Below are 61,117 nucleotides of genomic sequence, written 5' to 3'. Positions count from 1 at the left end.
GGAGGGCCAAAAAAAAAAAAAAGGGCCACCTTAATCTTATTAAAAATGAAAATCAAATAAAAAAACGAAACAATTAAAGATGAAAGAACTATATTAAGAAGCAAACCCCGTGGGTGATCTGTAATAAAAAAGAATATGAAGGTTATCGGATTGGATTCATGCTAATCTGGTCAATATTTGATCTATTTGCAGGTCTAGTTAAGCTAAAGTTTGCCATTGGAGCCATTTGAAGAATCAATGCCCCCTTGGAGTTTGTGCTTATCGTCACAAGCTACTCGATGGCCACTTTGGACACTATAGATCCCATTCTCTTCAAAATGCCAGACAAGCTTATCACAATGGCTCTGCAAACTCAGTGGGGAATACTTAATATGGTTGTTGCCTCATTGGCCCAAACAGCCTCATGGATCAAAGTTTCATTCAACTGCTTAGAAGGAAGCAACGAAACACTAACCATAGTATCCATTGCCAACTGGGGAGGAGAATAAATTCGAAAGATGCCGAGAGAGTAAACCATTTGTCATATATTCGAATGTTGGATTCATGGATTTGGATTTGAATTTGAATTTCATAGATTTGAAATTCATGTGTTTGAAATCTTCATTCAGTTTAAAAATTTTGTTTTTGTCTGACAGTTTAACAATTTAAATATATGATTAAGGATATGAATGGAGTAACATATGACATTTGATTAAAAATACAAATTACTGAACAACTATGTTTTAATTCGTTAAACGAAATGATATTTCAAATAAATAGATAGAACAAATTAAAAAATATGAAATATGAATTTAATTTCATATATTTAGCAATATAGCATAAATATTCAAAAACAAACAATTAAACATAAACCCAAGCCTAGCTTAGTTGGTAGAGAGTTTATTTGTGTGTATGTGGTTGGTGTTTCAAACCCCATCAACTACACTTTTTCATTGAGGGGACGAAGGACGGGGTGGAGGAGGTCTTGGCGATGACCAGAGGTGTGTGTGTGTGTGAGAGAGAGAGAGAGAGGAGGCAGAGGATAATTAATTCAAAAAAGATGTCTACTTTGCAAGTAGAGACTATTAGAGGTGTACAATGGGCTAGGACGACTCAAATCTGGCACATGCCCAACCCATCTTTAGGTAGGTCGTAGGCCGGGCCATAAGTAGGGCTTGGTCAAGGTTTTCAAGCCCATTGACCTAAGCTTGAGTCCATCTTGGGTCGAGCCGACCGAGACCATGATGAATTCTAGCCGAGCTGACCCGTTTACCTAATTTTTTCAAATTTTAAAAATTAGTTTTACCCTCTATAAATGTGATATTCAATACCTTACAAGCATTTATATACCCTTCTGATTATTCTTTTCTTGGATGTTATTTCCTTTACCCCCATGCCCTCCATCGTGCTCTCTCATCCCTCCTTTATACCTATGGTTCTATTCCCTGGCCCAGCAAGAAAGGCCATAACCCTGCCAACCAATAAAGATTTGTTGAAAATCAAGTATTTCCCAAAGATAAGTATTACATTTTGTTTTATATTCCCAAGGTTATTAATTAGGCCAAATGACACTTTTGGTCCTTGTACTTTCATAGAATTTCTACTTTGGTCTTGTACTTCTATTTTTAGCGATTTTGGTCTTGTACTTTCTATATGATAGCATTTAAGTTCATATAATTAACATCATTTAAATTGTGGACGGAGAATTCGACGTGGAAGCACGTGCTTCGCACATGAGTGTCATTTCAAATATTTTAGTCTACCTAGATGCATATTTAAGCTCCTACTCGTCATTTAACATATTCAGTATGACGTTGAAACTTCTATATATTTTTCCTTGTTGATTGCGTATAAAGGCAAATATGAGCTTATATAGGCATCTAGGTGAAAAAAGATGTCTAAAATATCACTCACGTGCAATGCATATCAAAATTTTCATCATCAATTTAAACGAGGTTAATGATTTGAACTTAATTGCTATCGTATTGAAAGTACAGGACTAAAATTGCCAAAAATAAAAGAACATGACCAAAGTGAAAATTTCACGAAAGTACAGGGACCAAAAGTGTCATTTGGCTCATGAGGAATATGTTTTTGCGTTGTTAGGTCTTTAACTCTTGCAAGGAGCCAACATTGAGGGAGTTTATTGTCCACAATGGCTATGCCGACTGGCGACCAACCGTTAGAACAAGATGATTAGCAAAAGGGGAAAGTGAGTTAAATTCGTACGGGGATTAGGATAGACTAGTGGAGTCATCATAACATTCATGCATCAGTAATATTATTATATTATATATATTATGCTCCATGTTGTAAGTTTTCATTGAGCTTCAGTTTAATCAACTTTGTATGACAAGAGGTCAAATGTCCCTACTGAGCGGTTAGAGCTCACCTCCTCTTACACTTTGCAGGTTTTGAGACAAGAAGTTCTATGGAATCGAGCGGGAGAAGTTAAGGTGATTAGTCGCAAACCGAGTCGGAATTGGTTTTGACTTTGAGACTATGAGTGTGTAAAGTACAGAAGTGTGACTTATTTTGTAAATTAAGCTTGAATCATGTTTTGTTGTATAATGGAATTAAGAATATTTCAAGTTATTTTATTTTCCCTCTAATTGTTTTTAGTCACTTTAATTTTCGATGATTTATTTGAGGTTGTTAGAATTTCCTTATTTCATTATTGGTGGAAATAAGAAACTTATCCTTTAAGGTTCGTTTTAATTAAAGGATGGACCACGGTGGTGTGCAACTCATCCTAACAAATTTCGCAAGGTTAGGTTGGGTGGAATGGTGTTGAGAAAAGAAAATTTAGAGTTCTCTAAATTTTGGTGAATAAATAGGATTATTTTGAATTTCCAAAATTTAGTTGGGGAAGTGAGTTTTTGTAAAAATTATAGAAGTTAAAATATTGTTTCAAGGCTTTAGATAAAAAGTACTCACTGATAAGAGTATGTAGGATTTATCAGAGAATTATTTGATCTCCTGAGTTATTTTTGGCAAATTTTCAAAGTTTGAAAAATTTTAAAAATTAGAAATGTTGACTACACACTGACACACCCTAATGTGGCGTGCTATGATTGGATGAGAAGCGCTAATGAAGTGATGACAAGGCAAGAACCAGATGCCAAAATGATATTTTTTTGACGCAAAGGATCTGCACCCGCGCCTTGACGTGCGTGTGACCCGATTCACTTCCAACCGGTTACATCCATATTTCAAACCCATTTCCTCTCACAAGACAACCTACAGCGTTGATTTAGTGGTATATGCTCGACCCGATTTAGTTTTTGGCCCTTGATTAGCATTTTTTTAACCCTTTTTAGCCTTTGGTCACCCCTAAAACATCCTCACCTATACCCTTTATTTTTGTCATTAAATCCTAGTCATTGGAGGCTAGCTACCCTCTAATTCAATAAATAGATACTCACCCCCTAATTCATTTGCATCACCAAGCTGATTTTGAGAGCATTTCTCTCTAAACATCTTTTGGTTTTTTTTTTTTTTTTCTCTCTCTAGAAATATTTCTTCTTTAGGACATATATACCACAAAGTTAGGATTCCTTAGTTGAAATTTTACTTTCTTCTTTGGAGCAAGTTCCAATGTTTGGAGAAGTTTATAGCTTATTTTTGGTTGGGTCATCCAAGTAATGCCCGCTAAGGTTTTGCATTACCAACATGATGGCCAAATATATATTAGGCTAACTATAGGGAGGTTCTGTCTTATTTTTTACTCTGCTTCGTAAGTAGAGGTTTTCTGGTAAAGTTCCTAGAGAACATTGAACATGGTGACTTATTTAGATTAATTGTTTAACTAGTAACTAAGCTTTAATTATTTTATTAGCTTGTTGATTATTCGGTTGGGGATTAGGCTAAAAAAGTCTACAACCAGGTAATTAATGCTCCCAACCATCTTAACTTATTTTGGTTTATTAATGTAATTAAGCATGATTAATTTAATTTAATTTAATTTAATTTAATTTTTAATTAATCATGTTAATTAATTATCTGATTCAAATTGGATAATTGAATTGCTACAAATTGAGACATGATTTATTTTGTTAATCAATCAACTTAATTAAATACAATATTGAGGTTATACGGCCAAGGAAGTATACCCAAATGATGTGATGTCTAGGTCACTACTAGAGCATACTTGCGTAGGGCATTGAGCTAGAGCTCCTCCAGTTCCCATTGCACTGACCTGATCATATTGTAGGAACTTAATTGATCAACTTCTTCAACTCAAGTTAAAATTTAGACTTAAGTAGAAACCTCTAGAGGTACTCAGAAAGTACATAAACATGATTCGTCTACACTAAATTTTGGAATTTTCTGAGGACATATGATCAAAAGGAATGGTCATGTGTCGAAACTCTGCCAATATTAATTAACATTTTACTTAAGTCATTCCTTTGTTCGAATTTGGATCTCCAATTACCTAATGAGAAGATTTTGGACAGTGGAAGTGCAAAACAAGGTTAACCTTGAACACCAAGTATGAGAAATCTCACACGCTGACTATTGGGTCTGTTTTGTTTGTATGTGTGTGATTTTAAACTGTTGTTATTGCAGAATTGCTTTGTTATATGCATTGTTATATGATTTTTGCAATTTTTTTATTACTCGATGATATGAGAATAAAGGGTCAATTTAGAGCATGAACTTGATTTTTTATCCCCTAAACCTTCAAAGGGGTACTATGTGGTAGACCTAGTCGAGTTGTCTTGTTGGAAGGCTAACTTATGTGGTGTATACCATTTTTATGTATACTTTCACTACATGGTTGGTAACCGTAGTTTTTTGGCCTTTTGGGTGCAATCATCAGGTAAGTATATGAACTTGGTTACCTATTGTTAGTTTCTAGGATTTGTTATATTGGCTATTTTCCTTGTCAAAACTTTTGTATTTAATTTTATTAATCACTCACAAGCTCTAAGCTAGATTAAGGACAAGTTCAGCTGTATTGAAGAAGTCAAGAATGAACAAAGACTCAAGGTATACTGCACTTCATTCAATTCATGAAAATATCAGTTTTGTGTCCATTTGACTAGTCATAAAGAACAATTTTTTTCACGTACAGTGGTTGATACAGTGACAGACACTGCAGTGGGGCCATTTTGGGTTTTACTTTTAAAGCTCATTTCATTGAAAGCCCATTTTTGTTTTTTACTAAACATGCATGTGCATTGCACATGACTTGATTCCCCTACTGTATCAATCAGATCTGATTGCATCTCATTCATTCACGCCACACACTTACACACACCTCAGCACTATTCATCATCTTCTCCATTTCTGATTTTTGCAAAATAAAGCAATATTTATTTTTACAGCTCCTCATTCTTATCTTTAGTAATACTAGGATACCCCTCTAGGACAAAAGGAATATGCCCCTTATTCGTCTCTTGTAGATAGCCATTGATTGGCTTCCACGTGGCTCGGGCAAACATGGAAATGGCGTGTGTGTGTACGGGTCTATGAGATATTCGGTTTAGACTTTTTGGGGTGTGTCGATGAGCATATTTTCAGTGGGTATTTTTGGGGTGAGTGCTTATCTTTTATCAAGTTAGAAAATGTTCATTTTATTTTCAAAATCAAAATGATTTTCTGAACTTGTTTGTTTTATCTAAAATTCTGAATGAGCTTGAGTGTTTAAATCTTTTCATATATTTTTCAAACACATTCATTTAGATTTTAGTTGAAGGATTCTGTATCAACCTTTTCATGCCTCTTGCTTGAGAAGGTTGATTTTCTTTTTTAAAGAATCCAAAATTTGCATATCATGTTCATACATTGATGAATCTACTGAGCTTGGTGTGAATTGGTGCCATGGGTTGATGAGCTTAGAGTTGGAGCTGCCTTCTTCATGAATGACCGATTGCCTTGCTTATGGAAGTTGCACAAAGGGGTAAGAAAGCTGCCACTTAGTTTAGGACTTAGTGATTGAGCTTGTGTGCTGTATGCTCCCTTTGTATTGAACCTCTTATTTAGTGGATTGCTTGGTCAGCTGGAAAGACCCCCAGTTTTTAACCGTTAGTGGTTTTCTGGGTGAACAATCTTGTGGCTTGTTTGTGATTTGTTTCTTATGTGTTGCTAATTATTAATCCGAAAATAACTTCACAAGATCACACACTTCACTTTAGCATGTTAACTTAGACCATGAATCCTAAATGAAAGTTTGTTAAATCTGTCCACACACCACTTTAGTTGTTGATAGCACTGGGATGCCTACATTGATGGATCCTTTGAGTGCATAGGGTGTCACTCGATTCCTTGGTGTGTTCTGACTTGTGGTATTTACTAAAGTTGGTTTGATTTTACAAGTAAATCTGGAGTTTCAGATTTTAGTTACTGCATCGTCAGAGTTGTGTCTGTTTGACTAGTTCCTGAATGATCATATAAAATAAAAATTGAGGGTCCGATCACTGAAAGTGAATTTAATCAAGTTAATTAAGTGAATAGATCACCTAAATTAAACTTTCACCTATTGTCATGTTGTCGCATGAAAGATTGTTGGTCAAATATTTTGTGGATTTTTTTCAAATGTCAATGATTGATGGTTTATTTCTCCATGTGGTTCCATTTTGAGCTTTTACATTGGAAAATATTTTAACTATTTTCAAAACTAGATAGGGTCCCTTTAAGGGAAGCTATAAACATATGTGATGCTAACCCTCTAATCTTAATTGTGTTTTTACCACCCAAAATTTTAGTTGATTCTCACTTTATCACCCAGATATATATTTATTTGCCTCACTTTACCACCTCAACTATTCCCCGTGTCCCACTTTATCTTTTTTCATCCATTTTGTCAGCTAATCTGTCAATATTTGGTGATAAAAATGCCCCTTCCACATCAGTATTTGTGACAGCTTGGGTAACAGAAATGGACGGAAAAAGGTAAAGTGGGACATGAAAATAGTTGTATGTGGTAAAGTGAAAGAAATAAATATCTTGGTGGTAAAATGGGAATCAACTGAAATTATAAGTGGTAAAAACATAATTAAGCCTACCCTCTACTGTTTTCTTTTCTTTGGGTGCAGATATTCCTCCAGTTGATGATCTTGACTGATTCATGGGGTGTGGCACTTGGATATCTTGTTGTGCATCATGAGCTCTCCGGTTTCGGTTCCATGTCTTTTGTGATCCTGTTGATATTCCACCATTTTATTTCTCATAGCATTCGCATTTGTACTTATCTTGAACATTTTTATCATATTTTAGGTTAGTCCATTTTGTTGTAACTTGTAACCATCATCTTTGATATCAGTGATGTTTGCTAAGGTTGCTTTTGTAGAACTTAAATACCCTAGTTGGTTGGTTTGTTTACGAAATGTTTTATTAAAATAGAATGTATTTCAGATCATGTGTGCTTGTGTTACTCTGATCTAACTCATTTCTACTAAACAAAGGGATTAACTTGTTCTAAGGAACTTGGGAGTATAATGCTCGGGGTACGGGTATTATGTTTTAGGCTTATTTACACCATTACCCCTGTAAGATACATTTTTTCTCATTTTACCCCCTGAAACTTAAATCTTCTCACTTTGCCACCCAAATTTCACAACGTTATTGCAAAAACTTCTATTTTGTTAACTCCATGCAAAAATCTATTAAAAGAGCTGGTGTGGCGCTTATGTGTCACTCATTAAGACCCAAAACCCACCATGTAGACAAAAAATTATTAAAAAATTACTCTAACATTAAAAAAAAAAATTTCAACTAAAGAAAAAAAAACATATCCAGTACCCACCCTCCCCTTTCTACCCCAACCCACCACCCACACCTCCCTTCCTCATCACTGGCGGCACCTCCCACCGCCGGGGACTTTCCCTCATTTCTCATCTCTCTTTCCCTCTCTCCGATTCCTCCCTCCCTCCCTCCCACCTCCGGGTAGAGGCTTGGGCTGCTTGGCAGAGCTGGCGACGTTGAGCTCAGAGGCATACAAGGATATTGAGTAGACGGTTGATGTATCAGACTCGACTCTATCTTTCGTAGCATGCATTCCCATCCGTGTCGCAACTGGATTCGATAAGCTACGTGTCCGGTGCACGGAGAACTGCCTTCGGTCCCCCAAACTGACTTACTCGTGGCAACCTTCCGGCCGCCCAACGACCTATAACGCTAGTCACTACTCCCACTGGGGCTAGGAAGTAAGCCCCACAACCCAAAGCGGCGAAGAACAAATAGGGAGATCTGCGAGAACTCTTACCCATATCTTACCATTTCTTCGGAATTGTCCGCTCATAGCACGATGGAATTGTCCGATTGTAGCCCGACGCGTTGCTTCAATGGCTCGATATGAAAGACGACCAGCTCTACAACTTTTAGTGCCATATCTTCCAAAACCAAGTTGTGTACCGTCCGGTTGCATGCTGCTTGATTGGGGCGAACCGACGCCGTAAGGAAAAGCTTGAGCTGCATGGAAGAGAACCAGCGCCTTCCCAGCCACCTTCGACGTCAACCCGACCCACCCCACCTCCCTCCCCCACCCGAGCACCCCCCAACCCAGACCCTCCACCTTCCCGGCCACCTGCAACATCAACCCAACCCACCCTACCTCCCTCCCCCACCCGAGAGAGAGAGCAGGAGAGAGGGGAAGAAAGAGAGAGGGAGGGGAGGTTGGCCGGTAGCTGGGTGGGGTGGGGTCGCGCGCCGGAAAGAGGATTTTTTATTTTTTGTTTAGTTTAAAAATAATATTTTATTATTTTTTTGTCCACGTGGATCTTACACAACTAAAAAAGGGTCCCACACATGCCATATAGGCACCACATCAGCTCTTTTAACAGTAAAATAGAGAGAGTTGACGGAATAGGAGTTTTTGCAAAAACGCTGTGAAATTCAAGTGGCAAAGTGAGAAGATTTAAGTTTCCGGGGGCAAAGTGAAAAAAAAAGTGTATCTTACAAGGGGCAATGACATGAATAAGCCTATGTTTTATGAGGTTCTTGGGACGGGTGCCGATGTTACATGCCCGGTTTTAGGGTGTGACAGTGGCTGCTTCGCCATAAAGAGAGAGTGAGAGTGAGAGGGAGAGCAAGTTGAGAGAGGAAGAGAGCGATAGTCTAGAGAGAGAAAAAAGGCGACAAAAGAGAGAGAATATATGAAAGCGAGTTAAGAGAGAAAAAGAGCGAGAGTTTGGAAAGCGTGTGTAAGAGAGTGATAAAAGAGAGAGAAAGAGAGAGATATGTAATTAAAGGTAATTTAAAATTGTACTTGTCACTAAGTTTTAAATTGGTTGTTTTTGTAATTAAATTATTAAGGAAATTGGGAGTTAAAGGTAATGAAACCATTTTTTTTTTATGTTTTAATTTTAATTTGTATAGGGGTAATAGGAATTTATTAAAAAAATTATTTGGGGGAGGGGAGGTTACATGGCTACCATTTGATCACCCTCTGCACCAGCCATCGCCTTTGTTGTCGGTGGGCGGTGAGTTGCTGGCACTCCTCGCCCTCTCTCTCTCTTTCTTTATCTCTTCTCTCTTTCTCTTTCTCTCATTCTCTCTGTCATTCACATCTCTCTTTGTCCAATCCCCTACCGGCCTCCCTTCTCATTCGGCAGAGGGGGTTGCAAAGTGAAAAAGAGAGATGTGAAGGAAAGAAAGGGAAAGAAAGAGAGAAAGAAGAGATAAGAGAAAGAGAAAGAGATAAGGGAGAAGAGTTGCTCATCGTGGTGTTCGACTGTCGGTAGCGAGGGTGACGAAGGATGGTCGGTGGCAAAGGCTGTGGCTGGGATAAGGTGGTGAGTGCTGCCATTTTTTTTAAAAGTAAAATAGTTGTCTTTTTTTTTTTTTTTCATGTCTCTTTATTGTTTTTGAGAGCTGCTATATGCACACCTTTATTCCTCTCACTACACACCCCATTTACCTATTTTGTGAAACGACAAAAATCACCAAAGCTAAATTACCATAAAGGACAAAAAATACAAAAAAAAAGGACCACCGATTCATGGCCGGTCTCCTCCCACTCGTGATTCAGATCCCTCGCAGCCAACACATCTCCTCCTTTCACTTGCCCTCTCTTCCTCTCTTTCTCTCTATATATGTTTCCTTTTCTCTTCCCTCGATCTCTTTTGCAGCCCTTCGCCAGACTCGTCGACCTCCCTTTCCGTCTGGCAAAAGGGTTGCGAAAAAGAGAAAGAGAGAGTGAGAGAAGAGAGAAAGAGATGGACATGGAGGAGGAGGTGTGCCGGTGACGAATTTGGCCATGTCCGGCGGCTGTGTGTAAGGATGGGTCAGGTATAGATTTTTTTTTTTTTTTCTTTGTAGGTGAGGTTATATGGAAATTTTGGGAGTGTTTAGTGAGAAGTTAAAAAAAATGAAAAAGTAGTATAGGGTGTGTAGTGAGAGGAAAAATGGTGTGTATAAAGCAGCCTCTTTTTTAGTGATAGGATAAATTTGTAATTTTTTAATTCACTTAATTGGATAAAAACCCAGTTATGCTTGTTGATTTTGGATTTAACCTACTGTTTTTTTTTTTTTCCATCAATTTAGGCCCTCTTTCACCTTACCACGTTGGATTTCTACTTTTGTTGTATTTTTTTTTTTGAATGCCCATTTTGCCCTTTAGTTGACAAATGACTAGTTTTAATGTTGTGTCAATTAATTCCTTATATTAGCAATCTTTAATTATGATTTTCATACTAATTACCTTTCATTTTAAGTTGATTTCGTATATCATTTAATTGGTAATTAATTTATTATTTTGAATATTAATTACGTTTCATTCGAGTTGGGTTCTTATTGTATCACTTGTTCTTGTGGCTGTTCTTCATCGACCACAAAGCTCCTTGGTGAAAGGTAAATAAAATTTTGACTTTTTTAGTTTTTAATTTTCGGTGGTTTTTGTCACTACACCTACAAAGCCTGTTAGTATACCTAATACAAAGCCTCTTTTCGTGATGTTCTTTTATTGATCTTTTCTTAATTTTTTTAAAAGTTTTTTAACTGTTTTTGTGGATCATATTTAGATTTGTGCGATTCTTAATGTTTATTTTTTATGATTTTGTGATGTAATTAAAATGAGTATGGGTTTATCACCGTCAACCAAATATAGTTTACATGTATTGAAGATTATTTTATCTTCGTTTGAGGTAAAATATCTCATCTATGTGAGGTTAAACACTCATGTATTTGTAACCTATTAATTAGGTAGGTTGTATGTATACGAAATTTACCTATACGTGAGGTTGTATAAATACAAAATGTACCTGTACATGAGGTTTTATATATACGAAATTTACATATATGTGAGGTTGTATAAATACGAAATTTACCTATACGTGAGGTCTTCTCCTTATACTGTAGGTAGGTTATCTATACATCAGGTTTGGTTATCTATATATAGTAGGTAGAGAAGAAGAAGAAGATAGCATAAACACTCTTCTTCTTCCAATAATATTCTTGTATTATACATATATTATGATTATTTATAAACCAGGAGTAGGTTAGAGATATATTTTGCTTCTTCATTTTTCATGATAGTTGAGTATATATATGTTGATTTTTCATAATTTCTAATTTTTTTGAATTTGATTAAGGTGTCATAATTAAAATTTTCGGCGATAAAACATTCAAAATTCAAATTACGAATATAAATACCTCAAATTATGAATCTTCAATTTATTTCCATTATTCACCTTAATGCAAAGGCTTATTTGCACATTTGCCCCCTGACTTTTAGGTTCTTTCTCACTTTGTCACCTCACATTTATTTGTATCATATAACCCCCTGAACTTTTATGTCGTGTCCCATATTGCCCGATTCCATCAACTCAGTCTTAACTTCTATTACAAATGCTAACGTGGTAGGGTACTATCGTCTTTTCACCCACAGAAGACCAGCATTTGCCATGTTTGTGCCATGTTGTGGATTTGTGGGACCCAACACTCCATGTTGGCAATCCTTCCACATTTTAAATAATAAAAATAAAACTAAAAAATTATTAACAAAAAATAAATAAACAAAATAAACAAAAAATCATCAAAACACATCCACCCCTCTCTTGCTTTCCTTCCACCACCGATAGCAACCCACCACCACCATCTTCACCCTCCCTCCCTCTCCCATCTGCCACACCACCATCCTCGTCAGCCGCGCACCTCCTCCCAATTTTTTCCTTCTTTCTCTCCCTCTCTCTCTCTCTCTCTATCTCTCTCTCTCTCTCCTCATCCCTCCCTTTGTTCTCATCTCGATCTCTACTCTGCATCTTGATGATTCAAATCACCAAATGCTCACTGGTTAATGAGCATTTTTTGGTTCTTTTTCTGGGTTATCATGCTTAAATCACCAAAACCATCAATCCACCTAAACCCCAATCAAATCACCAAAACCCTAATAAAAATTACAGCTCCCAAACCACTGTAGAACCAAAATTTGACTACTAGATAGAATCCATCAATTTGATCACAATTGAAAAATAAAAATTTAAAACTTAAAATTTAAACAAAAAATCAAAAGTAAAATACAAAACAGAGAGATGCGAGGGCGCAAGGTGCGAAACCCAGTCGACGTGCGAAGCCAAAATACCATGGCTGACACCGTGCCACACCAAATCAAGGTCCAACCCGACCGGATTCCGTCGAGGCCATGGCTGCGAAGAGAAAGAAAGAGATAGGTAGGAGAGGGAAATATAGAAAAAAAGAAAGATAGGGAGAGAGAATGAGAGGGGCTGGGGTGGGGGGAGAGGTGGATCGGGGGCTGGGGCTGTGTTGGAAAGGAAGGGGATGGGCTGGGTGGGGAAGGGTGTGCTGGAAGGGTTTGGTTGGCATATGCAGTGGGTGGGGGGAGGGCATTGGTTTTTTTTAATTTATATTTAATTATCTTAAGATTTTATATTTAAAATATTATTCTAATTTTAAGTTTTATTATTATATTAATTTAAATATAATTTTAACTATATTTTATGGCTGAAAAGACGATATTACCTCGCCACGTCATCATTTGAAACGAAAGTTAAGACAGAGTTAACGACATTGGGCAATGTGGAACACGACATAAAAATTTAGAGGGTTATATGATACAAATAAATATGAGTGGGCAAAGTGAGAAAAAATCTAAAAGTTAGGGAGCAAAAGTGCTAATAAGCCTAAGGCAAAAATAGGTATGCAAAATAAAAAAATGTGCCTAAATCAAAAGAATAAAAAAAAAAAAAAAAGCATGGGTTTAAATCTAAAGTCAACTACACAGTCTACACTATTGGGTTGAAATCCAAGAACCTCTTTTTATATTAAAAGAGAGGGTTTTAGATTTAGGAGAGAAGAAAAAAATTATTACGTGGTCTATTTTCCGGAAAAAAGAAAAGCAAAATCATATTTTGAAGCTTTTACGAGCCAACAAAATTTTCAATCTTCACCCGAAAACGAAGATCTACTTAGCTCTGCTCGAATCAAGTAAGTGCACCGTTCCTATTAACCCATATGGAAGAATACCTATTCTTGCTCTCTCTTATTGAAATCCTCCATTTCTTTTGGTCCTCTAATGGTCAGTTTTTTTGCTATGCCAATCATGCAAGTTCATACCTAAGGACTGAATCTGGGGCAAATTGAATTTTGATAATTTTGTTCGTTTTGGCTTTCCTGTCGTATTTTTTTTTTCATAATTATGTGTTTTTCGTTCTGGGATTGAAGAAAATTAGTGGCTGCTGCTTGTTCACTGTCAAATGTGTAAATCTGTAGTTCTTTTATTGCTTTAGCTGCTAGTGTTTCTGTTTATGGATGTAAGTTAGTTTACAGTGACTAGATGAGTTAGCTTTAATGTGGGATGATGCAGGATATTTGACTTATGAGTATGTATTTCTATGTTGCTCACCACCTGTTTGATAAAGTAAGTAAGAAACGAAGCTTTTTGTTGTTAGTTGGGTAAGAGTTGGTTTTTTTTGTACCCATTTCATCAAATTGCCTTTTTTTTGTTTACCAACACAAAAGATAGTGTCTTTATTCTTCTATCGAACAACCTATTGATTATGATTTGCTGGGTTTAGAGGATAAATAACAGAAAATGTGTGGCAGTGGATTCAGATGTGGGGGCTAGAGCAGTAGAGAGTTCTGCTGCACAGGAACCAGTTGCGTATGAAGGAGATGCCATTTTAGAACCGTATGAGGGTATGGAATTTGAATCTGAAGATGCTGCCAAGATATTTTATGATGAGTATGCACGAAAAGTTGGCTTTGTCATGCGTGTGATGTCATGTCGTCGATCAGAAAGAGATGGCAGGATTCTTGCCCGTCGACTTGGGTGTAATAAGGAAGGCCATTGTGTTAGTATTCGAGGTAAATTTGGGCCTGTTCGAAAGCCACGAGCGAGTACAAGGGAAGGTTGTAAGGCAATGATTCATGTAAAGTATGATAAATCTGGTAAATGGGTGATTACAAAATTCATAAAAGATCATAATCATCCACTTGTGGTGTCCCCACGTGAAGCTCGTCAAACAATGGTGAGTACTTTTCTGATATTTAGAAATATTCACCAACTCCTACAAATAATTAAACTTTCAGTGTGTGGGGAATATTAATTTCCCAGATGATGTACATTTTAAGTGTAATATGTTATTTTGACTTATACTTTCATTTTTGAAACAATTCTTGCATTGTATCCAAAGTGTTCTTTCAGAAAAAGAAAAATATATGTGTACTCCTTATTGGGTTTATGATATTGTTTGCTATGTGGCTCTTAAAGTCGAATTCTGCATGCTTTTTAGGAAGACTAATTAGAATCCACAGCAAACTTTGAGAAGTACCAAGAGTTTGTGGGAAATAAAAAGCTAATTTCTCTTATGTAATTATAACTTTCTTAAAGCATATTCATAGCTAGGTACTGTTAACAGCCCCTTTTAAATTTTGAATAGAATAAAATATTGGTGAAATTATCCTTACTGATACTGGGAAAGCCAATTTAGGATTCTGTTTCGTCAAGAGGTTATTGAAAAGTGAAATTTTGTTCAGGCAACCCTACTGGCAGTTTATATAACACATTGTTGTTGGTAAAATACATTTCAGGACAGGGACCATATTGGTATTACCTTTGAAGACAAGTCGATGAATATGCTGTATAGATGGTAGAATGCTCCCAAATTAGATTTGCAAATTTTCCTTTTTATTGGTGTTATCATCTACATCCTTGGAATGCATCTCCACTTGGTAAAGTTGTCCAACACGGTAACAACTAATGTGGTGAAAATTATGAGCTTCACTATTGTGGTAGTCTAATGAGTCCTTTGCGTAATGTCTTCCTGTTCTTTTCCCCTATTCTACTTTCTATGCAAAGAACATGCTTTAGTCTGGCTTTCTTCCTTTTTATTTATTTATTGTTTATATTCGGAATTGCTCCTGCTTTATGTTTTTTTACCTTGTCTGGTATAAACATTCCTTTCAAATAAATTCAAAAGTAAAGAAACTTATTAGGAATAGATGATTTGATAAAAGGGTCAGTTACATAAAAGGACAAAATGAAGATCACATGTACAAAAAAGAACAACACATAGCAAAGTATTCATTCTGGTCCTATTTTAAGTTCCCATCAATTGTAACTGTTGCTCAGTTATCATTGTAACTCTTATTGTCGCTCAGTTACAAGTTGTTAATTACATCCAAAAATCATTTATACATGTCTTTTTATGGCATTATGGAAAAGGAATACACTAATACAAGAAATTAATACACACAAAGTCTAAGAAAAACCAATCACATGCGCCATATAAAAAAATTTACCAATTTTGTTAGTTGCAGTAAATTTAGTGAGTGACATAACTTCCGGTCAATGACACCAAAAAAAAAAAAAAAAAAAAAAAAAAGAAACAAGTGCTTCACTTAAAGCAGGAAGGATTGTGCAAAATTTGTTTCGTGCACACTGACAAAAAAATTTCAAATGGCTGAGATTGTTTTGCCAAAAAAGGTTCCGTGTGGGAGTTTTCAGTATTTTTCTATTAATAAAATGGCCCATGTGGAAAATTTTCGTGTCCTTATTGTGGAATCAGTATTCAGTACTGCAGATGGTAGACTGCTTCCAAAAATTTTGGGGAGAATTTTGATTGCCTCAGACCCTTATAGGAGTGTTGGAGCTCGAGAACTATGCTAATGTCAACGTATACTCATTCTAGGTTATTACACATGCTGCACAGACTCTACAAGGTAGGAAGACACCTTATTAGGCCTCAAAGAAACTCAAATTTTTTATATCCTTTGTTTCGGAAAATGGACAGAATTGAAAACATGAATTGGTTAAGCATTTGGGATCTTAGTTCTGATTTTGGAGATATCGTGGTTACATAAGATATACATTTGTATTCGTTTGTAAACAATTGATTTTAAGTATTTTTTCCCCCTATGATACGTTCTTGATTTCCTTCAAGCTCTGTGCATAGTCATCCTATTTGCTTCAAATGCACTTCTTAGATTGTGGAACTGAACATGAAATGTTTGATTCAAACACACATACAACACTAATGTGTGCATACACGTATGTCTATATTTGGAGATACATGTACTGGTTATGCATATAAACATATCCATGTTTGTAATTATGTACGTTTCTATTCGTTAAGTGATGATAACAAGTAGAGATTTCCCTTGTTGACATATTGATCCTATTGAATATTGAATGGATGCTTTGTTTATCAAGCATCAAGTGTGATCTAAGTCACGTCTTTTGTGTTTTGTATTTTCTTCCACAGGATGAGAAGGATAAGAAAATTCAAGAATTAACTGCAGAGCTTCGGAATAAGAAACGGTTGTGCTCAACTTATCAAGAACAGCTAACGGCATTTATGAAAATTGTTGAAGAGTATAATGACCAGCTATCCAAGAAAGTCCAAAATGTAGTTCTCAATCTTAAAGAATTTGAGTCCATAGATCAGGAGCTTTCGCAACAGAGATAGCCTCAGCATTTAGAGTGAGTACTTTGGCTCTTTTCTTTCAAAATTGATTGGTTGTTTATTTCGTATCTATTTAAGTTGGGTTCCCAATTTTATCAATTTGGTTGTTTGAATTGATGGATGCGAGTTCTAGCAAGGAAGTTAAGGCTTTAATTATCTCTTTTGGACAAGCTAATAACAAAAGTACAATAAAATTTGCAGCTTTGAGGTTTACATTGGTATCTGTATGCTTGTTCAATGTTTTTGTTTTCTATTAAACTAAGTGAAAATTAGAGTTGCAGAAGTCACTAGACAGCCCTTGGAAATGTGATTTGAATTGGATAATTCCATTTTCTTGTGAACTCTCAATGTAAATCCCTATAAAAACTGCTCTGAATAAAATTCCAACTCTTTAATAAAATTAGGGGTTAAAAATACAACTATTAAGAGAAATGCCATAACAAGCTCTTTTTTCCATACGCTTCCATGAGCTGTTCCACATTGCAGCCTTCTTGAATGTTAAGTCCACTCCTAACTGTTGCATGAGCTTTCCCTGCTTTTTCAGTGGTCAGAATCCATTGAAATTTCATTAACTATAACTACATGCAGTGTTCAGAACTAGGAGTTCTCTCTAAACTGATTGTATTTGATTGTTGAAAATCCATTCATTTTGATTGGTTAGTGCAATTAATCTTGAATGGGTTATGAGTTGAAAAGTTAATAGTCGAATTTGTCCTGGATATGATTGCTGATGTGACACGTGTGTCTTTTTAGTTCCCAAAACTCTCCAACGAGGACAATTAATGGCCGAGCCCATGAGGCTGCCCTTGTAGTTGCCTATGTCCCACGGATACGAATACAAGATATGCAATTTGATACGACAAGTCTTCAAAAACTAGGATACATATACGGTAAGGATATGACAATAAATAACAGCTACCTTCTTTTTTCTTATTTATCCTTTGTTTTGTTTTCATATTTGCTCTTAATCTTTTAAAATACCACTCAAGTCCCTTCAAAACAAACAATGCCAGACATTTTAAAATTATTTTCAGATCCCAGTTTTCTATAAACTTACAAAATAATATCTCTTGTATCCCTGGCGAATCCATATTCATGCTGCATCTAGAAGTCAAACTTAACAAAAAGTCAATTGGATACAGATTTGGAGTATCCTTTACTTGTCGAGGGAGTATCGGTATCGGGTACTCCATTCTTGGAAATTTTGGAGTATCCATGCTTCATAGGTTTCCTTGTTTAGTAGCTTAAGTTGCATTTAAATTGAAAATGTAATTAGTAATTACATTGATGCAATTTTAACTATATGCTATTCTTTTTTATTTCAGAATTCAATAGTCGTCTACACTTCTAGATTACAGCATTTTATTGTTGAATATTACTATCATTATATACTTATTCAAATGTTTGCGATCTTCAAATTGTATGCATGTGCATACGCTAATTCTTTGTAGAATAGAAAAGCTTCTGTGTCAGACGGTTAAAGCCACCACATTCATTTGGAATACTTAAAAAGTGTCAGTATAAAACAATTCTTGGCCCACATCCTAATAGCTAATATTTTAGGAATAGTGGTTAATAACCAACTTTCTCAGAACAGGTGATCCTGAGTTCGAATCATTGCAATTGCATCCGTCCAATATAAGTTGAGCTCCACAGGTTGGGCTCTAATGGTGGAGAGAGACCCACATGTGTGGGAGAGAGTTAGAATATAAAAGTAATTGTGTGCCCACATCCAAATAGCTTAAGCTTTTGGGAATAGTGGTAACCAACAAACTTTATCAAAGCGTCATCATGTAACGTTCACTTCTGAAATTTTTTTTTATTTTTTATTTTTGAAAGTGATCTAGCGCTGCCACTAGTGTTGAGGTGCCTCTGCCCTACGCCTCTCCTTGTTCTGGTGTTAAAGTGTCTGCCCTACACCTCTCCCTGTCCTGCGTTGAGAAGTTCAATCCCTACAATTTCGCCGCTCCTCCTCCTTTGTGCCGAGGAGTCCTTATCTGTTAGAGTTTCTTTTTTTAATTTTTTTTTCTTTTTTCTGGAGCTGCTGGCTGGTTTCTTGTTCCAGCCTCCATTCTCTTCAGGAAACATCGTGTTGCTGCTCTGTCACTGTTCTATTTTCATAAATTGTTGCAGGCCCGTTCCTCTTCTCTGATTCTCTATTTTCACGTGGCATTTGAGTTTGCCCTCTATACTTTCTGCACATTTATTTTTCTTTCTATTTATTTCCTTCCCTATCATTTACAAATTAAATAACAAAAATGCCTCACCAAAAAGCCAACTCTCATCCACCTCTATGAGTTCAGACACCACCATTGCTACAAGTTCCTTGGGCATTGGTTTGCCATTTTCATCCCCCCTCACACCACTAATTTGGTGACTGAAATTAACAGACATGAACTATTTTCTTTGGATTTCTCAAATGAAGCCATTTCTGTTGGTCAAGTCATCCCCTCCAGCAGTTAAGTTTTTTCCATCCATAGCAGTTCTTTTTTTCTGTCTGAGCCAATTTTGGGACTTGTTGGTCTGACCACATATCATTCTATGTGGGAGACTCTGCAGGCTCACTTCTCTCAACATTCTATTGCCAATGCCTCCCAGCTTCGTTCTAGCCATCTGTATTTTTGATTAATCAACAACTGTCGTCCATACGATTTGAACTCAGGACCTCCCACAAAGGGGAGACTGGGTGCCACTAGACCAAATGATCATTGGCCTAGCCATCTGTATCTCTCTAGGGATATTTGGATGATTGCTCAGTATTTATCATATGCCAAGTCTTTGGTTGATTCCTTTGCAGCCATTGGTCAGCAGGTTCCCAACTATGAGTTGGTGCAGTCTATTATTCTAGGCCCTCGTTATAAGATGATTGTCACTGCCACAGTGCCACCTTGCATTTCCCTCCTTTGTCTTACTTTGCCCTCCTTTCAAGATCTCGCCTTCTCTTGTTTGATGTGCAAAATTCTACTCCCACTAAGTCTCCACCGATTTCTCTCCTAGCTCAGCAGTATATTGGTCCTTCGAGATCTCGTCAGACTAACTATAGTAATAGCAATCGAGGCGGGAATAATGGGAAACATAATTGCAGCCAAGGTCGTAGAAAAAACATTATCATGGTATTAGAGCAAGAGATCCTGATTTCAAATCTCTACAATTGCATTCTCCCAATATAAGTTTAATCCTACATGTTGGGTTCTAATGATGGAGAGAGACCCACACGTGAGGGGGAGAGTTAAAATATATAACAATTGTTGATCCACATCCTAACATCTTAAGATTTTAGGAATAGTGGTAAATTAGCAACATTGTCAAAAAAAATTCATTCTACTACTTTAAAATAAATAGATAAAAGAATTGGTGCTAGTATATGGTGTTAGCAAACGATCCATACACCGAAAGCTCTAGGGTTGATGGCAGGAGTCAATCAAGGTTTCTAACTATTTGGGACTTTAATACGGCCATATAAGGAGGTGCTAAACATTTAATAATTGTTAATATCATAATTATTCTGATACTTATGATTCTTCCTTTTTCAAACAAACTACTCTAACAAATATATTTTATATTCAATAAATGTAGTAGTTCCAAAAATGCACATATATATTGGTATGCTCTTGAGTCAAGATTTATTTTTTGACACTGAGAGTCCATATAGCTTGTGGAGCTCTATGAAATTGTAGCTTCTCCATTCAACGCATGAGAGTCCTGTTTGTGTCCACAAACCTTAGGCATACATACATTTAAGTGTGGATTTTTTTATAAATACACAATACCAAGGGAAACAATATTAAAGAGTTAACCACCTAAACCTAACCCTAATATTTGCCAAATGAAGTAGACAATGACACGCCCTTTCTGTACAAGTTACACAAACAAAAACATATCTCTTCTAAGAAAATTTATGGGTTAATTAAAGTTATATTGTGGCTAAGAAAAGTGCACCATATATATGTGGATGTTGCTATAACCATTTCTCAGTTTAGGTTCTTTTAATGGAAAGCTCATACATATACATATATATATATATATTAATATCAATGGAGCTTGAAGTTGCAAATTTTTATCTGGTAATGCTTTAATGTTGCAATTTAAAATCTGAGCGTACTCGGGGCATATATTAGTGTGAAGTCTCTGTCCTGTTTTCTTTTCCAAGTATGTGATGGTCGCAATATATTCATTGTATAATATATGTATATATATATATGTTTTTATTAAATAATATATTTGACTGATATGTCTTACGTAGTCAGTTTGGTTGGCATGTGTACGTAATTTGACTTTTGGATTAGGTTCTTAATTTCCAAATTTTACAGCTTTCCTTTCTATCTTTAATTTTTTTTCTCTATTTATTGGCATCTCATCTTTGTACAGACCTCTCGATTAGTTTTTAACTTAAAATAATATTCATTGGTATTGTCTTCATGTCCTTTTTTGTTTTTACCTTTTTGTATCCTTTTCCCTTTGGCTATCATTACTTATGTAGTTAGACCTGTGAATTGTCTTATTCAGTAGATTTGAGGCCATCTTACCGATTTATTAAACAGGAACATGTTCTATGATTTGAAACCAAATAATGACCGTGAGAACCAGAGAACCACTAGTCCAGACTCATTTACTGTTAGTTCCATGCGAATCGTGAATTGATTTTTGCAAGTTGCATTTTGTCACAAATGCCATCATGAGATTCATTAAAAATATATTGAATCAGCAATTATCTGATCTTTTTTTCAGTTGCATTTAGCAAGATAAACTTCAGGAAATTTACAGTAAGGAAGAAAAGTAAGAGTGGTTAGAAAATTAGATGATGTCTTTATGCTTTTTTTTTTTCCTAATCTCAGTGCAGCTACAGGAACAAATAGTGACAGAAATCCAAGATGGCTTATAATACGTAGACATGCAATCACTGATGGAGCTGCTGTAATGGTGATCCATGCTCCTGAGCTACAATTGTGCTTAAATTTAGTTAGTGCGTGTGGCTATTGGGAGCATTGCCTGGGTCCATCGGCATATGCTGTATGGTGAAAGATGATAATATTCGAAAGTAGCAAGTGATGCCTAATTGTGGTTTCTAGACAGAGCAGATAGATTGTTGTAGTAGAAATTTGCTTGCATTTCGCAATTGTATAATCAAATTTGCATGTATGTATAATTCATGCCCGTTGGGACATTTCAGACCATTGCAATTAGGCCCTCTGTATACCAACTAGCTAGGTAAATGGAGCCCATGCACCGACATACGTTCCTACATATTTTTAGGGGATTTATTGATTTAATGAGTCTCATTTCTTCTTCTTTTTTTTTTTTTTTGTTAATTAGGAGTCTCATAGTTTCATTCATTAGCATGCTTATTATTCAGAATATTTATAGTTTATTTTTTTTAATGAGAAACAAGGGTGTTTTTTTTAAGTCCATTTTTTAAAATACATTGTTCATCCGGCCCGCATGGCTGTAGCGGCCTACTTTTTAACAGCGTAGTGCTACAGTAACTAATAGTGCGCCACAGTGAATTTTTTTTAACGTGAGTTTTTTTATTCCCATATCTGGAGAATTGCCACTATTCATTGTGCAAAAAAACCCAGAAACAACATTTTTTTTCTTTTCTACATTAAAAAAAAAAACCCCAACAATGGTAATTATTATTTATTACCACTGTCAAACAGTGGCTGTTTTTAATTTTTTACGCAAAAAAACCTTGAAATAAGACAACAACTTATACAAATCATAACTTCACTTACATATTAGAGCAAATTACAATTTAGTACCTCAATTTTGAAAACTTGCAAAAAAGTACCTCAACTTTCATTTTGTGTCAAAATAGTACCTCCGTTACTTTTTCTGTGAAATAAATCGTTATATGCTGATATAGCAGGAATATTTTTGTCTTTTTCTCCAAATTTAAAAAATAATAATATTTTAAAAAAATTTTGAATAAAAAAATTTCTTACAAAAATTATAAAACTTAAAAAAAATAAAAAAATAAAAAAAGTGGGGGGAGATAGGCAGGGATGGTCGAGGTTGGGTAATGGGGGGTGAGGGGGCTAGATTGGGGGGGTGAGGGTATAAATCTGGGTAGAGTGGTGAGGTGGGGTCGGGGCTAGAGGAGGGGGAGGGGTGGGAAGAGTTGGTCTGGGGAGTGGCAGGGCTGGGCAGGGCAGCACTGGGTGGGTGGGGCTTGGCTGGGCGGGGGGGAGGGGAGGGTGGGTCGGGGTTGTATGAAGGGGGTGGGTCAGGGAAGGGGTGGGGGCTGTATGAGGGGGTGGGTCGGGGAGGGGATGGCTGGGGGAGGGCTAAGTGGGGGCGGGAAGGGGAGGGGATGGCTGGGGCGGGGCGGGGCGGGGCGGGGCGGGGCGGGGAGGGAAGGGGAGGGGAGGGGCTGGGGGTGGGGGAGAGGGTCGGGCAGGGAGAAGGGGGAGGGTGGGGGGACGAAATGGGTGGGGGAGGGGCTGGGTGGGGCCTAGGGGCGGGAAGGGGAGGGGATTGGTGGCTGAGGTTGGGGGGCGAGGGGGTGGGGTGGGGGCAGGGAGGGTTGAGGTTCTGCGTGGGGCATGGCTGGGGAAGGGGGAAGGGGAAAAGTTTTTAATTTAAGAAATATTTTTATTTTAAGAAATTTTTGTATTTTAATTATTTTTTAAAAAAATTTTAAGAAATTTTTTTATTTAAAAGTTTTTAAAATATTATTATTTTTAAATTTGAGAAAAAAGACGAAAATACCCCTGCCACGTCAACAGATAACGGTTTATTTGACTGAAAAACTAACGGAGGTACTATTTTGACACAAAATGAAAGTTGAGGTACTTTTTTGCAAGTTTTCAAAGTTGGGGTACTAAGTTGAAATAACATGTAAAGTTGAGGTACTAAATTGTAATTTGCTCTACATATTATTACTGACAAACAGTAACAATCATAGTCCCCACTTACATATTGTTACTGATAAACAGTAACAATCATAGCCTCACTTGCATATTGTAACAATCACATTCTCCACTTATATATTGTTACTGATAAGAAGTAACAATTATAGTCCTTACTTACATATTGTTACTGATAATAACAATCATAGTCTCACTTACATATTCAAAGTATACAAACAAACAATTTTAGGCCCACTAAGATTTAAAATTGAAATTGAAATTAACTAATTAGGACAGTTCATTTTTAGTTTTTGGAGAGCATATAGTAATAAACTATGAAACACTTAAATCGTAAGTTAAGCAAAAGAAAACTGCAGTAACATTGCTCCAAATTTAAGCTTTATTTCGTATTGTCTGCATAAGTCAAACTAAAAGTAATGACTTCCTTAGATCATAAGAGAAAGCATAAAACTTATAGAATTCACACATGAAATGGGAAAAGTACTTAACCCCATAGTGATATGGACCCTTATTCAGGCCAAGACGTCTTAAGTACAACATTGGAACCAAACAACCTTTCTGCAACCACACTATCTTCCGACTACAAGAGCAACCACCAATTGATTCTGCAGATGGCCTTCACTGCAACAGGGAAATGAAACTATTGAATATAATTCAACTTGTCATAGATCAAAGGGAACTCAAACACTTTTTTCAAGGTTAGGAAAGTCCAAGGATATCAAATTCTAACAAGGCTATCCAAAACCAGATCGATCCCGAAAAATAATAATTGTGCTATTTTCATATTGAACAAAAATTATTTTTATTTCGATGAAACCCTTTACCCAAATGCAAGGTAGAAATGATCTTTTGGTCTCTTCTATGAAATGTATGGAGCATAAAATATGATAAGAGGCAAAACAACTAGAACATACAGTTCCTTAAAGTACTAAAAAAAGTGTGAAGCGATTTAGATTCAAGATAAACCATGAATTTGCTTAAAATGATGAAACATTAGTGCTTGATCTATGAATTCAATTTAGAAAAATTGGTGCCCTGTCTTGGAGAATAGTTATATCCCTAAAAATCTTAGGCCTAAATTTTTTTATAAGTAATAGAAACCGTGAATTCATTTAAAAGACTTGACCGCACCACCTTCCTCCCTCCTTTCCCTCTCTCTTTCTCTCCTTCCCTTTCTCCTCTCTCCCTTTTTGTCTCTGTCCAGCTCCGGCGAGCACCCCCCCTCTCCCTGCCCTTCCAGCGACCACCCCTCTCTCTCTCTCTCTCTCTCTCTCTCTCTCTCTCTCTCCCTTCCTTTCCCTCCCCCCTCCCTCTCCTTCCCTCTCTCCACTCTCCCTTTCTCTGTCTTTGTCCAGCTCCGGAAACTACCCCATGCGCGAAACCAGGCACCCCTCGCTCCGAAACTAGCCACCTCATGCATGTGTGCGTGAAACCAGCCACCCCATGTAGATCCGTTGTGCCATCTTCCTTCGCGGCGACCACCAGCGCGCAGCTCACATCGGTTCAGCACTGGTCTGCTGAAAATAGTAGTTTGGTTCAGTAGTCATCCACCGAAAATCGTATCTTAGTTCGGGAGTCAACCGCCGAATAGAACAGCATTGTTCGGCAGTGCCGAAACTGGTAGTTTCGTTCGGCAGTCATCTGCTGAATTTAACATGATTGTTCGGCGAGTACTTGCCGAACGTTTCTTGGATGTTCGGTGGTTGTCTGTCGAACAGGTCATCTGAATTTTTTTTTCCGAGCTTGTTTTGCGCCTGTGGGTGATTGGTCGGTAAGGTGGGGGTGGGTGAAAGGGGGTGAAGGGGGGAGTGAATGGGGGTGAAGGGGGGAGTGGGAGGTGGTGTCTGTCGGGGCTGGGAGGGATGGAACTGGGTGGGGCGGGGAGCTGGCTTGGCCATGACTGGTGGCCGGCAAGGTGGAGTCGCGAGGGAGAGGGTGGGTTCTAGAAACGAAATGATGGGGAGGGTGGTCTGTGGGAAGGTGGTGCTGCGGGGAGGAAGAAAAGATGAAGAGATGAAATGTTGGTATGGAAAGAAGATTCAGTTTTGTTTTTTTTTTAAATGAAATGTCCTCAATGGTCATTTTAACATATGACATAATGGTGTTGGGTAAAATAAGAAGAGTGCTGCTATTTGCACACCTTTTTTTTTTTTTTTTTTTTTTTCTTTTTGCACACCCCTATTAAAAAAAAAAAAAAACAAACAAACAAAAAAGACTATACAGCCCCTCCCCTCCCTGTTTCCCTCTTTTTTTTTTTTTTTCCTATCGTTCAGACCCCTTCCTCTGTTTTTTTTTTTTTTTCTTTCCAAGCCCGGAAGCCCCTCCTCGGCTCCTCCCTTTCTCTTTTCCACTCGCCCGATCACCACATTCCTCGCACCACCATCGCACACAGCACCACCTTCCTTCCCAGCACCACCACCGCGCGCCACCACTAACCACTATCTTCCTCTCTCTCCGCATGCACCATCACCACAGCACCCCCAAAACAGCCACCACAACCAGCCCGGCAGCCCCTCCTCGGCTCCTCTCTCTCTCTCTCTCTCTCTCTCTCTCTCTCTCTCTCTCTCCTTCCCTCTCTCCTCTCTTCCCTCCCTTTCTCTATCGCTGCGGTTGGTTCGGTAGACAGCCACCGAACGAAACTAACGGCTTCGGCAGATGACTGCCGATCGAACCCACCGGTTTCGACGGATGGCTGCCGAACGAACCCGCCGGTTTCGGCGGATGACTGCTGAACGGCCTGCGAAGCTCATCCTCTTGGCTGGCACTGCTGCGTGGTCGTGCGAGCTGGGCAGAGCTGTCGGCCCGAAGGAGAGAGAGAGAGAGAAAGGTGCAGAAGGAGCTAGGCAGAGTTGTCGAGCTGTCAGGCAGAGCAGCAGGGAGGAGAGAGAGAAAGGTGCAGAAGGTGGTGCTGCGAGCGGTGGTGGTGCGAGGAAGGTGGTGTTGCGCGCGAGGAAGGTCCAGTGGTGGTGCTGCGCCTGGTGGTGGTGCTGCGAGCAGGGTGGTGCAGAAGGTGGTGCTGCGCGGGTGTGTTGACAGAGAAAGAGAGAAAGGGAAAGAGAGAAAGTGAGAAAGAGAAAGATGGGGTGTGTGGGTGTGTAATGAAATAAGGGTATTTTGGTAATGGGTTAGGTGTGTGTTGAGAGGTTTTGAATTAGAGATGAGTGCGTGGGGTGTGTAGGAGAAAAAAAGAGAAAAATGGTGTGCATAAAAAAAAAAAATGGTGTGCAAATAGCAGCACTCAATAAGAAATGAGTGCTGCTATTTGCACACCCTAAAATTTCTTTTTGCACACCATTTTCCTACTTTTACTCATTTCACACCCTCACACCCTTCCCATAATTAAATTTTCTCATACACACACCTCTCCCAATTACCATAATATCCCCATTTTATCCAACACACCCCATCAACTCAGAAAAAAAAAAAAAAAAAAAAAAAAAACACACCCCTTTCCTCCTCACCGGACCACCCTTCCCCCTCCCTCTCTCTCTTCCCCAGCCCACCCCAACCCAGCCCCGACCACCCCAGCCCCGTCACAGCCCACCCCAGCCCCATCACAGCCCACCCCAGCCCCGACCCACACCACCCTCATCTCTCTCTCTCTCCTCCCCCGCAGCACCACCTCCTCTCTCTCTCCTCCCGCGCGCAGCTGCGCATCTGCTCGACACTGGTCCGCCGAAAATGTCACACTTGTTTGGCAGTCATCCGCCGAACGATGTGAGTGTTGTTCAGCAGGTACCCACCGAACATTAAGGACCCGTTCGGTAAGTACTCGCCAAACCAGCTACTCGGAGAGAGAGAGAGAGAGAGAGAGAGAGAGAGAGAGAGAGAGAGAGAGAGCACGCCGGGAGAGAGAGCTTCGACAGTGGCTGGAAGGCGCTGCGCGCAGTGGTTCTGCAAGCAGAAGGGGCGGGGCTAGGGTGGTCGGGGCTTGGTTGGGGTGGACTGGGGCGGGCCTGGGTTGGGGTGAGATGGGGCGGGGCTGGGGTGGTCGGGGCTGGGGTGGGGTGGGCTGGGGTGGGGTGGGCTGGGGCGGGGCTGGGGTGGCAGAGAGAGGGAAGGAGAGATAGAGGAGATGGGGTTTTGGGTAATTTTGTTTTAGATGTTTTTTGTCATTTCACAAATTAAAATTTTGGGGTGTGCAAATAGCAGCTCTCTAAGAAATTTGTTGGGTATGTATAGAATTTCCCAAAACAAAGCTTTGAAGTTTGAACAGTGCGTTATATTAAAGAGTGTGCGACTGTGCATAAAAGGCGGTAGCTAGGGAGTGAAGGGTTCCCTCACACAGTCATAGGTGAGAGTCGCACAGATGGTGGAAACGCCGTCGTTTGGAATGCTCTTGTCTCTTGTCGTTTGCAGAAGCTTTTCCCACCGTTTCTCAGCAACCCATTAGAGGTTTTATGGTTCACTAGCAGTGTAGCTCTTTGTCAGGTATTTCTCTTCATAACATTTTGACTTATCCTCGTCATCTGTTTGGTTACCAAGAAAATTGTGGAAAAATAATAAAGGAATTGATAAGTTTAAGCCTTCGTATTGTTTATCTCTGGAAAAGTATAATCTTTAGTTTGATAGGAACCCATGGGTACAACTTGCCCTTGCAAAATGGGCTTGTGAAGGGTGCCCAAGAGCTCATAGTTTTTGTTTCTATTTCTTGATCGATCGAATATTATGCTCCATTGAATATGTCTTCTTTGGCCTGTTTGTTTTTTTTTTTTTTTAATTTGTGAGTAACCAAACTAACAATTTTTATTTCAAATTGAAAATTGCAGCAGACAGAGAATTTTCAAGTATCAAGGTGCAAACAGGTTCGATGTCAAAGACTCAAGCAATGGTTAAAGATAGGATCAGTGCATTACCAGATACAGTTCTTTGTCACATACTTTCCTTCCTTCCAACATTATGTGCTGTGAGGACCACCATTTTGTCCAGGAGATGGAAGAACATTTGGACTTCTGTTTCCAATCTAGACTTTGACGATCAAAGAGATTTGTTGATTGACCCGTACGATTGCTATGACACTGATCGTTTTCCGACATTTATTGATCATGTATATTTCTTTCGTGACTCATCAGACATACAAAAACTCCGTCTTAAACTTGAAAATGGTACACCTGATTATTTTGCTCGTATTGATGGCTGGATTCGCACAGCTGTTAGGCGTAATGTTGTTGAAGTTGATCTTCGTCTTATTTTTAGGAGGGGAGCTAGATTTCAGTTTCCTAAAAGCCTTTTTGTGTGCAAAACACTGGCAGTTTTGAAAGTGTCAGTCCAATGCTATTACTTATAATCCTCCTACATCAGGGTGTTTCCCAAGTCTCAAGTTCCTCCATGTTACAGTTGATGATTTTGATGCTTACTCAATGGAAAAGCTTTTTTCTTACTGCCCTGTACTTGAACATTTGACCATAGATGGAAGAAATTTAACTGATGTTTATAATTTCAAGGTCACTGCACCTCAACTGAAGACCTTGATAATAAGTTTGGATGAATGTGAAGAAGAGCAAGATTTTTATATCAATGCCCCAAAGCTTGAAGACCTTGATTTGAAGCAGGTTGCTTTATCAAATTATAAGTTTCAAAATGCAAAGTCCCTAGTCAATGCTAGTATTGTTTTCAGAGCCCTTTCTCCAGGCGAGCAGGCTTCCTTTCCCACCTGTGCAATTGCGCTTTTGGCTGTAGTTTCCAATGTTAAATTTTTGTCTCTTTCGATTCATTGTTTGGAGGTAAGTATACCCTTTCTCTTGCTCTCTTACAGCATCTTTCGTAGAGAAGATTATAGCATATAAGAAATGAGTGGTGGAAGAGTTGAGGGGTGAAGCATGCATGTGGGCCCATCATTTTCAATCCCTTTATTGTTAGATTGTAGGAATGAAAGTAGTTTTGTGGTAATTAGGCTTTGGTTTGGCATTAGAAGATTCTCACCTTCCTTTACATTCCAATTATATTATATGAGGGCAAGACACATATCCTGCATCTCCCAATTTCAGCCCTCATAACATCCTGTTTATTGTTGTTATTGTGTTCTCTTTGTTCGTTTCATTCTTTGGCAATATATGATTTGAGTTTGTATATTATGCACAAGGAATTGTTTACTGTCTCTATAAGTTTTTGTTTGATCAACACTTGAATGTTTTACGAAGGCTCGGTATCTCCCTCCTGCTTTTGGTCATTTGAATCGATTGAAGCTGGTGCTTCATGATTGCAATTATTGGGATTTTCTAGGAGAGTTGCTTGACAGATCACCTAAACTTGAAGATCTTGTCTTAGAAACTGTAAGTAAGATGTGTATACACTTATGGTACTTTACTAACATGCAGCTTCTAAAGTTGATTCTCATTTCATTAATTCTGTAATCATCAGAGAACCAAAATGTGATGAAGAATATTCAGTGTCTCAATGGAATCAACCACAGTATGTGCCTGCTTGTTTGGTGGGAAACCTCAGGACTATCTCCATAAGGGGATTCAGGGGACGACAAGTGGAGATGGAAGTGGCAAAATACTTGTTAAAGAATGGCTATGTTTTGAATAAGATGACAATTTATGCAGATCCTCTGTATACAGAAGAGAAGGAGTTATTATACAAGGAATTTTTGATGTTTCAAAGACGTTCTATGACTTGTCAAGTTGAAATTATCGCACAATCAAGAAAAAAAAAAAAGTACGTTGAAGTTGGTTCGTTCTTACTTATGCTTTGACTTAAATGACAATTTATGAGGTCCTCTGTATGCAGAAGAAAACGAATTATTATACAAGGAATTTTCCATGTTTCAGACGGGTTTGATGACTTGTCAAGTTTAATTATTGCACAATCAAGAAAAAAGAAAGTTGGATACTTCATGATGTAATTTTTGGTTTTTTCTAGTACTTTATTTTGGAAGTTTGTTCTAGGTTTTGGTAGGATTCTGTTCTTCAAATTTGTAAACCAATAATGCTAATTGTCCCACATTTTTTTTTCCCACATTTGTATCCCACCTGATGTGTCATTACTTTACTGGAAGGCTATTTCCTTTTTCTTTTTTAGGTTTTATTTTTTAATTTTTAGTGTCCAATGTATGGATGCCATGTAAGATGGTATGAAATTGTGGTATAAAAATGTGGTAAGTATAGCATTACTGTTTGTAAACTCATGGCCTTTGTTGATAAATAGATGAATCTATGTGCAGTCCGTTTTACATTTAATGAGTGAATCTGTTTAGCTTCATTTACTCTTGGGAAATTCGATTTCTTATGATGACCTGCATAAAAATGAATGGAAAAAATATTTATGTGATTCACTCATGCCATGCCCTGTCTATTCACATCCGTTTAATTTGCAATGAAAAAGCTTTCAATTAATTCAACCTCATAGGACTTTTATGTCCTGGTCTAAGAAGATTACATGAACTAAAATTTATATTAAAAATGAAATCCTAATAAAGTGAAGAAAATGTAACTAAGAAGCTTTGACAGATCATGAGGAGTTATACAAGGAAATTTTTAATGTTTCGAAAGGGTTCAGTGACTTGTCAAGTTGAATTTATTAAGATGCAAGTGTAGGTTGTTCAAGGGTTCTGTTATTAAAGTTGTAAAAGCATCATTTTTGTTGAAAAAAAAAAAAAAAAAAAAATCTTATTTCTAGTCCGGTTTGGTGTTCAGATAATCAGGAAATCTCTTGCTTCTTTGACTTGGGGGTAATTCGATTATGCTGACATGCTTATATTCTTGATCGAAATTGCTTGTTTTGAGATACAATTGTTTCTAGTCTGACTAAGAGGAGCATCAAACGACTTGTATTCATTCCCCAACCCATTTTATCCAATTGTTTCTAGTCACTTAGAATAAGAGGAGCAATCTAAAAGCCATACTGACCCATTTAAGCAAAACAGACGCAAAAAAGAACAGTATATGAATTGAATTTTGGTACACAGAATGTGTTTTGTTTTTTTTATAACACTGTCATTTCCTTGCCATCAAATAGCCATCTCAAGATCAACCTTCATTTTTATAAAAAAAGACATTTACAGAGTTCGTAAATGTATTGTAGTTGTTGGGGCTAACCCTGAAATTGCCACGTGTCACTATCATGGCTTTTCCACGTGGATAGAGACTATAAGACAAGGAAAAGTCGGTCAAAAGGGAATTTTGATTTCTCGGCCGAGAATACACACTTCCGGCCCAAGCAAACCCACTGGCCGTAGTTGATACTTAAGAGTTTAGGCCGAAATGCATCATCAGACAAATTAAAAGAATAAAATGACGTCATGTGTAGGGGACAAATTCTGAAAAGTGACACTGCCATGATATTATTTTAGCCAGGAAAGGACAATAGGTGACATGCATAAAACTGACAATAGTACGAGATTAGGTGAGGTTCAAAAAGAAATTAGGAGGGCCCTACATGTGGAACCCATCCAAATAGGGTCATAGCAAACCCTACCCTCAAAAAGCGATATATATATATATTTATATCCTAATCTACAAGAAGACTAAAGGACATCATCAACCCCTCACCAAAAAAAAAAAAAAAAAAAACCCAGACCCCAAGAGTCTACACTCTCGCTCTGAATATTCAAAGCTCACCTTTGTCTTGTCTCTTCATTCGATTTTTTTGGTATTTAGGTAGTTGTTAGTCCACTTTTCCTAGTTTATTTTGGCTCTTTGCCTTTTGTTTTTGTTTTATTTCCTTTCATGTGTAAGTTTGAATATGGTTAGTGAGAAAGAAGTCACGGCTCTTTTCTCTTTCTGGAAGGAATGAATGTTATTTATTTATTGATTTGACTAGTCCTTTTTTTGACTTTCAGGCTTTCTTTAGTATTTTAGTATTTAAGTGCATTTCCTTGTATTTTGGTCATTACTCTTTGGGTAATTCCCATTTATTCTCCAGATTTAGTTACTTATAGTTTCCCTTTAGTTGATTTATATAGGGCAAATTACACGCAGGTACCTCAACTAACCACCATTATTCAGTTGAGTACCTCAATAAAAAAAAGTTGCTCAGAAGTACCTTAACTACTGATTTTACACACCCAAGTACCTCCGTCAATTATTTCGTCAGGCTTGCAGTTAATTGCCTACGTGGCACACTCACATACTTTTAAAAAAATGCCACGTGGACAAAAAATAATAAAAAATTTAAAAAATAAAATAATTATTTAAAAAAACTCAAAAAACAAAAAAAACAAAAAACAAAAAAAAACAAAAACAAAAAAACAAAAAAATAAAGAAAAAAAATGGAGTTGCAGGCTAGCTTGCAACCTCCCTCCGCCTCCCACCCCTCCCTCCGAGACCCACCCAACCCAGCCACCCACCCCTCCGACCCTAGCCACCTTGTCGCCGACTCCAGCCACCACGCCGCCGACCCACCCTCTCTCTCTTCATCTCTCCCTCCATTCCTCTTTTTCCCTCTCTTCCTCTATCAATTTCTCTCTCTTCCTCTCTGCTTTTTGCCCACCCCCTCCCCACCCTACTGCTGCACCCCCTCATCAACGCCCACCCCCTCTCTCTTCATCTCTCCCTCCATTCCTCTTTTTCTCTCTCTTCCTCTCTGCTTTCTGCCCACCCCCTCCCCACCCTACTGTTGCACCCCCTCATCAACGCCTTGTGCTTCCGCGAATTGCTTAACAGCGACCGGAGAGAGTTGGAACGAGCTAGTGAGAAATGCTAGTGAGAATTGAAGGTGTGTGAAAATCTCAAAGATTCGGATCAGGAGCAAAATGGGTTGTTGATTTGAAGCTTTTGGGTTGGAATGGAAATGGGTTCTGCGTAAGGGATGAATTTTCCATAGAAAAGAACGGTGTCAATGGGTGAATACCCATTTGGGTCTGTGGAGAATTCGAAAAAGTCTGATGGGTCAGAAGGAGAGGTTGGGTTTTGTTGTTGGTCAGTGTCATTGAGAAGTGGGAGATCACAAAGAGAAATAGCATCTTCTTGATCTTCTTCTGGTCTTCTGGGCAAGGCGAGGCTGGGGCTGGGGCTTGGTGAGGGGGCTTGGCTTGGCGGGGAGAGGAGAGGCGGGGCTAGATTCAGTTCTCAGACTTCAATCTGGTCCTTTCAATTTGCAACCATGGTTGGAGGTGTTTGCAGAATAAGAAGAAGAAGAAGGAGGAGGGCTCGATGTTGGTTGGGTGGCCGACGCGATCTACAGTGAAGGTGGTAGGGAAGGGAAGGGAAGGGGAGAGGAGGGGTGGAGTTGGTGGCCGTAGAAGGGGAGGGATGTGGGTGGGTTGGGTGGCCAACAGGGGGAGGCGAAGGGAGGAAGGATCGGGGATGCTAGGTTGCTGGCCGGGTTCTTCTCAGCTCTTTTTTTTTATTAATTTAATTATTGGGTTTTTATTTTTTATTTTTTAGTTTTCTTAATCATTATTTTAGTTTTTTAAAGTTTATTCAATTTTTATTATTTTTTATCCACGTGGCATTTTTTTAAAACCATGTCAGCGCTCCACGTAGGCAGTTAACGGTCTTCAGAGTTATCTATGTCAGTCCGCATTAATCCTTGTAGTCATTACACTTGAGTTCACACACAGAGTTAGGGTTAGCACAAACTAAGTGAAGTCTTAGCGCGAGACTAGGCAAGCAAAGAACCACGGCCGAGAATAGTCAACGTATCTCGGCCCACAATCGCCTGATCTTTCCTTCGGCCCGTCTTCAAAGATCCTGTCCGAAATCCCTGTTTGAATTCCATCTTTCTCAGACGGTGGCACGCCCCCAGTCCTTTGTTCCACGTGGCAGCCTTATAGCAACCCACGTGGCATATACAATTTTTAGATCCAAAACAGTAGTATCCAATTACAACTTTTAAAAAATCTAAATTTCATATATATGGTATTCAATTATGAATTTTAAAGACTTTTAAAAAGTCTATGAAAATCTTCAGGTATTCAATTAGTATTTTTATAAACTTTATAAAGGTTCTGTAGTATTCAAAAAATCATTGACTTTTGAAGACTTCATTAAATGGTGGATTTTCATGGATTTTGTTGTGTCAGAATGTGAGATATAAATACGTACTAAAGTTTATAATGACTAACATGATGTCTACCAAATGCTGCCATGCCAACTTTGGTAACCGAAACAAGTATGTTAGCTAGAATGAAAGCGAGAAACAAACAAGCACTATAATACACTTATCATGTGACAGAAAAACATAACAATCAAAATAAATTGAAATTAAGCATAATATATAGAAGAAAATTTTTTAGCACAATGACGTGACGTTAACACCATTTCACTTAAATTGAGGATGCGACATTCAAAGTGTTCAAATTGAGGACTCCGTTTTCATTTACGGTTCAATCAAGGATTTTTCGTTAAACTTTGTTATAACATTTGTCAAAAATTGGTCATATAATTGATCATGTGCCAAGCATATGACCAATTTTTAGAGGTAAATGTGTAAAAGTGTCTATTCTTCTAAAAAATTATTAAAAAAAATAAAACTAAATAATTACAAAAAATAAAACTAAACTAATTAAACAAATAAAACTAAAACAATTAAAAAAAATTAAAATAAAATAAACATAAAAATTAAACTAAGACTAAAAAACAAAACACACTCACCACCTAGCCCCTCCCCTCACCTCCTCCCCGCCACCTAGCCCCGACCCCTCCTCTTTCCCCCATCCAGCCACGCCCCTCTCCTTTCTCTGCCTCACTCTCTCTCTCACCCGACCCACCCAGCCCCGACACCCCACTTTCTCTCTCCTCTCCTTCTCTCTGCCCCGACACCCCATTAATTCTTCCTTGTTTTATGGACATCTTAAATTATGGTAACTACAATCAAGCTTTGCTGGTATATGTGCTAAGCATCGATCTAACTCAGAAAGTTTTAGTAGACATAAATTGATGGGGTCCAAAACGCACATGGCCTGAAAGAATTAATTAGAGAGGGATGAGAGAGAAATTGGCCATTCTATCTGCTTCATGTTAGAATCGACTACGGCAACAACCCACTACTGATTTTTGAAAAAAAAAAAAAGGAATAGAGAGAGAAGAAGAATAGAAGATGCCGATCAAAATTAGTATAGTTTATTTTACAAGTTTTTTTTTTTTTCATTTTTATGTTGAGAACATTTTTTGTTTGTTCTTGATTGAAGTATAAAGCGCGCAAGTTGTAGAAAGTAAGGCAGAGAGAAGGAGAGGAGAGAGAAAGTGGGGTGTCGGGGCTGGGTGGGTCGGGTGAGAGAGATAGAGAGGCAGAGAGAGAGGAGAGGGGCGAGGCTGGATGGGGGAAGGGGGAGGGTCGGGGCTAGGTGGTGGTGGTGGTGGTGGGGAGGGGGGTTGGACGGGAGGGGAGGGGAGGGGAGGGGTTAAGGGTGGGCATTAAGACCAAAAATACCGAAACCATACCGTTCCGTGCCATTCCGTATCGTTTAGTCCTATCCCGTTTTTTTTTTTTTCCAATTTCGTACCCTACTGATCTCAAATGGGATGGGATCGGTCCTGAAGGTTCAATACCGAGATGATCCCATCCTGTACTGATTAATTACAATTTAATTAAAAATTGATTTATTTAATTTAATGGGCCCAAATATCACTAAGCCCAATTCATTTTTTAACTTGGATTTAGAAGATGAACTTTGTCTTGAAGAACTTAAATTTTATGAAAGTGTTGAAGCATGTAATGTTTTTTTTATTATCTTAAACTTTACTTGGTTTGCTTTGTAAGTTTGTATTTGTTTTGTAAGTTTCATGGACTAAGTTTACAAGGTCATTTAAAAGGTCATTTGTTATGTTTACATGTTATTATTTGAAGATGAATCTTGAATAAAAATTGAATAATTGAATTTTTATTATTTTTTAGTCTGAGATCGGGATGGTACCGAACCCATACCGAACTAGTTTGGTACGGGACGAGATGGTACCATAATCCCAAAACCCCCATCCCGTCCCATACGGATCCCGAACTCAAATCATGAGATGAGAACGAGATGAGGTAAGTCTCGTCCCCTCCTATCTCATGCCCACCCCTAGGATGGGTGGTGGGTTTAGTGTTTTTTTTTTCGTTTTAGTTTAATTTTTATTTTATTTTAGTTTTTTTTTTTTTTGTAATAATTTCAGTTTTTTTTTTTTTTTTTTTTTTTTTTTTTTTTTTTTTTTTTGTAATTGTTTTAGTTTTATTTGTTTAATTAGTTTAATTTTATTTTTTTAATTAGTTTTTAGAATAATAGACACTTTTACACATTTACCTCTAAAAATTGGTTAATATGTTTAGCACATGATCAATTTTTAACGGATGTTATAACAGAGTTGACGAAAAATCCTTGATTAAACCGTAAGTAAAAGTGAAGTCCTTAATTGAAAAACTTTGAATGTCACATCCTTAATTGCAAAATGGTATTAATGTCACATCCTTTTAAATAGAATCATACAATATAGTCAACCGATGCACTTCGACAAACATAAATAAAAGGATCCAAAAAGATCACCTATAAGCTTTTGTGAGACAACCACATTGAAATTTCAAGTATTCATCATATAATTTAGGTTTAGAAACTGCTGAGTATATATTTGTGTGTGAGAACTAAGAGTCGCGTGCTGTGCACAAAGATGTAAGAAGTTTATGACATCCTGTATAAGATTCTAGCATTACGAAACTGCCACCATCTAAGTTGAACACTCCGATTTTTCTCAATCGGATTACTGATGATTTTTTCCTATGCCAATAACAGACATATGAATGCAATTTTTGTGGGATGCAGGGAAATCTTGAGCAGAAGCAGAGAAGCAGCAATCTTCACCCACAAACAATATGCGATCACCCACAGCCTTCATCTCAACCCATTGCTTCTCACCAGCATTTAACTTATAAAACTTGAACTGAAGGGCAGTCTCACCTTTTTCTGCCCAAAAGTAGCTCTCCAAATGACTCTACCAAATACTTATGGTGATCATAAAAAAAAGTACTTCCTAGCCGAGACGCAATGTTTTTGAGGTTCAAAGAAGAATCAGCAACCACAGCCCTACCATCCTGGTCAACAGCATAGAACTTCCCTTGGTAAAAAATAACGTCTTCATACTTGCACTGAGACACTCCATCATAGATTGGGGTGCAGTAGTTTTCAGTATCATCATCAACACCTAGTTTGTAGTGGTATAATATTCTGGAATCAACAAACATGAGTGCGGGGAAATTGGAATTCGAGGACATGGCCACTCTCCAAAGGTAAATTAACATGATTGTAGATGGAAAGATGTAGAGCTTTCGCCAATTCATAGACGCGAAAATCCAACATGTTCAATATCTTTGGGAATGAGTTGGGTAGCTCTTTGAAGCTGTATGGGGACAGTGGATGTAGCAAACGAGATGCATGTCCCAGTTCTCCTTCTTTGACCTTAATCACCCAACCCCCCCCCGTAATTGAATCAGAATTCGAAACCCAATTCGAAGCCAAAGTCTAAGAGAGATTGGGAATGGCATGTGGAGGTGGAGGCTTGAGATAATAAACTACGCTTTCGGAGAGGGTCAAAATTGAAGTTTTCTTGCCAGAAACACAATATGGGATGGAGATCGAAATGGAGTTGTTTCTGTTGGAAGGGAGGAATGAAGGAGCGCCACTAGCGACAGACCGCACGGAGTCAAAAGGCATAGGGTTTAGTATTGAGGCGGTTTCTGATGTTCTCTAATAGTTCATAGGGAAGATCGCTGAACATGTTGTCTTCTTTTTAGGTTAAGAGAAACTTTTGTCTCTCTAACAATCAAAAAGAAGGGGAGAGGATCAAATTCTTGAGTAGCAAGCAATTGTACTCCGTTCTGATCGAGAAATCAGCATTTATATATCTCAAAAAAGAGAAAGTCTTTATTAATTCTGACCCAAAAAGAATCCATTCTCAAAAAGAAAGTAATCATTCCTATATCAATTAATTTACTGCAATAATGATGTCATTACCAGTGCCATTAAAAATAATTATTGTTCTACATCATTATAAATTATGATTTATAATTTTTAATCAAGTTGTTTTATTTTTTATCTTTAACGACTTTATATTAGATTTTAACTTCGAGATTTTGGGCTACAAAACACACTCTATACCTTAGAAAGGGAAATACTCTTCAAATCGGGGGAGAACTTTATTATGAATTAAAGAATTTTCTTATAAATTAAAAAGACTTTATTATGAATTAAAAAAAATTTCTTATAAATAAAAAAAAATATTCATTATGAATTAAATAATTTTCTTATAAATTTTAAAACACACTCGATCTCCATCTAAAATCTGTTTTTTTTTTTTTTTTTTTTAAAACCGAAGCCTAATTATCTCTTATAAATTTATAAGTTAACTTCTTGTTAAATTCAACATTCCAATTGTATAGCTACGAAAAACACAAGCAATTCCCTATTTAAACTATGTGAAGATCGATGCCCAATAAGTATGTGTGATTAACTATACAAAATATATGATTTATCAAAAGATCGAATTGTATTAATTTGAATGCCTAAAAATATTAAGTTATTTATGTGTTCTATTAAAAGAAATATGCTTTTGAGGTTTCAAATCAGCCCTTTTTTTTTTTTTTGGATAAAATCCTGGGCTTTTAAGTCTCAAATTTCCAAATATGAAATGCATGATTCTCTCCCCTTCATTTTTAACCTGCTTCTCCTTCTCACCTACTTTTCTTCACTTCGATCAAGCAGCTTTGAAGTGATCGATGTCAAGAAAATCATATTCCAACTACATATTCACACAAAAATGGTCTAATTTGATCAAACATGCCAACTGAAAATCACTAGTACAAACAAACCTCTCAAACTTTCCATTCAAACCCACAACCCAAAATAGAAAAAAAAAAAAAAAAAGATAGAAAGAGGAAAAAAGAGACGAAAAACCTAGAAAAGTTAAAAAAAAAAAAACCAAAAAAGAAAGAAAATAAAAACATGGAAAAAAGAAGAAAACAAACCCAATATTACCCAAAAAAATCCTAAGCCATAAAAGACTCAGTAAATCAATCACAAGCCATGCGCGTCCAGTCAAGAAAGAGAGAAAAAGAGAAAGAGAGAAAAAAAAAAAAAAAGAGGAGGGAGAGAGAGAAATTGATCTGTTGCTATCCTCTCTTGGGATCGGTTGAGAGAGCTGAGAATAAATTTGCAAGGAGCTCAGCTGGGTTCTTAATTCTTATATACAATGTGATCTTTGCTAAAGCACCGACCTGGATGAATTCTCCAATTTTTTAAATGCTTCCATCTCAAAAAATCACCAAAAATATATCCAAGTTTAGAAAAATGTTCCGTAAAATTTTACAGCATTGTTTCGTCTCAATGAGTACTATTTATCTAAGACCTCAAAATAATTATTTGACTTCTAAAATTTTTCAAAAAATTCTAACATCTACAAATAATTTTTAATAAATCAATATAATTTCCAAAATCTGTCCAACTTAGGAAAATCATAAATTAAGCTCCCAAATTCCGATGGACATACCTTTTGTACCGTTGGACTTGTGATAACAAGTACTATTTTTTTAAGGTCTCATTTTCACATGCTAATCCCCAAAACGTTCTCTCGATAGCATGTGAAAGGATAGCATACATATGACATTAGACTTTTTATCACTAATGGTCCATTAATTTTCACTTAAATATTAATTTGATCCTTAAAGTGCATTTTACTCAATTTGGTCGTCCTTCTTTAGTATCGCACATCATTTTTGTCTTTCGGTTGTATTTCGCCCAAATTTTCATAAAAATTTGTCATATGCAATGCACCTAACCCTTTTCTCAGAGCCAAAATAGTCTTCACACGTCCCATAATCTCCTAAAAGAACTCTACAAATTCTTTAATTCCAAGTTTACCTAAAAAAATACTAAAAAGATTAAAAAATAATAATTCAAAAAAAAAAAAAAGATCCCCAACCTGAGTCTTAACTCACTCTCTTTGGGTCTGTTAAGGCATTTTTACCCCTAAAAAAAGGTTTTGTGCAGTATGTATACGTGAACATTTTTTACGGGAATTCAAATGGAATTAAATGAAAGGACAATATTGATGTGTAGTGGTAAATATGGAAGACTATATTAAATAAAAATACACTTTAAGAACCAAATTAATATTTGATCAAAATTGAAGGACCATTTTTGATAAAAAGCCTATGATATGACATTAATATTCCAATTGTGAGCACTAGCTTTGAATGGGTCATTTTTCCGTATCGAAAAATGGAATGAGAAAACGAACTACCTCATTGGTTAAATGGGTTGTTCGTGACACAAAACATTATATAAAGTGAAAGGGGGGAAAATCATCTTGCATAATAATTATAAATTATCAACACTAAACTTCGCAATGCATTCTAAACTAACAAAGGTATTGGAGATGCAAATAGCTAGTCAGTCATTTGCTTCTTTTCACGCCAACACCATGTATTCGAGATGCAAATTAATTATGCAATCTCTTTCACGTACTTACAGAAAGAAACCACCCACTATAAATAAATTTTCCATTTTTTTTTGGGGTATACATTAGCTAAGTCCTCTCATAAGCACCTAGATCATCAAGATCTGATTCGGACCCGAATACTATATAGCGATACATGATATTCATTCTATACCAAAGCGTCCCTATATGACAGATACATGATGTCCATTATATACGATAACACATGTCTTCATGCATGTATTGGGCACAATCAGGGACGGACCCAGGAATTTAAAATGGGGTGGGCTAAACTTTAAGGCTACCGAAATTTCGGCAGTATATCGTTTGTATTTATAATACTTCTCAAATTCAAACAACTTGTTAAAACACTTCATTGATCTAAAATGAAATTTATTCAAAGAAAACTCGAAGTGAATTTCATTAATGAACAACAAAAATACACATACTTAAGTTGTGGCCTACGATTCTTCACAACATAAAAATCATCAATAACATAATCAAAATTGATAGTATCAACAAGATCTTTTTTAATGTGAATAATCATACATATCTTGTTTCGAAGTCGATTTTTAATAAATTTCATGGATGAGAATGTTCACTCAGTTGTTGCTGTCGAAACATGGAGAGTCAACACAAGACGAATTAATCTCTCGTTCAACCATTATGATTTTCATAAATGGACGACAACACATTATGAAATTGTAAATAATGTGTGAAATATATATTAGAATTGTCTATCATGTGTGATCAATTAAAAAATTAACAACATATAAACAATTAAAAAAATTAATAGTTCTATAACATATTATAATAAACTCAAACATCCCCTAACTTAAAATTTTAGAACTTTGAATTGAAATTGAAAGCCCTAAATTAAAACCATAAATCAAAAAGCTAACTCTAAATTTAGATATTCAAAAGGAGTTATTAAACTATTATTATAATTGAGTGCATATCAACAATTGAGTATTGAGTTATTAGGCTAATATTACTATAAGCATTTTTTTTTTTGCCAAAAAATGGGGTGGGCCTAGCCCTTGAAGAGGTCCGTCTCTGGGCACCATATATATATATATATATATATATATCTTGCCGTATGGGTATGTCCTAGTATAGGATGAGCATCATGTATCACCTTATAGTACGTGTTCGGATATGAACCAGGGTCCTCACAATTTGGTACTCATGTGAGAATTTCCGTACATTAGCTCATGCATTTGTGTCAACAACACATATTTTCCGTTTTAAAAATTATAATATATAACATCCTCATATATAATCCATCTAAGACATTACACATATTACAGTTAGTGAAAAACTGATAACCTATGGTTTTGGGGGCTCAAATGTGTTGTTTTGCTGACTCTGGAAAAGGGAGTAACTGGATGACTAACAGGATGTCTCATCAACATAGTAAACACTTTGTGGATGTGACTAACAGGATGTCTACCAAATGCCGTCATGACAACTTTGGTGAACCGTAATTACAAATATGATAGAATTACATAGATAACAACCATAATAAAATGAAATTAAGAAGCATATATAATATATAGGAAGACTTAGAGTTCAGACCATTTTATGAATTTTTCTTAGACTAAGACCAGTAGTGATTTAGGGTTTTTAATTAAGTCCTTTTATTTTTCTTCTTTAACGGCTTTATGTTAGGTTTTAACTCCAAGATTTTGGGCGAGACGACTTTATGTTAGGTTCCCAAAATCTTGGAGTTAAAATCTAATATGCAGTCTCTACAAAGCCAACTCTACACCTTAGGAAGGGAAATACCCTTTAAATATGGGGAAATACCCTTCAAATTGGGGAAGGACTTTATTATGAATTAAAAGGATTTTCTTATAAATTAAAAAGATTTTATTATGAATTAAAAAGATTTTCTTATCACTACTACAAAAAAGCTCATACATATCACTATATTAATATCAGTTTTAAAGGTATTCAATATAATATGGTTTTTAATATCGCTTAAAAGTTTTTTTTTTTAAAACTGATATATAAACTATTTTACATATCATTAAAATTTTGGATGTGATATATTATATTGGACAAATTTATTAATCCAGCTTATGGTGCGTTTGGATGAAGTAGTTTGAAACTACTAAGGAATTCACAAATGACAGAATTAAAAATGACGTGATTTAAAATTCTAGAATTTGTAAATTCTCTTGTTTGGATAAATGTAATCATAATGGAATTTAAATACGAAATTTATAAGAGTTTTATAAAATAGTGATGGTGATGATGGCAACAATAAAAATAATGCTTGTCGTGAGTTGACGATGGTAGTAGGGGTGATGGCCCACGGGCGGTGAAAGAAATGGTGGTGGAAAAAATTGGGGTATTGGAGGTGGCGACAACGGCGACATTGGTGGTGGTGGTGATGGCGGTGGCGATGGCGACAGTGATGGTGGTGGTGATGGCACTGGTGATGGAGGCGGCGGCGGCGGTGTCAGTGTCGGTGGTGGTGGTGGTGGCAGTGTCAGTGGTGGTGACGATGGCGGCAACGGTGGTGGTAGTAGTGGCGGTTATGGTGGTGGCGGCGGCGGTGGTGGTGACAGCGGGTGGTGGTAGTGGTGGTGGAGATGGTGGCAGTGTCGGTGGTGGTGGTGGTGACGGTGGCGGCAGTGGCGGTGGTGGTGGTGGCAAAGGTGGTGGTGGTGGCGGCGGAGGTGGTGTCGGTGGTGATGGTGGTGGCAGTGGCAGTGGTGGTGGTGGTAGTGGCGGCATAGTGGTAGTGGTGGTGGTATTGTAATTAATTGACAAGGTAATGGGTGGACACGACTTTTTTTTATTTTATAAAAATTGGAATTTTGAAAATGACACCAATTTAGGTGGAATTTAAACTTGGAATTTATAGCCTTCAAATCTCAAGTTTTTTTCCACATAGAATTTACAAAATTTTATATTTATGGACCCAAACAAGGAAATTAGAACATGTAATTTCTTAAATGCTGAGTTTTGTTTAAATTCCAAGTTTTTTTTTCTCTATCCAAACACACCATAAAAGTGATATCTATGCAAATAAATGATGTAAAAATTTAAGAAGGGCAAAAATGCGGTACTGTTCACCACTTAAAAAAATTTTGACAACCCGAGTTTACACATACTTACACTCACACACCCACACTCACGTCCAAACTGAACCAAACCCAGACCAACACTCACACCCTAACTCATCATCTTCTTCATCGATCTCCGACGAAGATATATGGATTGAGCTCGAAGGTTAAGCTATATAGCTAGCTGTTTTCCAATCCACCCAGCCTTAAAGACGTTGAGAGTGAAGGCTTGCAGATCGAGATCGATGGGTTGAGCGCGCGCGAAGGCTTGTAGAGAGCGAATGCGACAGAGAGACAGAGAGAAGTCTGAGAAGTTGCGAAGAGAGAAAGAGAGAAGAGAGCTCGATCTGGACGACGTCGCGAGATCGAGATCGACCCAGGAAGCCTTCCCGATACCACCACCCAGCCTTCTCGATTTCAGGTATTTGATGAGATTGTTTTGTTATTTTTTCTTTTTAATTTGAAGTTTAGATTTCGGATTTAGGGTTCTAATATCTGCAGGTTGTTTGAACATGGGTGTTTGTTATTTGGGTGTTTCTGGAATTTGGGTGTTTTGTAGTTTGTTTGAACTCAGGTCTGTTTGAATTTGGGTGCTAGAATTCTTTGTATTTACCTGAAATATGGAACATTATGCAGTAAACATTCATTTTGGGTATGTGTTATGAATTTGGCTCTACCAGGGTTTTGTTCCTCTCACCGAGAATTTGGCTCTACCTGATTTTGACATTTTGGGCTGCTCATGGATCTCTGTTTGGTTTATTTGAAGTTTCTGGTATTCTGAAGTCTGAATCATGTTCCTCAGTGATGATATTAATATGGGTTACCTGTAATTTCAGATAGTCTGTTTTATATGCATTCATTTGATGCTTCTCTTTTATTCCTCTCTTTTTATTGGCAAAAAAAAAAAATCTTAATAGGTTAATCATCATCTTGTATGTTCTTCTTAATTGGCTTAAAAGTAGGAATTTGCCTATTCAAATTGCTATATAGTGATGCATTATAGAAAACTAGTATGCACTGTTGTTTTCTAGTTTATTGTTATACAGGGGCCAGTGATGCTGCTAATGTTGTTTCTTAGTTTATCCATGTGATTGAATTGGTTATAAGTTAAGGCTGCAATTTTGTATTGTTGTTAATCTCACAGGTTTTTCCTTATGGGTCAGTTCCATTGAAAACATATCTTCCTGATGGAGATATTGATTTGACGGCATTTGGCAGTGCAAACATTGAGGATGCCTATGTAACTGATGTTCATGTTGTTCTGAAGGGAGAGGAGAATAATGAAGCTACTCCGTATCATGTGAAGGATGTCCATTTAATTGATGCTGAGGTTCTTCCCACCTTGATACCATATTTTTTTTGGGAACCTTCAATTGAAAACATTTGCAATTCTAGGATTAGATTTGGAGTGTTGCTTGCATGTAGGTATCACTATACAATTTAATCTCTGGCATTTTTCTTTTCTTTTGCATCACTATACAATAGTTTTCTTACATTCTGTTTCTTTTCTTTTGTGCTTTCTTGATTCCTAGAATACATCAGCTTTTTCTATTTTTGTGGCAATGTGTATTTGGGAGGATTTTGAGATTGATTTTTTTTACTCGTTGCAATTTTTTGCAGACTTACTGTGACCTTTTCCATAGTGTAGAATAAAGTAGTTATATTAGGAAGCCGGTCCGCAAATGAAGTTATTTTGCTAAATGTTTTCAATTTTCTTTGGAGCTTTTTTTCTTTCAAACTTTGTCTTGACTGGTTATGTTAGTTTATCTTGATGTCTCTCTTAAAAACAAAGTTTAAGATGAAAATATATTGCACACTGTCTTTGTACAAAGTCTTTTGCACATAAGGTTATAATTTGTATGAGCTCCACAGTCAATTCTCACTCAGTATACTATGACTTATCTATTTCACTGAAGTTGTAAAGTTTTTATAAAAGGTTGTTTGATATGTAGTTAGTATAATCATGTACTTTGCGCGTGGGGTTGGAATTATCAGATATTGTCATGACCTCTCTTTATGTTTCATGGATTTTAATACTTTTGTTATGTTACTCCTTTATTATATATATTTGGATATAATTCTTTCTTTAAGGGGCTACAATAGCTATCTCTAGCTGATCAAATTTAATATAATGCTCTTACTTGGACATGTTTGTTGCAGCACCATTCATTAAACACAAAGATGATGTTCATTTTGGGAAATATGAGAGTGCTCCATTGGTGTAAATGTAATTTTGATAAACTCAGAGAGCACCGTAGCTTCTGTTTGCAGAAGAGAGGTGCAAGGAAACAGAGGCAAGAGGTCGGAAGCTCGAGCAAAAGGTAATGTTTTAAATATATATAAAGACATCAATTAATTGGATGTCTATGATTGTATAAAATGTTGTGCATTCCACTCTCTTTGTTTGTTAGATAATTACTATTTTATAGTGGGTTTAGCTCAAGGGGAAGCACCACAGGGGTTATGTGGATAACATAAACAAGAAAATAGTAGAAACTGAACTAGATGGATTGCCATTGGAAGATGTCATAATTGCTACATACAACGAGGGGGATCTACGTACTTCCACCTTTTGACAATAATGCAGCACATGTATGCTATCAGTGAGATGAGTTCTCATTCATCACTTTGAATTGTTTGAGTTGATAATATTTTGAGGTGTGTGGGAAAATGCATCTTAGTTTGAAATTAAGGTTGAATTCAATATTAGTGAAGCTATAACTAGTTGAATGTTAATGCAGCTATTGATAAAATCTACTTGATTCTACATTGGGCATATACTGTTTATTTATTCTATGTTTTGCCTCTATATGGCACTAAAATGCTTTAATCATTCATGTTTTATAGTCATGTCCCATTTGCTTTTTTAATCATTCATATTTTCTGCATGTACGATAATATATATACTAAGGCTACTATATAAAATGATGGTAATTCTCATAACAACTCCTCCCTTTTATCTGATGGGAATGTATATATATGTGCAGTAATTAAGTATGAAATTTTATCACAAAAACATACATTTTGTTAGTTGTTTGAGTTGGGGATCAAGGTTGTAAACGGACAAGTGTAATCTTGGTAAGCATTTAGGGCAAATTAGTTTCATCCTAATGTTAAATCTTCCTCATTTTCAAATTTTTAGAGCAAATTTTATGATTCTCTCAATCTGAATTATAGTACTTGCTGGTTTAATTACCATAAGAAAATTATAAGCTAGGAAGATCAACTTTGTTTCTTTGGATATGAAAGAGCACACTAGATGGTTAACATCAACTTTTTGAGGTTTAAATATCAAGAATGTAATACAGGAGTGCCATTCCAATCTTGGCTTTGTCTGTCATCCAGAAACCTACCTACTGCATTCTTATAAGATGCTTAAAAAGTGCCATAAGGATGGAGCAAGTATACTAAGGGTTTTATACTTGGTGGCAGCATGTATATATGCATTTAGTGTCAGGATCTATCAGTAAGCCTGAAACCAAGGGGATAATACTTGCTGCTATTAGGAGCATTTATTTTCAATGTTCTATTTGAGTTTACTCTTTTAACATGAATTGCTAGTTTGTATCGTTGTCTCTAGAATGCTATGTGTAAGTTCTACTGTGTGCCTTTTGTTTAATTGAGTTGTAGTCTTACAGTGTTTTGGCTGAAAAAAAAAAATCTTATTCATTGGAAAATGTTATCAATAAAGCAGTCAAGTATCGAATTGAAGGATACACTTATGGTGCGTTTGAATGAAGTAATTTGAAACTACTAAGGAATTCACAAATGACGGAATTAAAAATGACGTGATTTAAAATTCTAGAATTTGTAAATTCTCTTGTTTGGATAAATGTAATTATAATGGAATTTAAATACGAAATTTATAGTAGTTTTATAAAAGAGTGATGGTGATGGTGGCAACAATAAAAATGATGTTTGTGGTAAGTTGATGATGGTAGTAGGGGTGATGGCCCACGGGCGAGGGGAGAAATGGTGATGGCAAAAATTGGGGTATTGGAGGTGGTGGCGACGGCGACATTGGCGGTGAAGGTGGTGGCGACGGCGACATTGGCGGTGAAGGTGGTGGTGACGGCAACGGCAATAATGATGGTGATGGCACTGGTGATGGAGGCGGTGGCGGCGGTGTCAGTGTCGGTGATGGCGGTGTCAGTGGTGGTGACAGTGGCGGCGATGGTAGTGGTAATAGTGGCGGCTGTGGTGGTGTTGGTGGTGGTGGCAGCGGGTAGTGGTAGTGATGGTGGCAGTGGCAGTGTCGGTGGTGGTGGTGGTAACGGTGGCGACGGTGGTGGTCGTAGTGGTGGTGGCAAAGGTGGCGGCGGTGGTGGTCGTAGTGGTGGCAAAGGTGGTGGTGGTGGCAGCGGAGGTGGTGTCGGTGGTTGCAGTGGTGATGGTGGCGGCAGAGGTGGCGGTGGCGGTGGCAGTGGTGGTGGTGGTAGCGGCGACATGGTGGTAGTGGTGGTGGTATTGTAATTAATTTGGCAAGGTGATGGGTGGACACGACTTTTTTTTTTTATAAAAATTGGAATTTTGAAAATGACACCAATTTAGGTGGAATTTAAACTTGGAATTTACAGCCTTCAAATCCCAAGTTTTTTTCCATATAGAATTTACGAAATTCTATATTTATGGACCCAAACAAGGAAATTAGAGCATGTAATTTCTTAAATGCTGAGTTTTGTTTAAATTCTAAGTTTTTTTTCTCCATCCAAACACACTATTAAGGACTCTGCAAAATATGCATACAGAGCTTGAGACCTGTACTTTAGTTGATTTTTAATGGGATGATAATTGGCAGGAAATTGATGAAAATTGATATGCATGGCTATTGTTTCATTTTTTTTGGGATGATAATTTGGTAGTTGATAATTGAGATGGCTGCTAGTTGTTTGATTTATTATTGGACTGATAATTGGGATGAAATTGTCATTGATAATTGAGATTGCTGCTATTCGATTTTTATTAGGATGAAAATTGCCAGGAAATTGGGGTGATAATTGAGATGGCTGAATAGTGTAATTCAAGGTTTGCTCTCAATAATCAATTAAATATGATGTTTTCCAGGAGTATTTTATTTTGAATTATTTGTATTGCCCATTGGCTAAAATGAATTTTGGGTACTCACAGGAAGTCGAAGATGAGATTATTCCTTTAAAGGGAAAGGAGAAAAAAGGTATTCCTTAATTAGTCCAGTTTTACCGTTGAATTAGATCTCTCGCTCTCTCTGTATTACGTACATATTATTATTTTCTTGAGTTAATTACACTTACACCTCCTGAGGTTTATCGTCTTTTCACATACACCCCATGGGGTTTCAATAATTACACATACACCCCCTGAGGTTTCAAAACTATTGCATATAACTCCCTACAAGAGAAAAAAATAAATAAACAAAAAAGAAAATATTTGTATTGAGGTTGAACCTTACACCTTGAGTAATCTTATTAGGTCATTTTATCCCTTAGTATGCCTTTTTGCATAATTTCTCATCATTTTTTGTCTCACTATAGGGGGTTATATGCAACAGTTTTGAAACCTCGGGGGGTGTATGTGTAATTATTGAAACCCCAGGGGGTGTATGTGAAAAGACGATAAACCTCAGGAGGTGTAAGTGTAATTAACTCTTATTTTCTTTGTAGGTTGGATGGTGCTGTTTTAGATCTAGTTGCAGATGATAATGTGGGCATGAAGAGACAGAAATCTGTTTATCATTGGGATTAGGTACTTTTAACTGTATTATTATTTTCTTATTATTTTGTTTAAACTATTTTTTTCTTAACCTCACTAAACTGATGAATGGCAGAGGAGGAAAAAGTACATAAAGTTGAATAATGGAGATCGTGTGACTGCCAATGGCAAGGTAATTTTTTTATTGCCTATTTTGACATCCATAATTAATTGTACTTGTGCCTTTTTTTTTTTTTTGGTTGACAATTTGACGCAGTAAGTTATATGAGAAAATTTTGGATTTTGATGGGTATGGGGCTATTGAGTTAAAATTGTTAGGTTGCTGGAAATGTTCTGGCAGAACTTAGAAGGTCAATAAGTCTAGATCCATGTCGAGTTTTCTTAGTGCATTTAAAGGTGTGTGGGTTTTCTTAAAAATTAGGGAGTGCAGCCTACTCATATTTGGTTGTTAATATGAAAGCAGCAGACGTTGAACATAGTCTTGTGTTTGTTCTTAAATTTGTCATGACTGTAGAATTTGCTTAATGTATGCATTCAACTTGTACTAAGTTATCTTTTGTTTGCTACTAATCAAACTTAACCATTCTACTGTCTAATTAATTCCTCTAACCTTTGAAAAATTGCCTAGCAATTTATACCATAATGCATATACACCAAAAAATAATGTAATTTTCCTTTGTGTTTTCAGTGGAGCAATTCGAGGATCAAGCAATGTAGTTACACCCAAGACCAAATTGATGATGTTCCAGTTGAATGGGGTGACTTTGTTAACTCGACTTATCTGTAGGCTTTGGTATAATGTGGTGATGACTGCTGGGTATGCCATTTTGTGGATATTCTACAACTTAGCTAATTCAATTAATTAATGTCATGCCCATATTTTGTAAAGGGAATGGGGAATTTACAAAATGCATATATGCCTAAGTGCCTAAGTGTCTAACAGTTTTTGTTATATATACTTGAAGGAAGGGGTAGTTTTAAGTGATGCCTAGCATAGCTTAATTAGATATACTTGAAGGAAGGGGTTAGAGATGATGAGGTCTCCCCCTAATTTTTGTTATATGTAGACAATTTTTGGGTCCTTTGAAATATATGACAATTGATGAAATGGAATGGATTGTTGAAATACATGAAATGGATTGTTGTTTAGCTGTTAACCAAATAAATATGCACTGGATGGTTCAATGGTGTTAACCAATTATATCAGTTTTCTGAAAATAAATCCGATATCAAAACCGGTGTCATATAACCCTAATTTCGAAATATATTAGATCAATCTAATATAAAAACTGAAATGATATCGAGAATAGATATCTATTTTGGGAAAATAAACTGAAACCAATCATGGCTTCATAATCAGTTCTACAATAAAAACACATATAATAGATGTCTACGATATCTGTTTTTTTAACCAGTACCGATATCTATGAAAATATTTATACCAGTTCCATACTCTTAAAACATATAATTCACATATACGATATCAGATCTTATAAAAAATAACGATATCTATGAGAATATGAATACCAGTTTCATATTTCAAACACATATAATTCACATATCAGATATCATTTATGAGAACTAATACTGATGTCTATGATACAGTGTATACCAGTTCCGTAATTCAGGAACATATAAGTTTGATCTAAGATATCTGTTCTTATACACAATACAGATGTCTATGGAAATAATTATACCAGTTATACGATTAAAACGCATATTATTAATATATATGATATCAGTTATAAATATAATACTGATATAATATATTATAAATATATCATTTATTGCGTTTTTAACCATCCGGGAAGGAAAAATATATCGCATTTAAAAAAGGAACTGATTTAAAAACCTCTATAGATATCAGTTCAAAACTGATATGTAAACCAATGAGAATAGATATCACGCTTTCCAATATCGAATTTTAGGGGCCTTAGATATCAGTAAATTACTGACATGTATGAGTTTTTTTGTAGTAGTGTATAAATTATTATGAATTAAAAGGATTTTCTTATAAATTTTAAAACACTCCGGTCTCCATCTAAAAACTATTTTTCTAAAGGACCTAAGCCTAATTATCTCTAATATATATAATCATAAATAAAGAAAATATTTTCCAAAAAAGAACACAAACATAAATAAAAGGATCCAAAAAGATCACCTGTAAACATTAAGCAACCACATTGAAATTCAAGCATTGATCATATATAGTATTTGTATGACGTCAAAACGTACTGATCAGAGTCACCATAAAGCTCCGCATGCATCAATGAGGTAGCCCACAGTTTAATTAGGGTGCGCACAAAGAAGCAAGAAGTTTATCACTGCCTGCATAAGGTTCTAGCGTTACAAAACTGCCACCATCTAAGTTGAACACTCCGATTTTTCTCAATGAGCTTCTTGATGATTTTTGCTTATGCCAATAAGAGATATAAATGCAATTCCTGTGGGATGCAGGGAAATCTTTAGCAGAAGCAGAGAAGCAGCAATCTTCACCCACAAACAATATTCGATCACCCAGAGACTCCATCTCAACCCAATATTGCTTCTTAACGGCATTCAACTTATAAACCTTGAACCGAATGGCCTCACTGTTTTCTTTACAAAAGTCCGGGTATCTATCGATTAAAAGTAGCTCTCCAAATGATTCTACCAAATACTTATGGTGATCACCAAAACAAGCCTGTACTAGCGGAGAAGCAATGGTTTTGAGGTTCAAAGAAGAATCAGCAACCACGGCCCTACCATTCTGGTCAACAGCATAGAACTTCCCTTGGTAAAAAATAACGTCTTCATTCTTACACTGAGACACTCCATCATAGATTGGGGTGCAGTAGTTTTCAATACCATCATCAACACCTAATTTGCAGTGGTATAATGTTCCGGAATCAACAAACATGAGCGCGGGGAAATTGGAATTGGAGTTCATTGCCACTCTGCAATGGAAAACTTGATTTTCGTTGGAAAGATATAGAGCTTTTGCCAATTCAACGACACGAAAATCCAATAAGTTCAATGCTCTTGGGAGTGACTTGGGGAGTTCATCCAAGGGGTATGGGGAGAGTGGATGAAGCAAATGAGATGCACGTCCCAGTTCTCCTTCTTTGACCTTAATCACCCAACCCCCCGTAATCGAATCAGGAATCGAAATCCAAGTCCAAGAGAGATTGGGAATGGAAGGTGGACGTGGAGGTTCGAGATAATAAACCACGCTTTCGGAGAGGGTCAAATTTAAAGTTTTCTTGACAAAACCGCGAAATAGGATGGAGGAAGGGAGTTGTTTCTGGAAGGGAGGAATGGAGGAGCGCCACGAGTGACAGACCGCACGGAATCGAGAGACATCAGGTTTAGTTTCGAGGCGATTTCCGATGTTCTCTAATAGTTCATTCGGAAGATCACTTAATGGACTCACCATGTTATCTTCAACAAGCAACAAGAGGGGAGAGGAGAGGGAATCAGGAGGACTCGACCACACTACTTTGAGATCCAACTCCCATGTTAACACACAATGGAAGAAGAGAAAAAGAAAGATATATGATAATTATATTATATTATATTGGAAAGTCTTGAGAATTAATATTGATGATCAAAGTATTGAGCAGCAAGCAACTGTACTCGATTTTGATCGAGAAATCAGCCCTTATATATATATCTTTAAAAGGAGAAAGTCTTGCTTAATTCTTAGTCATAAAGAATCCAATATATATACACTGTGGTAATGAGCATTACCAGTGCCATTAAATATCATTATTTTTCTACATCACTATAAGTCCTAATTTCTTGTCCTTCCACTTATATAAGGCTTCCAAAAACACAAGCTTCTTTAATTAAACTATTAAGCGGAACTTTGCCCAACCAACATTGGACCAAACACTCCTCACATAGGGCCCTCATCTTATACACATTGAACAATTTTTCAGTGACTAGAGTCCTTAATTACTTCTTTAATTTATCATACTGAACTATCTAACAAAAAATTTTAACTTATTAAGTAGAGATCGAGGGTTCGTTAAATATATAGTTTTTACCACACAATTAGTTCGATCAATATCGAGCTAGTGCTTATTTCATATCTCTTTACTATATTTCTTTTTCTTTTTCGATATTAGGATATACATGCAAAACAATACTACTACGTACACTCGTCAAATTTTGTACAAATCTACGATACATGCAAGCAAATTTAGAAAAGTGTATTCAATTTGAATTTTGATGGAATTTAAGAGATTCAAAAAATCTGGGTGTAATCAATTAGAATTAAAAAAAAAAAAAAATCTTATAAAATCCGTAGTATTCAATTGAGATTTCAAGAGAATCTTATAAAATCTAAGAGATTTTCAAAAAGTTCATGACTTTAATTGAATTCATTAATTAAATAATTGAATCTGTAGGGGTGGTGTCATGATGTGGTTAGAGGAAGGTCCAACTTGGTTAATGGATTTAGTGTATGATGATGATCTTTTAATCGAGGCAACATCATAATATATGAAATGACATTTCTTTGCTAAAAAAATAAATAATTGAATTCAGTAATGGGTAGAATACGTTTAATTTTTGGGTGCGAGGTATATACCAAAGCTTATAACAAATCCACCTTTGCTCCCTTAGGATTTTATGAGACTAGGTCTTCACATTAAATTAGGTTCCTCTCGGCTCCCTCTCTCCTCCCTCTTTCTCTTCCAAGCAAACCTAGCTATCAAGATGAATGGAAAATATGTTGCACATCCCTTCACCCGCATTGATGGATTTTGGGCTTTACTTTGTTGACGATTTGATATTTCTAGAAAAAAAAAATTAGAAATGCTTATGTGTAATTAATATTCTGATGTGGTATTCAGTCAAATGACTTGACTACGAATTCTAAAAACACTGTAATTAAGTTGTAGTCTAAAAACTTACTAAGCCAGGAATGGGAGTCTATCTCTTAGTTGAAATTTATCAATATTTATAATACGCAAGCATTTTCAAACAAAAGATGTTACTATTTAATTATAAGAAATGAAAAATAACATAAGATAGGTTTAAAACCCTTAAAAAAACAAAAAGAATAAAGGGCACATGGGCCCGACTTGTTCAAGGCACACGAGCACAACATGAGCACGAATAGGCTACGGGTGCTCGTGATGAGTCTAGGTCTTAACTTTATGGGCCAAAACGAACACAACACAATTATTAAATGGATCAACACAGTGACCAAAAAAATAATTAAATAGATCAACACATACTACACAACACAAATCTTGAATGACCCGACTAATTACATAGGCTGAGCCACCTCGTTTGATACCTCTACACTCAAGTGCCCCTATTTCATGATTGTTTCTTACTATAACAAAATATAAACAGTTGTCTCCTATTTATTTAAAAATTATTTGATTAAAAGTATGGAGTAGGAAATTTCTTTGTATATATTTGTTCTAAAATAACTTAACTGAATTTTTTTTCTATGATTATGTTCAGTGAAAAAAGAGAGAGCGAGAGAATTATTATGTTAGTCAAAGTGAAATATATAAGGGCAAATTGTAATATGGCGTAATGTGAATATATATAGTTACTAAAACGTGATGGCAGTGATGCTGGGGATTATGATATTTTTCATAATGCTAATTGTACACACTTATCTTACCACATTAGTTGACCACTTCATGTGGTACGTAGCAGATGTAGCCATGTCATGTCAATTAATGAGATGGGTGGCTATGAATTTTAAGTTTTAATTATTTGCATATCACTCATGTAATTAATTACATGACATCACCATATCAACTTTCACATAATGTGATCAGCTAATGTGATTAGATAAGTGTGTACAAATAACATTATTCATAAGAGAAGATGGTCTTTCATATTATAGATTTAAACCTACTTTATAGGTTGTGGCCCCGAATGAGTTTTGACTTCCGCTTTGTAAACTTAGCATTTTCTTTTTATTAAACTTCACTTTTGCTCATTAATAAAGTTGCATTCTTGCATTAAATAATAAAATAAATGTTATTACTATAAGATAATTAACATGAATATTTACACACAAACCTTATATTGAAAATTTTAATTCATTAATTAGTAAATTTGATCAACAAATTGTGAGAAAGTGCATGATCCGGCCGAATGCGCATGAGTGGGCCAAATGTGCGTGGGCCGGCCGAATGTGCATGGCATACTACATGCATGCATTTCATGTACGTAGGTCGAACTTATATGCACAAGTTAAAACTTTAGACTTCTTGTTTGGTTTTAATACATACTATAAAATTTGTTATTTTAAAATATTTTAAAAGATTTTGAGATATAAAATTTAATAAACTTGAAATGGTTAGATCTCAAACACTATTTTAAATAATTAATATTCTTTTTCAATAAAAAAATTAAGAGCAAATTACAACTTACATCCTCAGGTTTGGGGTGTTTTTCAACTTGCATCCCAATGTTTCAATTTTTTCAATATGCACTCTAATGTTTCTATTTACTAACAGTTTGCACTTTATTCAAAGACATTTTGGGTAAATCATGTTTTGGTTAAAAAAATAATTTAAAATATCAACAAAAAAAAAAAAATAAATTTTTAAATAATTTCTCCTCTCTCTCTTCTCTCTCTCTTCCCTCTCTAGCAACCCCTCCCAACCCAGCCCAAAAATCATGGCTTCATCCTCTCCAAAAAATAAAATCTGGAATAAATATAGACATATATATATATATATATATATATATAGTGCTTGCTGATTGTTAGTGGAGATATCAGAATTCTTAAGTTCACATTGAAGCTCTTGCAACAATATATGTTATCAACTTTACAATGGATTCTGGCAGCGCGCTCTGCTATTTTTCAGCTCTGGTAATTAAACTACGTACTCGTCATTATCCATCAATTTAGTTTTAATTCTATTGATCTTGCATGAAAGTTTAATCTAACATTAATTGTAATGGCTCTAATACCACAAATTAAGATCAAAATGAATATTTGTAATACTTTATGTAATTGTAAATTTGTTTGTGTAGTGGCCAAAAAAAAAAAATTTGATTGTGTAATATATATTAAAAGGTGGGCAGTTAGAGGAATGGTGCATAGCTGATGAGCAGACCCCAGATGAGGAGCTGGCAATGGCCCTTGATTGGGCTTGTGGAAAGGGAGGTACGCGCAGACTGCAGTAAGATACAAGTGAACCAGCCATGCAACTTGCCTAATACTTTCATGACGGGAGCTATTCCGATCATCTATTTTACTGAGTGACCATCATTTTTTAAAATTCCAAATCTACCCTTAAATAAAATAAAATATTTTAATAATTAAAAAAAAAAAAACCAGCCCACCTCCACCAACATCGCCGGCCACCGCCCCTTCTCTTCCTCCCCTTCTCTTTTTCCCCCTTTCTCATCTTTCATCTCTCTCAGTAGGGAGTGATGTATATGGAAAATTAGTTTCAACAAATTGGACATGGCGAGACACATATGTTTTGGAGGTGGAGAGATTGAAACAGATGTAAGCACTTTGGGATAGAGAGTATCCCAAAAATACACAAGGTTGGGATTTAGGTTCTAATTTATGAGATGTATATGGTCGAAGCCATGGGTAACATAGGCAGCCGAAAACCTTCAATTTGGAGTAGTTAGGACTCTTTTGAAAAATTGCCTCATATGGAGATGTAAAGTTAAGTCCAGGAGTGGGCATTCTATTAATCAAATAAACGGCAGTGGCAAGGGCATGGGGCCAAAATGTGGTGGGAATAGATGCATGAGAAAGAAGAGACAGGCCAGTTTCCACAATATGTCTGTGTCTTCTTTCTGAGTATCCATTGTGTTCTGGAGTATGAGGTGGTGTAGTTAAGTGAGTGATGCCATGGTGGGATAAAAAATGTTTAAGACCGATATACTCTCCCCCATTGTCTGAATAAAGAGTGATTATTTTTTGTTTGAAGTAATTTTCTACAAGAGGTTTATATTTTTGAAAAATGTCATGCACATCTGATTTTCGTTTGAGAGGATAGAACCATATATATTTGGTAAAATGATCAACAAATATCACATAATACTTAAAACCATCTTGCGACAAAATTGGGGAGGTCCATACATCAGAAAAGATTATTTCCAATGGTTTAGTAGAGACAAGTGAAGAATTTGAAAAAGATAACTTATGACTTTTATTAATATGACAAGCATTACATGAGAATTCTTTTGGCATGGGAGAAGAAGATTGTAAATGATAATTGGAAATAATAAATTTTAAAATAGGAAAGGCTGGATGACCAAGGCGGTGATGCCAATTTGAAGAAGTGGTTTTGATGTGGGAGAGTGCAAAGATTGGGGAAGTGACAGGAGGTGAGGATGCTGGCCATTCATACACGCCTGCGTTGGTACCGCCGGTCAGGAGAATGCTTCCTGTGCTAAGGTCCTTCACATGAAAACAAGAGGGTAAGAATTCAACAGAAGTATTATTTGAGGAGCAAAATTGAGAGATAGAGATTAAATTCTTTTGCATGTTAGGGACACAAAGAACATCATTTAAAGTGAAGGAATGGTTTGTTGAGGAGAGGGAGAGGGAGCCAGTGTGAGAGATAGAGAGATTGGTACCATCACCGATCATAACATCATCAGAACCATGATATGGAGTGTGAAGAGACAGGTTACTCAGGTCTGTAGTAACATGGTGGGATGCTCCACTGTCGAGTAGCCAATTTGGTTTGGTGTTAGAGCTTGCTGCTAATTGAGCTTGAGGTTGCCACGGTCTGGTATTGGCCGGAGATCCAGCAGCAGAGGAGGGTTGAACAGCCACAAATTGAAAGGATGGACAACGCTTGGCAGTATGACCTTGGACACCACAGACTTGACAGTAGCCTTGATATGGGCGTGGTGGAGGCCGATTGTTGTTGCGGTTTGAGAGGCTAGAAGTAGAAGATGACCGCCAATTTTGAGAGGGTGGACGCCAAGTGGTTTGACCTGGTTGAGAGGAGGAATTGGAGTTGGGACGCCAAGTGTTGCCTGAATGGTTGGGTCGCCAATTGTTGGTGGTGAAAGATGTCCGATTGGCAGGATTGGCTGTAATAGGGTGGGGAAGCTCGGGCTTTGAGTGAACAGGAAGTGAAGCTTCAAAGGAGAGCAGCTTTTCATGAAGCTCCTCAAACGAGATTGGGTTGTCACGAGCCTGAACGGCCCGGACAAGTTCTTTGTATTCTTCTCCAAGGCCATCTAGAATTTTTTCAGTGAGGTCTTCTGCATCCATTGGGGCACCTAGAATAGCAAGCTCGTCAGAACGAGCTTTGATTGAGTGAAGAAAGTCAGTGATAGTCATAGTGCCTTTGTTGGGATTTTTCAGAAGATTTTTGACTTGCTTGATGCGGCCACGAGTTGGTTTGGCATAGGTGTTGGAGAGGGTGTTCCAAGCTTCCCTGGAGGTGGTGGCACGAGCAACAAATGAAATAAGAGTTGGAGAAAGAGAGCCAATGATGGCATTCAGAATTAATTTGTCTTGGCGTACCCAAGTGCGATAGGCTGGATTGGGGGTGGTGACAGTGTCTGTGGTGAGAGTTTGGGGAGGGCAGGGTGTGGAACCATCAATATACCCCAGAAGATCATAGCCAACAAATAAGGATTCAAATTGAATTTTCCAAGAAAGATAATTTGTGGAGGTGAGTTTGATGGGAGTTTGGGCAGCTGTGTTTATGGTGAGGAGTTGATGATTGTTGGAAGTGAGAATGGCGTGAGGTGTTGCCATTGAGTTGAGAAGGAAAAAAAAAGATTAACAGGGGAGAGATTTTATGGCTCTGATACCATATAGAGATTAACCAAAAAAGGTGATTGGAAAATCTTAAAACTTTATTCACGGCAGCAGCTAGATATATACAAGTAAAAGACTTAATTATCTACAAAACTAAGACTTAATTATCTATAAAACTGGAAGACCTATTCTTAAGGAATCCTAGAAGACCAATCAGCTGAAACAATAATTCAAGTTTGAAAACATTTGAATACAGCAGTTACACAAGATACATCTCTTACATGCCTCTTTCTCTCTCCTGAAACCCAGAAAACCCAAAACCCACCCCCAGCCCCTTTTCTTTCTCCCTCGATCTCCCACCCCCAGCCCCTCCCAGCCGTCGCTCCTCCCTCCCTCTGCCTCTCTCTCTCTTCCTCCCAGCCTCTCTCTCTCTCTCCCGAAACCCAAAAACCCACCCCCACCCCCAGCTTTTCTCTTCCTCCCCTTCTCTTTCTCTCCCTTTCTCTCTCGCTGTCTCCCTCACCGGACCCCACCTCACTCCTCAGCGAAGCTCCCGTCGCCGGCAGTCCAATGGAGATGATGGTGAATGTTTAGTTTAGTTTAGTTTTTTTTTTTTTTTTTTTTTTTTTTTTTTTTTTTTTTTTTTTTTTTACATTAGGGGTATAAAGGGAAGGTTATGGAAAAAAAATTAGAGAGGGTGGTCAACTCAGCATATACAATTGATCTAAATAGTCCCCCTACTCTCATACACCACGCCTCGATCTTATGCTTTCAACATACAATTACTATCAAAGTTCACGCAGGAAACATACATGTCCAAACATGATTTTTGGACTAGGTCAGGAGGGGCTGGGTTGGGAGGGGTTGTTGGAGAGAGGGAAGCGAGAGAGAGAAGAGAGAGAGAAAATTAAGAGAGATGAGAAATTATTTAAAAATTTATTTTTTTCTTTTTTTTTTATTTAAAAATATTTTTTAAACCACAAAATGATTTACCGGAAATGCCCTTGAATAAAGTGCAAACTGTTAATAAATAGAAACATTAGGGTGCAAGTTGAAAAACACCTCAAACCTCAGAGGTGTAAGTTATAATTTGTTCAAAAATTAATTAATATTCTTTTATTTTTAAGAATAAATTAGTTAAAATATTAGATTGATAAATTATTCTTTGTGTCACAAGGCTTGAGTTTTTTGTTGCACCGGAATTTACAAAAATGTTATTTTGAGATTTATACATACACTTCCGTCATTTACTTACTTCCGTAATTTTGAATTTTAAAAATACACCAACTTTTAATAAAATTCTTAATTTACCCTTCAAGAAAATTTAAAAATAGAAAAATAATTACAAATAAAAAATTAAAAAAACCCCCAAAATATCCAAAGCCCAACCCCGTGAGATCATGGAAGCCAAAATACCCTCCCCACTCTCCATTTTCCGGCGAAGTACAAGCAGTCCCTCCACCACACCAAGGAGATGCCGGCTCCAATTAATAATAAATAACGAAGAGTTCACGTAAATACTGCAAGAATATATTCTCATGTACATGTGTATCATGTACATGTGTATCAATGAAAAAATTAATTT

At 36.8% G+C, this 61,117-nt stretch overlaps 3 protein-coding genes and 1 pseudogene across 14 annotated transcripts; 2 read left to right on the top strand and 2 right to left on the bottom strand.

Annotated features, from left to right (window-relative positions):
• The first annotated feature begins 13,190 nt into the window (after window positions 1-13,190).
• On the top strand, window positions 13,191-22,137 carry LOC147293152 (protein FAR1-RELATED SEQUENCE 5-like). Of its 4 annotated transcripts, none has more exons than XR_015120373.1 (5): window positions 13,191-13,365; window positions 13,984-14,408; window positions 16,644-16,861; window positions 17,598-17,734; window positions 21,680-22,137. XR_015120373.1 is itself a non-coding variant. In XM_086232088.1 (5 exons), coding segments are annotated over exons 2-4 (630 nt in total). In that variant the 5' UTR covers window positions 13,191-13,365; window positions 13,745-13,797; the 3' UTR covers window positions 16,848-16,861; window positions 21,680-22,137. The 4 variants fall into 4 exon arrangements, 3 of the variants coding, with proteins under 3 accessions (XP_086088214.1, XP_086088213.1, XP_086088215.1); XM_086232088.1 differs by lacking the exon at window positions 17,598-17,734 and adding an exon at window positions 13,745-13,798; XM_086232087.1 differs by lacking the exon at window positions 17,598-17,734.
• A 15,192-nt stretch (window positions 22,138-37,329) lies between these two features.
• Window positions 37,330-38,279, bottom strand: LOC147293151 (F-box protein SKIP23-like; annotated as a pseudogene).
• Window positions 38,280-44,174: 5,895 nt separating this feature from the next.
• Window positions 44,175-50,710, top strand: LOC147293150 (uncharacterized). 9 transcript variants are annotated; one of them, XR_015120450.1, is made up of 8 exons: window positions 44,175-44,556; window positions 45,403-45,556; window positions 46,296-46,456; window positions 49,102-49,160; window positions 49,263-49,308; window positions 49,775-49,856; window positions 49,939-49,995; window positions 50,512-50,710. XR_015120450.1 is itself a non-coding variant. In XM_086232725.1 (8 exons), the coding sequence occupies exons 1-4, from the start codon at window positions 44,417-44,419 to the stop codon at window positions 49,127-49,129; spliced, it is 330 nt and encodes a 109-aa protein (XP_086088851.1). In that variant the 5' UTR covers window positions 44,175-44,416; the 3' UTR covers window positions 49,130-49,160; window positions 49,263-49,308; window positions 49,775-49,856; window positions 49,939-49,995; window positions 50,512-50,710. The 9 variants fall into 9 exon arrangements, 3 of the variants coding, with proteins under 3 accessions (XP_086088851.1, XP_086088849.1, XP_086088850.1); XR_015120447.1 differs by having other exon boundaries at window positions 45,299-45,465; XR_015120446.1 differs by having other exon boundaries at window positions 45,280-45,556.
• Window positions 50,711-52,113: 1,403 nt separating this feature from the next.
• On the bottom strand, window positions 52,114-53,238 carry LOC147293149 (F-box protein SKIP23-like). Its single transcript, XM_086231016.1, has one exon. The coding sequence runs from the start codon at window positions 53,236-53,238 to the stop codon at window positions 52,114-52,116; it is 1,125 nt and encodes a 374-aa protein (XP_086087142.1).
• Between the last annotated feature and the right edge of the window lie 7,879 nt (window positions 53,239-61,117).

This window comes from Dryas octopetala, chromosome 2, assembly GCF_963921425.1.
Source record: "Dryas octopetala chromosome 2, drDryOcto1.1, whole genome shotgun sequence".
NCBI lineage: Eukaryota > Viridiplantae > Streptophyta > Magnoliopsida > Rosales > Rosaceae > Dryas > Dryas octopetala.
This window is presented reverse-complemented; position numbering and strand designations above follow the sequence as displayed.

Coding starts and splice junctions, on each gene's coding strand:
- LOC147293152 (XM_086232087.1), top strand. Junction 14,409..16,643: donor GTGAAGCTCGTCAAACAATG/GTGAGTACTTTT, acceptor TTTCTTCCACAG/GATGAGAAGGATAAGAAAAT.
- LOC147293150 (XM_086232723.1), top strand. CDS start 44,417: ATGCGACAGAGAGACAGAGAGAAGTCTGAGAAGTTGCGAAGAGAGAAA. Junction 44,557..45,353: donor CCCAGCCTTCTCGATTTCAG/GTATTTGATGAG, acceptor GGCATTTGGCAG/TGCAAACATTGAGGATGCCT. Junction 45,466..46,295: donor TCCATTTAATTGATGCTGAG/GTTCTTCCCACC, acceptor TGTTTGTTGCAG/CACCATTCATTAAACACAAA.
- LOC147293149 (XM_086231016.1), bottom strand. CDS start 53,238: ATGGTGAGTCCATTAAGTGATCTTCCGAATGAACTATTAGAGAACATC.